This window comes from Callospermophilus lateralis, chromosome 5 (assembly GCF_048772815.1).
Source record: "Callospermophilus lateralis isolate mCalLat2 chromosome 5, mCalLat2.hap1, whole genome shotgun sequence".
Lineage (NCBI taxonomy): Eukaryota > Metazoa > Chordata > Mammalia > Rodentia > Sciuridae > Callospermophilus > Callospermophilus lateralis.
Genome location: NC_135309.1, coordinates 38,831,410 through 38,903,498, shown reverse-complemented (window position 1 = coordinate 38,903,498; position 72,089 = coordinate 38,831,410). Strand labels below are relative to the sequence as shown.

General features: G+C 40.5%; 1 protein-coding gene and 1 long non-coding RNA gene across 6 annotated transcripts; one reads left to right on the top strand and one right to left on the bottom strand.

Moving 5' to 3' along the window:
* Positions 1–36,950: 36,950 nt before the first annotated feature.
* Positions 36,951–57,430, bottom strand: Mgat1 (alpha-1,3-mannosyl-glycoprotein 2-beta-N-acetylglucosaminyltransferase). 5 transcript variants are annotated; one of them, XM_076856526.1, is made up of 3 exons: positions 57,350–57,430; positions 55,517–55,941; positions 36,951–39,509 (listed from the first exon to the last, which is right to left on the bottom strand). In XM_076856526.1, the coding sequence occupies exon 3, from the start codon at positions 39,384–39,386 to the stop codon at positions 38,043–38,045; it is 1,344 nt and encodes a 447-aa protein (XP_076712641.1). In that variant the 5' UTR covers positions 39,387–39,509; positions 55,517–55,941; positions 57,350–57,430; the 3' UTR covers positions 36,951–38,042. The 5 variants fall into 5 exon arrangements, with proteins under 5 accessions (XP_076712641.1, XP_076712640.1, XP_076712643.1 ...); XM_076856525.1 differs by lacking the exon at positions 57,350–57,430 and adding an exon at positions 56,952–57,057; XM_076856528.1 differs by lacking the exon at positions 57,350–57,430 and adding an exon at positions 56,541–56,944.
* On the top strand, positions 57,137–69,430 carry LOC143399670 (uncharacterized). The gene is made up of 3 exons (XR_013091424.1): positions 57,137–57,312; positions 62,278–62,603; positions 69,170–69,430. It is a non-coding gene; the product is annotated as an uncharacterized LOC143399670 (long non-coding RNA).
* The last annotated feature ends 2,659 nt before the right edge of the window (positions 69,431–72,089 follow it).

The window sequence follows — 72,089 nt, the reverse complement described above, 5'->3', positions numbered from 1 at the left end:
TTCCTCCTGTGTGCCCTATGAGGGAAGGGCACCATAATTACTCAATTTGCCAAGCCAGAAAACTAGTCATCAGTTTCCAACAGCTCCAGTTTGGTTCAAGTTATATCTTCCATATCACTTCATTTAAGACAGAGGTTCTCTAAGAGGGGTGAGATGACCTTCAGGAGATTCTTGTCAATGTCTGCAGACAATTTTCATTGGTACAACTGGTATCTAGTATATCAAGGCCAAGAATATTGTTGCACATTTCATAATACACAAAATATCCTATCCCACCACAACCCTAACACATACCCAAAAATGCACTAGCCCAAAAATGTCAACAGTGCAGAGGTCAAGAAAATCTCCTATAAGAAATATTATTTAACATCTATTGTCTAAGCTATGTCCTTTGCTATATGCTCCTATGGGGCACTGTAATCTCCCACATGCAATTTATTATGTTTATCTTAATTTCAAATTTGATTATTTCCTTATCACATCACTCTGCAGCTTACAGAGACAGAGCTTGGTCTCTCATATTCACAAATTTATGCTTCATGCTTGGAACAATGACTGGCTCATAAAATTGCTCAATATGTCCCTGAGACTGTGGGCATATACCTGCATGAGCTCCTTAGCAAATCATTGTGAAAGCATTCCATTTTTCAATAGTTTTTATTCCCATTTACAAAGTGGGATGTGGAAGTAGTCCTGTGTCCTTGGAATCTAGTGTTTTTATCCAGAAAGTGATGTGCAAGAACAGGGCCCAACATTATGTACTCTCTAGCTGAAAGTTTTTTCTATTCCTGCTCCATCATATGGAGTTTTTTCTGCCAAACCAAGAACTTGACATTTGTCTGTCTGATTATAAGCCCCTTGTTTGAAGGATGTGTAATAAAATTTAAGGACTTGCTGAAAATGGGATGATCTCCAAAAAGTTTATATATATATATATATATATATATCCAAATGAAGTGTCCCACTAAACTTCTCCCAAGACTGAAGCCTGTGACTCTGTATTCAGTACAGTCAACCTCACCCTCCCTGCACTAGGCACATCTCTGACACTGAGAAACCAGTTCCTACAGTGATGACCATTTTCCAGTCCCCTCGTAGAGCTTTTTCTCCACCTTTCCTTGGGCTCACTAGTGGGGTCTGCCTCATGCCCACATCTGGTAATCATGGAAAGAAAAGCTCTTCTTATTTATAAACTCCCTGGGAGTCTTTTCATCTGTAATAACTGTTGCACATTACATCTCAGATGGACCCTGCAGTAGGGTTTTGGTAGATCCCATACAATATTCCCAGCCCCGTATCTCATAACCCAAGAGGGTTGGACCAGAAGGCAAGCCGAGCATTGGTCAAGATGGCTCAGGGAATGAGCACCATTAGGTCTCATATGAACAGTCCCAGTGCATATAGCTGGGAAGGGTGGGGAAGATCTCACTAGGAGAGCACACAGGATAAACCCAAATCTCCTTTCAAATGATGATACTCTGTATACTAAAGAAAACAGTCATGCCATGCAACCTTTACTAGGTTCCATATTCCTTAAGTGAAAATTCAAAAAGACCATTTTCTTAAATATTTTCCAAATCTGTCATTCTGGTGATGGAAAAAAATGATAAAGATATGTGACTGATTCTTAATGTTTCCTGTTTTTGTAGCAGCTATTTCTGTTTTCAAATAATTTTTCTGCAACTTCACACCTAAATAAATGTATGATGGCCAACACTTTGCCATAGTCAAATTGAATTTGAGGATTTCTCAAGTTCTAGTCAAAGGCTTAGATTAAAACCTTTACAAAATACATAGACTCAAAGGACAATGAAACCAATAAGTCTTCTGAAAATGTTTTTGAAAAATAAGTGTTTTCACTGTACATTTTATATTATACCTAGGAATGCTTAAGGACAGGCATGAAAGCTTATATTCATGCTTAAAGACCTGTTACATGGAAAGAATAGTAATTTGTTTTGTTCCTCTTCAAAGACCCAAACAAGGACAAACTGGTGAAATTTACAAGAAAACAGAATGTGGCTGAAAATAAAACTTAGAAAAATTAAAGTAGTCTAAATATACAGTGCCTAGAAAGGAAGTGATATTCTGATCACTTGAAAGCTTCCTTTTCATTGAGAGGCTGAAATTTGGACTTCCTGAATGAAGATGGACCCTGCAGTGGGTCCATCTATAAAAATATTTCCCCATTACCTAGAGTATTGAGTTTGATGATACCAAGCACCACACTCAACACTTATATCCTATATTTTTACTTCTATTAAATTTTCTTTCAAAAATTTAAGTCTTTACTCCTAATTTCCTTAAGAAAACCAAGCGTTTTGATATTTGCGTATTTCATAATATTGATTATCTTGTCTGCATTACAAAGATCAGTGATTGCCTGTGTTCTTCTCTGTGTTTTTATGTCTAAGTATGTGAATCTATGTCTGTGCATAATTTCTGTAAGTAGTAAACCTTTATTTATTGCAGTGCTGGGAATCAGACCCATGCCCTTTGCATGCTTGGCAAGCATGTGACCACTATCTACACCCCCAGCCAATAATAAACTTCTTGAGAAAAACTATCCTGTACTATATCCTTCATAATTCACCAATTCAATGGTACTGTGTGAGTGTAATGGAGCCACATTTAATCCAGAAGTTTTTAATCTTCTGTCTGAGTGAAGCAGGGATTCTACAAACCCTTATTAATTACCTTCATTATTAGAACATCCATCCTTCAATTTGATCTGAATGTTCCTTTCCCCTCTTATGCTTATACATGTAGCTCTCTTATTAGTTTTCAGAGAACTGAACACTCTACTAAATCTAACTAGGCACCAAAGTGTCCTGCTCCCTGTTCTCTATCACGGTCTGCATTTGAATAGATGTAATCATTCTGTGATCCTAATCCCATCACTTTTCTTTTTTTTTTAAGAGAGAGAGAGAAAGAATTTTAATATTTATTTTTGAGTTTTTTCGGCAGACACAACATCTTTGTCTGCATATGGTGCTGAGAATCGAACCCAGGCCACACGCATGCCAGGCGAGCACGCTACCACTTGAGCCACATCCCCAGCCCTCCCGTCACTTTCATGTAGAAGTCACACAATCTCCAACATTTCCCTGAGTATTTATCTTCACAACTCTTCTATTAAATACTTATTAATAGTACACTGATGTTTTCCAGTGTAGAACCAGAAAAACACAGTGGGAGTCTAGTCAACAGTTAACATCCAAAGGCTAAATTTAACAAATTTCATTTTTAACTATCACTCCTCACACAGAGCATTGTCTCAATACAATGGATTCTTGCCAACTTGCAGGAGGTGTCCTCTACTTCAAGACAACTTTCTTGCTTGATATGTAACAACTCTGACTGTGACTTAGTTCTTGGTCTCCTAGTTCTGATGTGTACACTTTACATGACAGAGCAATGGCATCATAGGATTGGAGTTTTGGAAGAGACTGTGAAGCCAGAATGGCACCCTCAGTCAGTTCTCACCCAGGGCTCTATCAAGGGAAACTGTTCCATTTACCTCTCTTGATTCTATTGCCTTCAAGATGACGTGAGACCCATCTCACACTGGTGGCATCTAGAGATGGGACAGATGTGTTCCTCTTTGGTCCTCACTTCATCTGTGGAGAGGAGGGCTTGCACCAGAGTCTTATCCTGGAGAAACCATGCTTCTACATGGTTCCCTCCTTCAACAGGGGAGCCTGCTAAGGCTCAGAACCTAGGAAGTGAAAGCATCTTCCCTCTACACTCTGGTTCAGTCACCCTATCCAGCTGAGACAGAAAGAAGCTGGTGTGTTATCAGACCACCTCCTGACCTACCACAGGGGAGAATTGGCTGAGCACTGCCAATTATCCCCTGTAGACACTGCCACAATCTTTTCAAGAGCAGTGGAGAAAGAATTATCATGACTGGCCTTGGAGACCTCTGGGCCCCACCCAATGTGACGATTATAACCAACTGACTGGCTCAAGATATGCCTTGCAGTATTCAGTTCTCTCCATCCCTTCACTCTGCTCAAACAAAACTTATGTATCCAGTGTGTACAGAACACGGGTTCTCCCTTGTTTGTGGACTCTGTAGCCTAGGATTCTTCCCACACCCGCTACTTTGACCACAATCCTACCAGCCCTTCAATCAAACCAAATTTCATGTTTCACTTGGAGCCACCAGGATCACCACAATCCAAATGTTTTCCTTCTCTGGAACCTTCATCTAATAATGTTTGTGTCTCTTTTACATGTATCATGGATCCAACTATATATTTTCTTCATGAAAAGTCTGATGCTTTAAAATTCTCTTATATACTACACTAAATGTATTAATATTCCCTATTTCATTAGACCCTGATATTGTCCACAACAAATTAAAAAATTAAATGCATTTCTTTATCAATTCATTCTATAATTATTTATTGAGGAATGAATACTAGTCTAGATGCTTGAGAAATAAAAAACAAGATTCAAAATTTTTCAGTATCCATTAAAGGCACAGATGATATGAAAATTCTAGCTCTGCCATAACTAACTTTGTGATCTCAAGAAACTATCTTGATATTCTTGAGCCTCAGTTTCCCCATCAGTAAGATGAAGATAATGTGATCTATCCTGTACCACTGTTTGTGCATACACAATGTATGTGAAGTACCTGGCTTGTGGTAGACATTCATTCTGTGATAGTTAGCATTACAGTAATAAAAACACTTATTTAGTATCTTTTCTTTGCCTGAAATAAAGGAAAAAAAATATGTATCTGTCTACAAAGACATCCCTAATCAAACAAGAGAGAAACATCACCTGAAATAATTGTACACAAGATATAAAGTTAAAGGTCTCTCCTTTTATTCAGAAAGCATAAAACTATAAAGGGATATATTAGAAACATTTAAAACAGTATTACCTTACAAGATCTTACTTTACATACAATTAAGAAAAACATCACAAAATAGTTATAAAAGAGAGCTCTTTTCCAAAAGGTGGGAAATGTCTTCTTAAATGAGCTACTTCTAGAAAGAAAACTAATACCTAAAATATATATAGTGCTTACAATGTAACAGGCACTATTCTAAGAACTTACACATATTAACACAATTAATCCTTGAGTCATAGTTACCATTTTTATTCATGTTTTATAAAAGAGGACATTGATGCACAGAGGGTTCAAACAATATTTTTTCAAGGTACACAGCTTCCCAGTGCCAGTACCAGTCTCTAAAACCCAGTAGGAAGTGAGCTAAGAGGGTTCACAGGGACATTGGTAATGTTGTTTTATTTCTGTAATATGTAAATGGAGGAAACTACATGTTTGCATATGTGGGTCTATACAAGCATAAAGAAAAGCATTGGAAGATTCACCCCAAACTATGCATGGTTACGCTGCCTATTAGATGAAGAGATTTGAATATGGTAAGGTGGTGGGGAGAATGATGGATTCTTCTTCATACAATAATAGTTTTCTTTGCCATATAATTAGCATCTTATTTTTTAAGTTATATCACTGCATATATTTAATATCCATGGAATGCAATCAAGCCACATAGTCATTTTTTCAGCATACATTTTACATAAAGGAAGTTAAATTTTCTTATAGCTTCTGGAATATTACTTAGTCAAAAAAACAGAATGACTTTATGACTTTTTCTGGCTAATGGATGGATCTGGAGACTATCATACTAAGTGAAATAAGTCAATCCCAAAACCAAAGGTCGAATGTTCTCTCTGATTTGTGGATAGTAAGACACTATAAGTGGGGGAGGAAGGGAAGAATAAAAGTTCAGTGGATTAGAAAGAGGGGAATGAAGGGAAGGGAAGGGAAATGGATTAGGAAAGACAGTAGAATGAATCAGACAGAACTTTCCTACGTACATATATGAATATACCACAAGTGAAACGTCACATCATATACAACCACAAGACTGGGATCCTAATTAGAATAAGTTATACTCCATGTTTTCAACATCTTATTGAGACATAATTCATACATCCTACAATTCACACATTTAAAGTATGAAATCCCATGATTTTTATTATATTCCCTGAGATATGCATCCATCATTTTTAATATTTCTTTTATCCAAAAATGACATGCCCATTAGCAATTGCTTGTCATTCCCATATCCAACTCTCCAGGCAATCACTGATGTGCTATCTAACTCTATAGATATGCCATTTCTGGAAAGTTCATTTCAATAGATTTTTAGAATAGTCTATTGAGTCTGTCTTCTTCTATCCTACCATAATCCTTTCAAGGTTCATCCAGGTAGCAGCAAAAATTAACAGTATGCCATCCTTTTTTATAGCTGAATGTCCCATTGTATGATTAGATCATTTTTGACTTATCCATTCATCTGTTGGTGGTTATTTGGGTTGTTTCCACTTTTTGGCTATCAGAATTATACTGCTATGAAACATTCATATGTGAATTTTTTGTGCACATTTTGATTTCTGTAATTTCAAGAAATATCAAAATGAAATCAAATATTTTAATATGGTGGAAATAAAGATGTTAACCATACATGTCAAAATCCTGGGAAAAAATTGATATTTTCTACAGGTGATTTTACTCCCTATAATTTTCATAACACTCAGACTGAAAATCTATTGGTAATGAGGATAGTGATTAAATGGTACTCATAGACTATAATCATTATAACAAGTTTTTCTTTATCACTATCCCTCTAAACTCAACTGAAGAGGGGAGTGCAATAAATGGTAGCAGGGAGGGTAGATACATTCTATGCATGATATGTTCATATGTGAAAATGTCACTGAGAAACCCACTATATAATTAATATGATTGAAAATTATAACAAAAAGATAATGGTAATAAAAATGAGGACTACCCAAAGGATGTAATCCTTTCTTTTGCCTTGGATGAAACTTGAACATCATTTACAGATATATAACAGTCTCATTGTCACTTAAAGACTACAAATAGAATAAATTAAAAAATTGTACATGAACAAAAAAGTAGCAGAGTTGGAAAACTATAATTAAAACAAAATGTCTTTGATTCCAATGGTGAAAATCCAAGCCTATATATAGGGGCTTGGAATGTAGCTCAGTGGTAGAGCACTTGCCTAGGTGAGACCTGGAATTAGATTCCCAGCACTGCAAACTTTTTAATAAATAAATAAAAGTATATGGCAGTGAAGATAAACAGAAATCCAGGCAAAATAAGTGAAAATGGCTGTCACTCTTTTCCTAAGATTTATCTCCCCTGGGGTGGGGGTGGAGCTTGAGGAATTTATTCATTTCAGTTTCTGTATAGAACTTCATAACATAACATAACTCTGTTTAATCATTGCTCTTGAAGAGTAAAACACTCTGGGTGTTTCTAATGTTTTGCCACTTTGAACAATGTGCCAGTGAACATATTTATACATAGCTCTAAATCCCATGTGCGGGAATTTCTCTATATAGTTCATCACACATGGTCAGAGGGATGAGGGTCTTCAACATAAAAGATATTCTGAATTGCAGGAATTTATCTTGTTTCTGTCCTTAGAAAAAAGAAAACAACGGCTTTTAGATGCTTACTTATTAGATGGGTATAAAACTATACCTCTCTGCCATTTTAATTTACACTTCATTGACTATAAATAAGGTAAAGCATTTTTTCCACACGATTTCCAATTTCCTTCTGGATTTATCTGCTTATATATTTTCTATCTTATTAGGATACTTATATTTTCCTAAAAGATTTGTAGGAAGGATCCAACATGGCGGGCCAGAGGTGAGGCAGCATTCTGTATCACTCTGTGACCTGGGACTCAAGAAGTGAGAACACCGCTTCTCTGCAAGCAATATTCCTGCTTCTGCACAGGAATCATGGTCACCATGCCTGTGCCGGGCTCCAGGCCTCAGCTTCAGAGTAGGTCTCCCAACTACTCGCCCACACAGAACCACTTGGTACCTGAGTGGGGACCATCAGCATCAGCACCTGCACAAAACTTTTGACCACACATCCAAGCAGAAATCCTAGATGCAGCTCCCTATGTGCAAGATCTCCAGCTGCCACTTCTGTGTGGACCCCCAACAACCAATGTGGGGCTCTCCTGTTGCCTCCATCTTGGGACTCTGCAATAAAGAAGACAGTCCCCTACACGCCATAGCACCGGGGAACTTCACACAGGCTGGGAAGACAAACAAAACCATACCCTACGCTACACAGACCCAGTCTCTGAACTTATAATCCAATGCCATTGCCCGGCTCCCCCCACCCAACCAGACACTACATTGCTAAAAGCAAATCCCTCCATCTTGAGTCACCTTCATCACCATCTTTAGTGGGGGCAACTTCCACTTTAGAACTCCAGGTGGCCAGGTACCCAGTTTCTAACCACACTTGTCCCCAGCAGCTGCTAACCCCACACAGTGACTGCCTGTGGGGACAAGTTCATGGAGTATTGCATACAGGGAATAACTTAAGGGCATCTGAGTGGCAAACCACTCCCCCATGCTAGGTGTATGAGCAGCAAACCACTTACCCATAGGCACAGCCCTGGGCATGAGGCCGTGTGTTGCAGTATCTGGACTTGCTCCATGGCCCACTCCTCAATTGGTCGCTGGGAGGACAGTTAGCAGAAATTGCATTGGTGGCTGACTGTAATCTGCTTAGCTACTGCCTGAGTTTATATACATGGTAACTGCTCAATAAAATCAGACCTGCTTCCTGCTTGGTCTCCAGAGGTCTTGATTACCAACTCCACAGCCACACTCTCCTCTATCCTGTTCCATGGACCTCCTTGCTGAATGAGAGAGAGCCCATGAAGCTGGCACCCCCAGCAGGTCCCAAACAGGGACCTGAGGTAAGCCTATGAGACAGGGTGTGGCCCTATCACAGAGTAGTGAGGAAGGGGAAATGGGGAACCTGCCTAGTTCCACCAAAGACTCGCAGCTGCAAGTGCTGTACACTCTCTTAGATAATAGAGGTTTAACCCTGAATAAGAGAGAAGCCCAGAAGTTCTGGGATCTTATGATTAATGCCAGTCCATGGATAAGTGCTGCTGATGTTTTTGAACCTAGGTCATGGGACAAGATAATGGCAAATATGTGGCAAGCTGAAGTGAAACAGGGTTATACTTTACCACTACATTTTTTTTCTATTGTGACAGCCATTCAGCAAAGTTTAGGGGGCCTTGCAATAGATCCTTTCCATATAATGATGGCCCTGAGGGAAGATGAGACTGTGAAAGACAGGCAAAGAAAAAAAGTGGGGGTGACAATCTACCTCAAAGCAAGCGACCGCAGCAGGCACAGGAAAGCAGGGGCGAGAATCTACTCCAAAGCAAGCATCCACACAGGTGCAGGAGGAAGAGAGGCAGGAAATGGTACTGGTACCATTAGCCTTCATGGTGCAGGAAGAGGTGACCACAAATGGCACAAGTGTGACTTCTACTGACAGGCAAAGATTATATCTTTCCTTAAGTCAATGGCAACTGCCTCCTTATGAGACAACACCAAAGCCAGCAAGGAACTATGACAGCTTAGAAATGACCAGGCCACCAGACAGGCCCAAGCCATGGTCTCCCAGAAACCCATTCCAGGAGCTCAGAGATCCTTTTTGAAGATCTATGTAAGATAAGAAATGAAAAGTAGGGTAAGGGAGTAAAAGCCTTCCCAGTCAACATGGCCCCACACCACAGAGCCTTGTTATTTAGTATCCATACACATTGGGTACCCTGAAAGAGTTAAAGAAGGCAGTAAAAGAGAATGGGACCCAGAGGCCATTTGCAGAGCAAATGCTCGAATCACTTAGTCTGGAGCTTAATTGCCCCCAAGACTGGAAAGACCTAGCCAGAGCAACTGTTGAGCCTGTGACATTTTTGAAGTAGAAGGCATCTTCTATGATGAATGTGAACAGTAGGGGGATCCTAACCACACCACAAATATTAACCTCCCAGATGCATGCTTGCAGGGAGAGGGAATCTACAGTTCCTCTATGGTACAGGCTACAGGTCCATCAAATTATTTTTATCAAGTGTGGCTCTGTGCTCTGAGAGCCTTGAGGAAGTTGCCAGCTGGGGAAGTACAGTTTCTATACAGGGCTTAAGGCAAAAAGCCACCGAGGACATGCCACAGTTTATAGACAGAGTAAACAAGGTGGTAGAAGGGAAGGTGTCTCATGAAGGAGCTAGGGCAGCCTTAACCAAGGAGTTGATCTGGGGCAGACTAAATAAGGAACATAGAGCAGCAATGGTGCCAGTATGCAATGGCACAGTGGATGACTGGATTTGGGCCGCTCAAGATTTAGGGACACAAGGCCAACAGGCCATGTTAATGGCCTTGGTATTCTCAGCTCTGTCCATGAATCACCAAAATAGAGCAGATGGGTGCTGGAGCTATGGAGGAAAAAGGCATCTCTCTTGAGATTGCCCTTCTCAGAGAAGAGGGGACAAACCGGGTCTCTGCCCACAGTGTAAGAAGAAATGGCACTGGGCTAGAGACTGGTCGGTGAAGCCAAGACTGTGCAGGAAAGCCTTTAAACGCCTATTGGGGCACCCCCTAGCCCCACGACCAAGGGAGGGTCCAAACAGAGGGAAACAAAAACAAAGACAAACAACCAATCGAATGGATATAAGGTTTCCTGGAATATGGTGCACAATTCCTATTAGTGAGAACAACAAACCCAAGGCAATGCTAAAGATAAATAAGAACATTTTCAAGAGGTTGATGGACACAGGGGCTGACTTAATGTTGCTGAGGTTAGAGGAGGTACCAAGTCATGGGCCACTAAACCAGGGTCCAATGTTACAGATATTGGAGGACTAACCTCCTCTTGGCAGGCAGAGCAGGGCTGGACATGGGAGGACAGGGATGGCAACCAAGGGACCGTCTGCCCTCTAGTGGTGGAAGGAATACCTAACAACCTATTTGGCGGAGATCTTGGGCTCTGTGGGAGCAGTGCTCACTACTGATGAGCCTTCTATGATAACATAATGGACACAGATTTAAAAGATCCAACCTTAAGAGGGGGATTTCATATGCCCCCAATATTAAAGGCCACTGTTCATATTATAGCACCTTTCCCCATATGGTTGCAATGGTTCTCTGATGAACCAGTATGGGTTGAACAGTGGCCACTTTCCCAAGAAAAGTTACAGCATATCCAGGAATTGGTAAAAAGAGAATTGGCTTTGGGGCATATTGTGCTCTCTAATAGTCCATGGAATACCCTCATCTTTTATATTCAAAAAAAAAGGCAAAAAGCAAATGGAGATTACTTCAGGATTTATGGGCCATAAATGAGACTATGCAAAAGATGGGCACCACTCAGCCCCAGCTTCCATTGACCCAATGTGTTCTAAAAGGCTATAAAATTTGCATAGCAGACATAAAGACATAGCAGAATAGTTTCTTCTCTATTCCACTGCATCCATCTGATAGACAACGTTGTGTTTATGGTACCTGTCATTAGCAACTTGGTGCCTGCACAATGTTTTCAGTGGATAAGGAATGAAAAACAGTCCCACTATTTGTCAGAGGCCTTGAACAATATAAAGGTCTTGTTGTGGTATACTACATGGATGACCTTTTCTTAGCACATGAGAAAGAGGCTATATTGAAACAGGCTTTCACAGCTTTGATTGACAACCTCAATGAATTAGGGTTGACTATTGCCCCTGGAAAAGATCCAAAAGGAACCCCCTTTTAAATTTTTAAGACATTGCATCCTGTCAAGAGCAGTTATGCATATGGCTCCTCATATCACTCTTCCTGAAAAGCCTACCTTGAACCAATTGCAGACTATCCTGGGGCATCTGAATTGGTTTAGACCTTCTTTAAAGATCACTACTCAACAAATGAGGCCCTTATTTAATTTGCTAAAGGGAGACTCACATTTAAACTCCCCCCCAATAGGTTACCCCAGAAGCTCTTGAGGCTTTGGAATTGGTTAACACATCCCTAAGCAACATGGAGGTAAAATGCTATGACCCTAAGAAGGATGTCTGGGCAATAGTATGCCTAATTCTTGGGATTCCTGCTGGAGTCATCTGGCAGGAGCCAGACAATATCATATCATGGGTGCAAAAGAAAAGCCCAAAGTCAAGTGGAAGGCATCTCACAGACGATTGCCTCACTGAGAAGGTTCCTACTGCAAGCACTGGGGAAAAACCAGATAGGCTCATAATTCCTCTCACAACTTCAGAGGTGAATAATCTCATTATGCTTAGCCCTAATTTCCAAATGGCCATGGCTAATTTCACTGGGGTCCTTGACTATCATATGCCTCTGTCAAGAATCCTACAAACCATTTCCCTTGTGCCTCTCAAGCAACCAAAGATAATAGTGGGCCAGCCTGTTCCTGGTGTGCCCTTGGTGTTCATGGATGCCAGCTCTACAGGGAAAATTGGCATAATCTATTTCCACCCTGACACCAGGATAAAAGGGCCTTCTAATATAATTACTCCCCTGGGTCTCCCCAAGTACTAGAATTATCAGCTATAGACTTGGTCTTGCAACAATTCCCTGAACTTATTAATGTTGTGGCTTATAGTCAATATTGTGTCATGGATATTCCTAAACTGCCTTTTGCTTCCATAAAAAATGAAACCAATGTGGTTACCCTGCTCCTAGAATCTATTCAAACCCTCCTAGAAGGAAGGGCTAACCCTCTTTACAGTTGCCTGGGCCTTTGTCACACTAAATGAGGAGGCTGATAACCAGACCCGTGGAGCCTATGAAGCCTCCTTGCCTGAGTAGGCAATAAGGCTGCACAGCAAGTTCCATCAATCAGCCCATAGCTTGCACAAACTGTTCCCTCAATTAACAAAGGAAAATTCCAAACTAATTACTAGATAGTGCACTAACTGTGTTCCCTTCTTGCCTATAGGAACTTTACAACCAAAAAGTGTTAATCCTAGAGGTCTAAAGTTCAATGCCCTGTGGCAAATGGATATCACTCACGTGCCATCCTTTGGGCATTTAAAATATGTGCATGTATGCATAGACACTTACCCAGGGCTCTTCCTGGCAACAGTGGCCCCAGGAGAAAAGTCCAAACATGTCTTTTCTCACCTCTTGTGCTGTTTTACAACATGGGAGGACCATATCAGATAAAAACAGACAATGGCCCCCAAGTATACCAGTATAACCTTTAAGGAGTTCTGATCCAAGTGGAAGGTTAAACATACCACTGGTATTCCTTACAACCCCCAGGGGCAAGGGCTGGTGGAAAGAACCCACAAAGAGCTAAAGTCTGTCATTTTAAAGCAAAAGGGAGAGACAGAGCCTCCCCATGGTCTCCCCATAATATTCTTAATGCTATCCTCTTTACTTTAAAATTTTTAACTGTGCATAAGGGTGATGATTGTACACCTGCCTTTAAGCATTGGGCCCCCTTGATGGGGCCATCCTACTTACCCCTAGTGCAGTAAAAAGACTCTTTAACCAATCAGTGGTCGGAGCCTTCACTGCTCCTGGTGTTGGGTAGGGGTTTTGCTTGTGTCTTCCCAGCCTATCTGGATTCCAGCCTGGCATGTCAAACCCTGGACACCTACCGGCAATGATGACTGCTGCCTGCACCAAGACAAGAAGAAGCAAAAATGCAAGAAGGCAAGAGAATACCAGAGGAGATCCCATCACGGGGTCACATGGGGTGATGTAAAAGGGCTAATACAGCAGGCCAGTAATATTGGAGAAAGCCAGGGTCATGGTCCTAATCCTCCTGGACAGGTCTTCTTTCTACTCTTATGCATAGCTCTAACCACCAACAGTACCATGGCCCAGGTAAATTGGGCCCTGATCACTAGACTACACCTTCTGGCTATTGCTAATTGGGAAGGGGCTTTACCTAAGATCTTTTCCAATAATTCCAACCTTATTGATCCTGAGTTATCCATCCAAGAGGTAACTCTTCCCTGGAATAACAACATTTTCATACCCACTCTGCCTATTTGTTTCTCCATAGTAGATAATGAGAACTATAATCCAGGCAGTCCCCTCTGTTTTGTTCTTGACAATTAAACTATTATAGATAACTATAATAAGTCATATGTTGGGCTATCTCTCACTGACCTTAGAGTTATAGTTAATGCTACCTATAGCCATAGATACCCCCATGGAAACTGCATGCCAACATGCCCAACAACGCTTTTTGGAACCCCCCCCTCAGGATAATGATAGCATCCCATAGAATCAATGTGTCATTGCCGTACCTTATCTCCTTGATAAGAGGAATTTCTCTGGGGAAGAACAACAACTAAGCACCTGGGCAGGCGTAGCTCCCTGGAATGCAACTGATGTGCCCCAAAACCATATGGGTTACTGCAGTAACTGCAATAACATGGGACAAGCTGTTACCAACAGTATGCAGGAAATCAGTATGGCATAATGAATATCACACCAATATTGCTGGCTTATAGGACCATTAAATGGGCAGCAGCCAGATGAATGAATGGATCTATACTGAGTCCAGACCCTGATCATGGATTTGCCTTTGTGCCAAATTATACACATACCCACTATGCACAAGCTTATGTTATACCACCCTTTGCCATGTTAATAATCAATGATACTGATGGCATAAATATCATTCATACAGAGATCCCTTGTCAGTCAATACATCCTGCTGGCTCACAATTGTCTAACCCCTGCTATGACAGCTGAACTTATATTTATCTTCAGAGTGCCCTTAGCAATCTGGCTTCCAGTGAACCTGTCCAGAGAGTGGAGGAGTCCATGGGACATAGAGATGAAGAATCTTATGAATGAAATTTTGCACTGGACAAGGCATGCAATTAGCCTCATCATCACTAAAATTATTGCCCTGGTAGCTGCCATCACCACCACTGCCACTGTGGCCACTTCACTCACTAAGAGTATCCAGACTGCTCAGATTGTAAACAACTTGTCTACTGCCATGGCAGAAGCCTTGGCCCTTTAAAATGACTTAAATAAACTGTCTTCAGCCACTACTTTAGTCATTCAGAAATAACTAGACCTCCACCAGGAACAACTAGATATTCTGTTTATGTTTCAAAGGCTCACTTGTAACCCTGAATTTCATAGTATTTGTGTCTCTTAATATGTTTTATCTGACAATGTAACCTTATACTTCTCCAATTTTTCTCAGTATACTAAAGGTACTTGGGATGCTAACTATGTTATGACTATGCATAACCTTACTAAGGCAATTGTCAAAATCAATGGATGAAGGTGTCTATCTTGACAACCTCTTCCTTCTTCCAGGGATTAACTGAACATTGGAAAAACCTGATAGCCAATATAATTATATATTATAATCTTTATAATGCTATTACCTTGGCCCTACTGTTTATAATAGTGACAATTTTTTCTTGTGTTGTGAGATGCTCATGTAACCACATAAAGGCCACCTACTGAAAAACAGAAATGCTGGCTGAAGTCCTTGCAGCATAGTCAGAGTGGGGAGATGTGGGGACAAGTGCATGGAGTACTGCATACATGGAAAAAGTTAAGGGCATCTGAGTGGCAAACCATTCCCCCATGGTAGGCATGTGAGCAGCAAACCACTTACCCCGTAGGCACAACCCTGGGCATAGGCCACATGTTGCAGTCCCTGTGCTCGCTCCATGGCCCACTCCTCGATTGGTCGCTGGGAGGACAGTTGGCCAGAAATTGCATTGGTGGCTGCCTGTAATCTGTTTAGCTACTGCCTGAGTATATATACATAGTAACTTCCCAATAAAATCAGACCTGCTTCCTGCTTGGTCTCCAGAGGTCTTGATTAGCCACTCCACAGCCACACTCTCCTCTACCCTATTCAATGGACCTCCTCACTGGATGAGAGAGAGCCCATGTAACTTCCCAACAACAACAACAAAAAAACCCAGCTCTCAGTGGGGCAGGTGTGGAGCATGCCCAAAGCACCACACACAAGAGCCCTGGAGAGAACGATCCCTTATTAGGAAGCACTAAGGGAGAGGGTGAGTGTGATATAGTTTAGAGACTAACAGAGATCAGGAACTGAGAGGTCTTCGGGCGAGATAAGGAGATAAGACCATGTGCTCACATTACAGGAGAAGGCCCAAAAAGAGATCCCTAAGGTGCAGCCTCCCTTCAAGGACTGGTGGGTGCCACACCCCACTTCCAGGTGCCCTCCACCCAGGACCAACCCTCCGTCATGAGGGTGCAGATACCAGCTAACAACAGATGACCCCACCTATTGATGAGAAGGAAAGCAGGAAAAATACTGATCTCCAATCAAAACAATCCTTGTTTCTTCCTTCAAGATTTTTTTCTTTTTTTCTTTCTTCTCCCTTTCTATTCTCCCACCCTCACATCCCCAACATATATGAAACCAAGTACTTTGCATGAATTAGGATATTGAGGTCTGAGACAACTGAATAGTATATTAGAGTTGTTGTATATTCTTTTCTTTTTGTTTCTTTTCCTCCAATTTTCACAATTTTAACATTTTTTTACTTTTCTTAGTACATATGTGTTTGTTTTATGCACTCTACTGTCTTCCCTCTTACTTGTCTACCCAAAATTACTTTCTTTCTATTCTCCTGCTACTTTCTTCTTTAGATTTCTCTCTCACACTTCCTAATATATAATAACTCTATATCTTCACCTCCTACCTCCTCAGAATATCTTCCTTCCCCTCACCCCCAGTCTTTGTCCACCATCAGAAACTGTAAACCCTTTTACAAACCTACTGATAATATTCTAGATAATAATTGAATTCACCATCTCTGTACCTTGTGACTAAACTGTAAATGTCTATTGACAACAATTTGTTTTATGTGGTATATTATTTATATTGGGATCTGTTAACATTGTCCTACTCCTCAAAGGAGAGATATTGGAACCCTACAGGGGCACTATAAGCCTATAGGGTACAAATGGTAATGCCTTGGATCCACAATGCTAGAAGGGAAGACACATGAGCAACATGAAAAGACAAGAGAAGAAAGTGCCCCAAACAAATCAAGATACCACATTATTAGAATCCATGGCCAGCACAGCAGATGAAATGAGAGAGAAGGAGTTTAGGATATACATAATTAAAATACTCTGTGAATTAAAGGATGATATAAGAGTGCAAACACAGGCAGCAAAAAATCATTTCAACAAAGAACTACATAAACAAATACAAGAAGCAAAAGATTACTTAAATAGGGAGATAGAGGTTCTAAAGAAATACCAAACAGAAATCCTTGACATGAAAGAAACAATAAATCAAGTTAAAAGTTCAATTGAAAGCATCATCAATAGATTAGACCACTTGGAAGACAGGACCACAGACAATGAAGACCAAATATATAATCTTAAAAAGAATGTAGACCATACAGTGAAAATGGTTAAAAAAATGAGTAGAACATTCAAGAAATATGGGATAGTATAAAAAGACCAAATTTAAGAGTTATTGGGATAGAGGAAGGCATAGAGTTCCATACCAAAGGAATGAACAATCAATTCAATGAAATAATATTATAAAAATTTCTAAACATGAAGAATGAATTGGAAAACCAAATTCAAGAGGCTTATAGGATGCCAAATGTACAAACCACAAGAGATCCACACCAAGTCACATTATAATGAAAAATGCCTAACATACCAAATAAGGAGTGCCGCAGTCTGGCTGGGCACAATTCAGGAGCCACTTGTCAAAAGAAATGAACTTTATGTTTAGAACACACACACCGCACCACACAGCTCTTCAGAAAAACCCTCAGAGCCCAACTGCCACCACTGGCCTCTCTACCTCCCCCACCCCTAGTGCTCTTGAGGCCAATTGGCTGGGTTGCATGGGTGGAGCCAAAAAAAGTCCCCCAATGAGCAGCTCCGTGGTTTGAAAGGGCAGGGAAACAGCCCAATGAGCATCACCACAGAGGAGCCAATCAGTTGGCAGCTAGAAGTTTGCTGGGGCTGCTGTGAGCCAATCATCAGCTGGCAGCTGGAAGTTTGCTGGCAGCTGGAAGTTTGCTAGGGCTCCTGTGAGCCAATCATCAGCTGGCAGCTGGAAGTTTGCTGGGGCCCCTTCAGCTGTGGCTCTCAACAAGGAGAGAGTATTAAAAGTCACAAGAGAAAATACTCAGAATACATATACAGGGAAACCATTTAGGTTATGTACAAATTTTTTAACCAAGACTCTGATAGCTAGAAGATCCTGGAACAAAATCAAGCTTTCAGAAAATGAATGCCAACCAAGAATCTTGTATCCAGCAAAATTAAGCTTCAGATTTGATGATGAAATAAAAACCTTCCATGATAAACAAAAGTTCAAAGAATTTACAATTAGAAAACCTGTACTACAGAACATCTTTGGCAAAATAGTCTATGAAGAGGAAATAAAAAACAACAATGAAAATCAGCAGAGAGGTATTACACTAAAAGAAAAACTAATCAAAGGTGAAATCAAGTCAAGTTAAATAACAAAAATGGCTGGGAATATATGACGTCTCAATAATAACCCTGAATGTTAATGGCCTAAACTCACCAATCAAAAGACGTAGGCTAGCTGATTTGATCAAAAAAGAAAAAAAAAAAAAAAACAACAAAATGCTGAGTCTCTCTCCAAGAGACTCATCTCATTAGAAAAGACATCCACAGACCGAAGGTGAAAAGTTGGGAAAAATCATACCACGCACATGGACTGTGGAAGCAAGCAGGGGTTTTCATCTTCATATCAGCTAAAGTTAATCAAAAGAGATAAAGAAGGACACTTCACACTGCTCAAGGCAACCATACCCCAACAAGACATAACAATTATAAATATATATGTCCCAAACAGTGGCGCATCTATGATCATCAAACAAACTCTTCTCAAGTTCAAGAGTCAAATAGACCACAACACAATAATTCTGGGAGACTTTAACACACCTCTTTCATCATTGGATAGATCTTCCAAACAAAAGCTGAACAAAGAAACTATAGAACTCAATAATATAATCAATAACTTATACTTAATGGACACATATAGAATATTTCATCCTTCAATGAGCAAATACACTTTCTTCTCAGCAGCACATGGATCCTTCTCTAAAATAAACCATACATTATACCACAAAGCAACTCTTAACAAATACAAAAATATAAAGATACTACCCTGCATTCTATCAGATCACAATGGAATAAAATCAGAAATCAATGATAAAATAAACAATAAAAATACTCCACCAACTGGATATTAAATAATATGCTATTGAATGAACAATGGATTGCAAAAGACATCAAGGAGGAAATTTAAAAATTCTTAAAGGTAAATTAAAACACTTATACAACATATTAAAATCTCTAAGACACCTTGAAGACAGTACTAAGGGGAAAGTTCATTGCATGGTGTTCATTCCTTAAAAGAAGAAAAACTCAACAAATAAATGACCTAATATTACATTTCTGAGCCCTAGAAAAAGAAGAACAAACCAACACCAAAAGCAGTAGAAGACAGTAAATAATTAAAATCAGAGCTGAAATCAACGAAATTGAAACAAAAAAAACAATTGAAATAGTTGACAAAACAAAAAGTTGGTTCTTCAAAAAATAAATAAAATTGACAAACCCTTAGCCATGCCAACAAAGAGAAAGAAAAAAGAAAACTCAACTTACTAACACACATCATGAAAAAGGAAATATCACAACAGACACCACAGAAATACAGAAAATAATTAGAAATTATTTTGAAAACGTGTACTCCAATAAAATAGAGAATATTGAAGGTATCAACAAATTTCTAGAGTCATATGATTTTCCCAAATTGAATCAGGATGATATACAGAATTTAAACAGATCAATTTCAAGCAATGAAATAGAAGATGCCATCATCAATCTACCAAACAAGAAAGACCAGGACTAGACAGATACACAGCTGAATTCTACAAGACCTATAAAAAGCTAATACCTATACTCTTCAAATTATTTTGTAAAAAAGAAAAAGAGGGAGCACTTCCAAATTCATTCTAGGAGGCCAATATCACCCTGATTCCCAAACCAGGCAAAGACATATAAAAGAAAGAAAACTTCAGACCAATATCTCTAATAAACATGGATGCAAAAAGTCTCAATAAAATTTTGCAAATTGAATACAAAAATATATTTTTAAAAAGATAGTGCCCCATGATCAAGTGGGGTTCATCCCAGGGATGCAAGGTTGGTTCAATATATAGAAATCAATAAATGTAATATCACATCAATAGTTAAAGAATTATATGATCATCTCAATAGATGCAGAAAAAGCACTTGAGAAAATGCAGCACAGATTCATGTTCAAAACACTAGAAAAACTAGGGATAACAGAAAGATCATGAAACATCACAACATCATAAAAGCTATCTATGTTAAGCATCAGACCAATATCATTCTAGATGGAGAAAAATTGAAAGCATTCCCCTCTAAAAATTGGAACAAGACAGGGATGCCCTCATTCACCACTTATATTTAACATAGTTCTTGAAACACTGGTCAGAACAATTACAGAGACCTAAAGGGATTTGAATAGGAAAAGAAGAACTCAAATTAGCACTATTTACCAATGATATGATTTTATACCTAGAAGACCAAAAAAAATCCACCAGAAAACTTACAGAACTAGTAAGTGAATTAAGAAAATAGCAGGATATAAAATCAACACCCATAAATCAAAGGCATTTCTGTAATATCAGTGACAAATCCTCTGAAAGGAAAACTACCTCATTTACAATAATCTCAAAAAAAAAACCCCAAAACTTGGAAATCAACCTAACAAGAGGTGAAAAACCTCTACAATGAAAACTACAGAATGCTAAAGAAACAAATTAAAGAAGACCTTAGAAGACGGAAAGATCTTCCTTGTTCGTGAATAGGCAGATTTAATATTGCCAAAATGACCATACTGTCAAAATGACCATACTACCAAAAGCACTATACAGATTTAATGCAATTCCAATCAAAATCCCAATGACATTCCTGATAGAAATAGAAAAAGCAATCATGAAATAAGAGACCCAGAATAGCTCAAGTAATCCTTAGCAAGAAGAGTGAAGTAGGTGGCATCACTATATCAGACCTTAAACTATACTACAGAGCAATAGTAACAAAAACAGCATCGTATTGGCACCAAAATAGACCAATGGTACAGAATAGAGGGCACAGAAACTAACCCACATAATTACAGTTATCTTATATTAGATAGAGGCACCAAAAACATACATTGGAGTAAAAACAGCCTCTTCAACATATGGTGCTGGGAAAACTGGAAATTCATATGCAGCAAAATGAAATTAAGCCCCTATCTCTCACCATGAACAAAACTCAACTCAAAGTGGATCAAGGACCTAGGAATTAAATCAGAGACACTGTGTCTATTAGAAGAAAAAGTGGGCCCAAATCTCCATCATGTTGAATTAGACCCCGACTTCCTTAAGAAGATTCCTATAGCACAAGAATTAAAATCAAGAATCAAAAAATGGAATGGATTCAAACTAAAAAGCTTCTTCTCGGCAAATGAAACAATCAGTGAGGTGAATAGAGAGCCTACAGAATAGGAGCAAATTTTTACCACTCTCACATCAGTGAACTAATCTCTAGGGTATATAAAGAACTCAAAAAGCTATAAACACCAATCAAACAAATAACCCAATTAATAAATGGGCAAAGGAATTGGACAGATGCCTCTCAGAAGATGATTACAATAAATCAACAAACATATGAAAAAAATGTTCAACATCTAGCAATTAGAGAAATGCAAATCAAAACTACTCTAAGATTTCATTTCTCTACAGCCAGAATGGCAGTTAATGAGTGTTGGTGAGGATTGGGGGAAAAGGCACGCTCACACATTGCTTGTGGGACTGCAAATTGATGAAGCCAATATGGAAAGCAGTAATGAGATTCCCTGGAAAGCTGGGAATGGAACCACCATTTGACCCAGCTATCCCTCTCCTCGGTCTATACCCAAAGGACTTAAAAACAGCATACTACATGGACACAGCCACATCAATGTTTATAGCAATTCAAAATAGCTAAACTGTGGAACCTACCTAGATGCCCTTCAGTAGATGAATGGATAAAAAAAATTATGGTATATATATATATATATATATATATATATATATATATATATATATATACACACAATACACACAGTGGAATATTACTTAGCAATGAAAGAGAATAAAATAATAGCATTTGCAGGTAAATGGATGGAGTTGGAGAATACAATGCTAAGTGAAGTTAGCCAATCCCTAAAACCCAAATGCTAAATGTTTTCTCTGATATAAGTAGGCTGATTCATAATGGGGTTGAGAGGGGTAGCATGAAGATTAGATGAACTCTAGATAGGGGAAATGGTGGGAGGAGAAAGGAAGAAGAACAGGGGTAAAGAATGATGGCCCTAAAGCTGATGCTGTGTCAGTCTGGCCATGAAGGAGCAGCCAAGTAACCCTAGGATGCTGGGGGGGGCCAGGATATGCAGCAAAGAAATTTAGATGTGGGTACTGGGGTGGGTGGAAATGGTAGAAGGATCAGTCATGGCCCACACAGCAGGACCATAGACCCAGTGTTCTTTATTAATTCTTATCTGTATGGTTTCTGTTCAAAACAGCTGTAAGGGGAAATCTCAGCAAGTCTTTAAGGCTTGATTATCACAAGAGCTTAGAGAAGCTGCTTTTGTTAAAAACACTCTTTACCTAGGCCTGCAGATGCCAAATGAGTAACTAAAAGCAAACTAAATCTTGGCATCTTTGCCTTCATTTTATTATTATCTTGCTTATTATCTTAAACTCTGACCTGCTCAGCTCTGCACATTGACATATTCATCTTTTAAGGAATGTTCATCTAAAAACTGGTAATACAAGGTTTATTAGCCCTAAGTTTACCTAACATTTCTTATCTCCCTTCAAGATTGAGGCAAGATTTGCAGAATCCTATTTCAGATCCTGGTGTAGTGTCTAAAAGTCTTCAGTCACTGTCTCCAAAGTGGAGCCTAACAGGCACATCACCCCACAATGAGACTGTCTTTGTGATGAGGGCTTCACCAGAGCTATCTTGCAGAACTTAAATAATAATCAACCAGACCACAGTTTGACCAAGATTGCTTAATTATACATTACTCTCAATCCCTACCCCAATTCTTCCTCTATTTAAATCAGCTCATGTTAGTACCCCAAGGATAGGGATGAGATGTTTGGTCTTATTTTGCTTTCCCATTTGTACATATTGATTAAAAATTTATTTCCTGCTTTTCACCATTACCTTTTTTGTTTGTTTTTTTGGTGCAAGTGGCCAGACTTGCTTTGTTGGGAAACCTGAGATCAGGCCTCTGCCCTAGGATTTTGGAAGTACCACCTTGGTGTGGTCTTTGCCCAACAGTTAATCCAATTTGCTATCCTCCTGGTGCTCTTCTTCTACTCCATGGGCTGAAGGTGGCAGTCTATAGTCTCAACCAAGACGGATACAGGAAATGTGAAATAAGGAGCACAGATACAAACCACAGTTCAAAGCACAAGTCACCTGATATCTGCAGCCCAGTTTCCCCACTCCTCAGTCTGCACCAACCTCTTCCTGATATAGCTTGAGTATTATTTTAAATAACAAGTATTTTTATTTAAAATAATATTATTATAAATATAATATTTCAAATATTATTTTAAATACTTGAACCTGAAGTGATTTAAATTTCAGAATTTGGGGATTTTATAATATTTTCATATAGACCTTGGGATGGGACCAAAGTCTAAACACAAAATTCATTTATATTTCATTTATACTTTATACACATAAGCTGAAAGTAGTTTATACAATATAACATTTTTAGTGTATCTGAGTTTTGGTGATATGAGGTCAGGGGTAGAACTTTCCATTTTCAGTGTCATATTGATAGTGAAAACATTTCAGATTTTGAAATATTTTCAGATTTTGAATTTTCAGGTTAGGAATTCTCAACCTAGATGTATGTGTGTATGTATGTATGTATTATTTTTCTAACAAAGTTTTTTATTATCTTCCTCATAGACAACTTAGTTCACATTATGCATTCAACAATCATTTCTCAATCTTGTTTATTCTTATTAACTTCAGTGTGTGTGTGTGTGTGTGTGTGTGTGTGTGTGTGTGTGTGTGTGTTTTACTGGGGATCAAACCCAGAGGCTTGCCCATGCTAGACAAATGTTCTAACACTGGACTACATCCCAAACCCATTTCACTTATTATTTAAACACAATCAGGAATTTTGTATACATTAGATAATTAAATTTACTCAGCTTATGAATAACTAACTGTTCTCATCATTTTTTAATGTGGTATTTTTATGTGTAGGCTTTTGAAGACTCTTCATACTCATTTCTAAAATGGTTTTAATAATTCCCACGATTAGTGCAGAAGAATTCTTTCTTCTCCCACATCCTCACCAGCGTTTCTTATTATTTGTATTCTTTTAGTTTTAAATCAATTCATTTATTTTAATTAGGTATATATGACAGCAAAATGCATTTTGATTCATTGTACATAATCACAACACAACTTTACATGTCTATAGTTGTACACGACGTAGCATCACACCATATGTGCAAGTCATACATGTCCCTAGGGTAATGATGTTCATCTCATTCCACCATCTTTCCTTTCCCCATGCACCCTCCCCTACCCTCTCTCCCCTTTGTCCAGTCAAAGTTCCTCCATTTTTCCCATGCCTCCCCACTCCCTGTTGTGGATCAGCATCCACTTATCAGAGAGAACATTCTGCATTTGGGTTTGGGGGATTTAATTATTTCACTTAGAATGATATTCTCCAACTCCATCCATTTACCTGAAAATGCCATTATTTTATTCTTTTATTGATGAGTAATATTTCATTGTGTATATATACCACAGTTTCTTTATCCACTCATCTATTGAAAGGCATCTAGGTTGCTTCCACAGTTTAGCTATTGTGAATTGAGATGCTATGAACATTGATGTGGCTGTGTTACTATAGTATGCTGATTTAAAGTCCTTTGGGTAAAGACTGAGGAGTGGAATAGGTGGGTCAAATGGTGGTTCCATTCCAAGTTTTCTAAAGAATCTCCATACTGCTTTCCAGATTGGTTGCTCCAATTTGGAGTCACACGAGCAATGTATGAGTGTGCCATTTCCCCCACATCCTTGCCGACATTTATTGTTGTCTGTATTCTAATAACTGCCATTTTGACTGGCATGAGATGAAATCTTAGATTGTTTTGATTTGCATTTCTATATTTTCTAGAGATGTTGAACAATTTTTACATATGTTTATCTTTAAATGTACTTTTATCTTACACAAAAATCGAACTGAATATAAAATTTTTAAAGGATGGCTAATTCTCCTAGCCTTTTGAAAATAATAGTCTCCTATCTTCTGGAAACTTGCTATAGATAAAAGATCCACTATCAGTTGAACTGTTACACTTGTTTTTCTATAATTCAGGATAATTGCAATAATTTTCTTTCTAAATATTCCTTCTTCATTCCTTCAATTACCTTCTGAAATTTCTGTTATACAAGTGTCAGAATGTCTCAGTCTAATCTTGTCTACTCTTCTCTTCCATAAAGCAGATAAGGTTATTGCTAATAAAATTAAGATTATAATTGTGGTAACAAAATTTATCATCTCAAAAATAATAAGAAACCCCAAGGGAGTAACCTAAGAGTATGTAAAGACCACTTAGGGACTCCTGCCCAAAGGACCTGTGGAACATGTCTCCTGCAGCATGACATCTCTGTACAGCCTCTCTGATTAGGCTTCTTGTCTGGCAAAACGGGAAGCAGTCAACACTCTGCACACTGAACATCACTAGCACCAAGCATCACTAGCCCCACCTCATTCTTTGTTTTTAGATGACTTCAGGAGTTTTAGTCCTTCAAGCACTGGAGATGCTCCCTTTGGGCTGAGGCAGAATGTTTTTCCTGTGATAAAATCCAGGACGGTGAGGAAACTGGTGCCCACCTCAGTCTTACTTTTTCCGGTTTCAAAACTGCAAATCCAACGGGATTTTTTCTACATACCACCTGTAAGCTTTGGGGAGCAGGGGTCATGGTCAGAGATAAGTTTTTCTTACCAGCTGCTCATGATTTTTCACTTCCTTCTGGTCCAAGGGATCATCATATCCTCAGTCTTGAGTTCTGGGATATTCTGGCTGGTAATTTTACCACTGCAAAGTTCAAAGTTGTAATTGGATTTGTTTGTTTGTTTGTTTCCTGTTTTTGAACTGGGGATTGAATCCAGAGGTATTTTACCAATGAGCTACATCCCCAGTCCTTTTTACCTTTTGAGACAGGTTCTTGCTAAGTTGCTGAGGGCCTCACTAAATTGCTTAGACTGGCTTGAACCTTGAGATCCTCCTGCCTCAGCCTCCCAAGTCACTGGAATTAAAGATGGACATCTCTGCTCTAGGCTTTGTGATTGATTTTCTATGAAAAAAAAGCAAAGTCCAATCATTTGTACTTTACCACTTTGATGATATCTCTCTCCAAGTTTTCTCTGTGGTGCCAGGCATGAAGGCACAAATCAGTAATCCTAGAGACTCTGGAGACTGAGTCAGAAGATCACAAGTTCCAGGTTAGCCTCAGCAACTTAGTGAGACCTAGGCAATTTAGTGAGATTCTGTTTCAAAATCAAAAATAAAAACAGCTGGGGATGTGGCTCAGTGGGTTCAATCCACACTACCAAAAAAAAAAAAAAAAAAAAAGTTTTCTCTGTGATGATCCTTTACTTTTTAAAAAGTATCTTTATTTGCTTTTTAAGTATTAATAGCCTTTTTAAAGTCCATGTTCTTATTATTTAGTTTGTTGTTATCTTAGCATTAGACTTCTTGAGATTTCACCTGTAAAAAGTTATAAGGCCTTTACTATTATGTTATGTGTTGTATGTATTATATTATGTGTGCACACATGTGTTTTGTGTTATATGTTTGAATGTACGTATGTCCATATATCATATATGATGAGCGCTCATGAAAAAATGGATCCAAATTTTTTTATTTCACGTGATTTAAATGGTTTAATTTAAATTGGGTAAACAGCTGTTGAGGATTGTTTTAAAATGTGAACAAAAAAGGAGGTTAACAGATCTGTTTGTTTACTTTCACCTTTCCTTTTCATTATATTTAATAATTCTCTTCAAGATAATGTAAATTGTTAAGAAAATTGTTTTCTTTTAGTGCCTTCTGGAATGTTACATAACTTTTTCTTTAGCCATTATTGCCAGAATTCCTATCTTCATCCCAGCGCCGGTGAAGACAAAGATAAAACCAATCTACAGCTTCTGCAATAGCCATCACTGAACTGCTTGCAGAACTTGCCTGGACTATGTGTCACTTGTATGCATTGTGAACTCACTTGTTGCATTGTGAACTATCTGTTGATGTAGCGACTTGTGGTAGTGTTGGGGTATTTTTGTTGATGGTGTCATCAGTGGTACAATTTTTCCAAAAGGAGCCGTCAGCTGGCTTGGTGTATTTTCCTCCCTTCTGCTTGTCATGATCGTTCAGCTAAAATTTGGGGGCCAACAGACGTGAGGCAAAGAACCTCACCCCCCTGCTGGTACAAAGACCTCTACACAGATGTGGCTGTATATTGGACCAGTAGTCAGTGACGGGTAAGATCCAATTACAATGGTACCAACCTAAGATAACAGGTAAGGACCATATGTACTATTGGACAACCTAAGGCAGACACAGTCCCTAAGCCACATGCTTGTTGTTTAAACAGAGAGGGGGAAATGTTGAGAGCCACAGCCGAAGGGGCCCCAGCAAACTTTCAGATTGCCAGCTGATGATTGGCTCACAGCGGCCCCAGCAACATCTAGCTGATTGGCTCCTCTGAGGTGATGCTCATTGGAGATGCTCATTGAGCTGTTTCCCCGCCCTTTCAGACTACCAGCTAATGATTGGCTCACAGTGGCCCCAGCAACATCTAGCTGATTGGCTCCTCTGCGGTGATGCTCATTGGGCTGTTTCCCTGCCCTTTCAGGCCACGGAGCTGCTCATTGGGGGACTTTTTTGGCTCCGCCCACACAACCCAGCCAATCGGCCTCAAGAGCCGGAGGATTGTGGGAGGGAGAGAGGCTGGTGGTTGGGGGAGTGGCTTGTGGGAAGCCGGTGGTGGCAGTTGGGCTCTGAGGGTTTTTCCTGAGGAGCTGTTTTGTTTGGCGTGTGTGGTTCTAAAAATAAAGTTAGTTTCTTTTGACAAGTGGCTCCTGAATTGTGCCCAGCCAGACTGCGGCATTTTTGTGGTTTAGAATATTAGTTGACACATTCATTTGCAGTTTTTGTTTTCTTTGTTATTTTTCTTTTGATTCTTCTTTCCCCTCTCTTCATGCTCCCCCGCCAGTTTATCTCTTGCCTATCAGAGTTTTGGTTGCCTCTACCAATCCAGAATTGGTATTTATGATGGATGGTAGAAATAAATTATGTCAGATATTTGAGATATATAATCATAATATTTAGGACCCTTTTACCCTACAAAGACCAATATTATGATGACCAGTCCAAACATGAGGAAAACATGTCACATGCCAGTGTTACCTGGAAAGTGTCCACCCCAGAACCTGGGCAACTGTGGCGGTTCTCTGGTACTGGTTCTAGTGACTCTGTGGGAAAGAATTCAATTGAAACACAGAGTAGCAAGCAGAAGTTTAACAGATAGCATGAGAAGCAATGGTATAGCACAGAGGAAAAAAAAAAGTTTTCTCTGTGATGTCTCAAAAACAAGACAGTGTGGTGCTCACAGAGCTGGAATGTTTTAAAAAAATTGAGTTCACCTGTTCTTGCCTCAATTCTCTTGATCCTTAACCAGTTTATTTGGATAGTCCTCAGCAAACTTTCTTTGTGAGGGTCTTGATGTTCTGATTTACAGGGTGATTGTGCAGTTGTGAAATAGTGTTGATGATAAGGGCCTGATCTGGAAAAAGTTCTTCCCTATGAGGTGTTATAATTATCTATTTCTGGAAGAGGTTTTAACATACTAGACCCCAAACTAGACTGTTTTGATTAGAGTTTCCCATGATTTTAAGTAATAGTTCTCTCAAGGGATTTATAATTATCTATAGCTTGAGGAAGTTTAAGCATCCCAGCTCACCTTCCCCAAACACTTGTTGCCTGTTTCAATAAGGTTCCCTGTGGTTTCAGTTTTATGACTTCTGGATTTTTCTTATAGCATATGCCTTCTGTCCTATGGATAATGAACAAAGCTCCTAACATTGCATATTGTAACTTTCCCCCTACCTACCTGTTCATAGCTAACTAAGTATTTTAGTTAGCTTTTTGTCATTGTGACCAAAATACCTGACAAGCACAACTTAGAGGAGTAAAAATTTATTTATAGCTCATGGTTTCAGAGGTCTCAGTCCACAGATAGCTGACTCCATTGATCTGCACACAAAGTGAGGCAGTACAACATGGAGGAAGGGCCCAACAGAAGAAGCTGCTCATTTCATGTGGAGTCTGGAGGCAGAGAGAAGGTGGGGGAGGGAAGGGACCTCAGGAAGAATAATCCTTCCAGGGCACTCCCCTAGTGACCCACCTTCCCCAGCCACAACCCACCTGCCTATAGTCACTGTCCCATCCATTCAAAGTAGAATGGACTGATTAGTTATAGCTGTCATAATCATTTTACCTCTGAATATTCCTGCATTAACAGGAGCTTTGGGGGGACACCTCATATAAAGACCACAACACTAACCTACCTAACACCATCATCTATGGTCTCACTCATTATCTTGTGTATCTGCTCAAGATATATTTATCTTACACTTAACTAATTTGATGTGTCCTTATATTTCTTTTATTATTTAATATATTGTTGCCATGAGTTTCGTGGGAAGATTTTCAAAGTGTTAACCCATATAGGGATTCTGACCATAGAAATGTACAGGGAAGTGTTCCCCTGGTGAGAAAACTCCCGGAGGGTAATAGGCACCCTGTTTTCCACTTAGAATATCCTGTAATCTCTTTTAGGATCTAGTAATATAGCTAATATATGTCCAATGTCCAGCTGGTACAGCAATGCCTTGAGATGCCTCTGTGTTAGAGCCTCATCAAGCCTCGAACTTGATTGCAGGCACATACCTCCTGGGAGTAGAAGAACTTGTTTGCTAGATAACTATAATCTTTCACCAAGGTCTGGTGCTCCTGGAGCTGCCTCGCTAACAGTAACTTCAGACAATGGACTTTCTTGAGAACGGCACAAAGCTCCTAACATTGCATATTGTAACTATGAAATGTAACTGCAAAAGAAGCAACCTTACTGATACTCTAAACAATAATGTAGTTATGGTACTAATGACCTAATGTGACCTACTGGTATAAATAAATGTGGCTGTTTGGACAAAGAGCCACTCTGCCATCTTCCCTGCCTTTGCACTTTGTCTCTGTTTCCTCTTTATTATTATTCCTTACAAATCCATTTGCCATTTAGATCTAGACATGGGTATATTATAAATAAACATGGCAGATACATATCCAGTTCCTTTGCACAGATAAAATGCCTAATGTACTTTAATCAAACTTTTATCACTGAAATTTTTACTTAACCCAACACTATCCTACCACCACCCTAATGAATTCTGCTGACTACCACTACTGCACTTTGGTAGGAAGTGATCTTATTACTAATTTTAGTGGGAAGGGCACATCATGGTTCTACATGTCCCATCCTGGTTCTCTGAAAGTGCCAAACAAGAATATTTGAGACTGTTGTACAGTCCATAGCTTAAAGTTCTGGCATCCCATGGGAAGGAGTTGTCTGAGGTCAGTCAAAGGGAGGCAAGGAGACAAGACTGTTAACCAAAAAAGAGTGATTCAGTTCTGTCTCTTCACTGGACTTCAGCCCACTCTAGATTGATGCTTCCACTTTTTGAAATGTTCAGACACCTTTTTATTTCTTCCACTCTGGCTCACCACATGCTTTCCCCAAAAACATTTCCTCTTTTCCTGTTAACCTTGAAATTTCTAGATTACAATAACTGTATCCATTTATCTTAAGGACAAAATTGATTTAGTTCCTCTGTGCCACTGAATGGAGGCAGACAACAAGCCATTCAACATGAGCTCAATATGATTATTATGGGGACCTTCTGAAGAAGCAGTTAGAATAGAACTTCCAGAGGATTGTGACATCCTGTCTCATGTCTGTCTGAACCATAGCTTCCAAGAGATATGATTGAGATCTTCTTCATTGACTATAATCTGGTGAGAGAGAAAAAAAGAAAGTATATTGTTTTCATAAATATTATAGATGTGCTATAAATTTGGATCCTTGAATATACTAATTTGCAATGAGAACTAAGTTGATAAGTTGAAAATTTTCAAGAGTGAAATATATTACATGAGAGGTCTAAAGTGGAAAGTGTAAATAATATAAGGTGTATTATTTACAATACAAGAGAAAAGGACAAGAAAGATGAGTTGAAAGAGGAGAAAGAAAAAGAATCTAGAAAAAATCAGGGATATCAGTTCAGCTGTGGAAGAGAGGAGTTAGAACAACAATGTCTGTGCCATCTAACTAGGGTGCCAGGTCATGGATTGGACATGGATGTCCATCCCTACAGGGTTTAATTCAAGAAACAACATGGCAATGACAGGTAAGTCAGACTGGCCTTTATAGGTGAGGTCTTGCCCAAGACTTTTTAATAAAACCCCTAGATATGGGTCATCAAGTTCTGTTTTGCATTTTCAGAAAACTAACTTTCTTGCTTCATCCGTATGTAAGTAATCTGGGGAATCAATTCAACCAAAAACTCAGACTATGTAAATAAAAATCTCACTGCCAAACAATTCACCCAGTCATCAGTAGAGGGCACTAGTACCTAATGAAGACCAAAGTCGGATTAGAAACTTATTCAGCAAGCCAAGAATTAAAGGTAGTTAATCTGGACAGTAGGGTTATGGTAAATTATTTCAATTTAAAAAACAAAACAAAACCTCTAATAGTTACACAATGAACACATACTACTTACATGATTATTAAAAAAAATGTTATTTTAAAAATTTGGCCTGTGACCTTTTATTGAATGGTAGAGAGAAAAATAAATGTGTGTATGGGTCTACATATGGTAAAATATTAATTACTGTGATCGTCTCAGTGGAAACAATATGAGTATTCTTGGCAAATTCTTTCAGTTTCCCTATGGATTAGAAAACTTCCATAATAACAACTTGGATGATACTTTAAATAAAAAATTGGAAAAAAAAACATTTTGGGAGAATAAAAAGATATTCACATGCTTTAATTCAAAGACAACTTCTACCCAAATAATAGAAATAGTCTCCTATCTAACAATATTCTCACCCCTGGGTATTAATGAGTAAATGCTTAAAAATTCTAATTTTTAAAATATTTGTCTAAACATTCCATTCTGGTTACACAAGATCTTCTAGTTATACTTTCGCTTTTCAAATTACTTCAGCTAAAAACAACTTTTTCTTGCAACTTGTGGGTCAGAAATTATCAAGGGATTTTGCTAGGCAATTGCTGCACAGGGTGTCCTGTGCAGTTTCAGTTCAAAGTTGGCCAGGGCTGCAAACATCTAAAGGCTGTACAGGACTGCATATCCAACATGGCTCACTCACATGACAGTAGATGATGCTAACTACCAACCAGTTCATCTGGTTTCTCTAGTGAAGTGGTCTCATGATAGTCAGGCTTCTTTGGATGTTTATTTTTGTTTTGTTTTTGTACTGGGGATTGAACCCAGCGGTGCATTGCTACTGAGTTACCTTCCAGGTTGTTTTTATTTTTTTTACTTTGAAACAGTATCTCATTAAGTTGCTTAGGGACTCCCTAAATTGCTGAGGCTAGCATTGAACTTGCAATCCTCCTACCTCAGCTTCCCAAATCACTGGAATTACAGGCAAGTGCCACTGTTGCCAGCTTAGTCAGACTTCTTACATGGCAGCTCCTGCACTCAACGCCTTAAGGTGAATGTTTCAACAAACTAGGATCAGAAGTCACAACCCTTTGTTATAGTTGGATGTTGAATGTCCTCCAAAGGCCCATGTTAAAGACTTGGTCCCTGGGTGTTATTATTAGGAAGTTAAGAAACCCAAGGCCTTGTGACCTTGTAGAGAAGATCTTAGGTCACTAAGATCATCCAAAAGATGATTGTAGGATTCCTGCCCATTCTCGGCTGTGTGGCTAGAGATGTGAACACTCATCCTGACATGCACTCCAATCTTTAACTTTGAACCTCCAGAACTGTGAGCCAAAACAAAAACAAAACAAAAAAACCTCTCTTTACATCACAAAAAGCCTGTGTCTGGTATTTTGTTACAGTGACAGGTGACTAATACACCTTAACTTTTAGATTCACATTCTTATTTGCATGGCATGGTTTCATGTATGACCAAGGCGACCATTCCCATGGTGGGGTGTTCTTGTTGCCTTCCTCAGGGAAAGTATGGAGGGCCCTTGGTGAGGCCTCATCACCACTCACCCCTGATTTTTCCCTTTCTAAGTAGAAATTTTTAAAAGTAAACAACATTATTTCCAAGGATGCCTTATTACCTGTACTCAAGAGAATGCTGCTGCCTCTTAGGATGGTGGCACATGCCTATAATCCCATCTACTCAGAAGGCTGAGGCAGGAGGATAAAAAGTTCAAGGCCAGCTTGGGCAACTTAATAAGATCCTGTCTCAAAACAAAAAATAAACAGGACTCTGCTATTCTTAGCAGTATTGTGCCCCTGGGTTCTGTCCCCAGTACTTTAAAAAGAGAGAGAGAGAGAGAGAGAGAGAGAGAGAGAGAAGCTGCCTCTCATTAACCATGCTTCCTTTCTTACGTATGTGGTAAAAGATTTAGTTTTTTGAACACGTGGCTGCCAAGCTAAGACTCCATTTCTCACTTCCCCTGCAACTAAGAGAACTAGATTAAATTCTGGTAAATGAAATATGAGGGAATGTGCTATGTACACTGATTTCATTCTGTAAAGAAGGAAGTATGTTCTTCTTTTCCTTTTCCTTCCTCCTGGTGGCTGGAATAAAGGCACCATCTTGGACTGTGAGCTACGTGCCACGTACTGAAGATGGTAGAAAGATAAAATAGATGACCAGTCCCTTGGTCCATCTGTCCTTGTCAATCAGCATTTCTATTATTGTATGTGGCCTTGAAGGATTTCAGTTGACATGTGTGACCCTGGGAAAGCCTAGCACAAACCCTCTTGAGCACTGCTGGACATGTTTCTCACACCAACTATAGGGTTAGGGACCTGAGGAGATTTAATTCTGCCCTTCACCAGATTATGGTTCCTAATGCACTTCCCTCAATCTCCCCATCATACTGCCCACTCCAAATCCCCTCAAGTTTGGTCTTCCAGGACTCATGTGTGGTACAGGTCTCTTTAGTTGCCCACAAAATTACTCCCTTCTTCCTCAGTAATAGGAATCTTGTTCTGAATAAGAATCAATTCAGTTGAAAAATTATTTTTCCCAGTCTCTTTTGTTGATAGGTGCTCTGTATGATCCAGTTCTGACCAGGGAGCTGGGATAAGGCACTGTGGACTTTCGGAAAGGAAGACGGCAACGGGCATTCACCTTTTACCACCTTCTTCCTTCTTCTTTCTTCCTACCTGAAATGGAAGTGTGATGGATAGAGCTACTACAGCCAAGAAGCGACATCTAGGATGAAAGCCTCAGGCTAAGTAGAGTAAGACAAAGATGTAGGGTGTTTGGGGCCCTGATGGCATCAGGAACCACTATGCCAACCCTACCCTCTCACTGTCGTAAGGCACAGTATTCTGGGTTTCTTGCTATATGTATCTTAGAAAAAAGACACAGACTTCAATTAAGCCAAGGGAGCCAGTAGGGGAAAGTTTAACAACCTTAGTACTACCTGGCCCCCTTCCTTCTCAAATTTCATGGCTGCCACTCTGCTCCCTCCAGACACATGTGAGATCAGGGAACATTAGTAGGGGGGGACCAAAATGACCACCAAGAAAAGGAGGAAAAGGAGAGTAATGGAGACAGGGATTTCTATGGGACTTTGTTTACATTGCTTCCACACATACTACTCTTCATAATCACCCCAGGAGGCACTACTGTTCTGGCCCCACAGAAAGAGGCTCTGGCAGGACAAATGGCTGATCCAAAGTCAGACATGTAGGTAGTGGACCCAGGTACATCACCACCATGACTTTTGCTACCAGAACTGTTCTCTATGCCTCAGAAAAGGAGATGTAGCACTTGGCCCCCACCAGCAAGGTTCTCTGACCTCTGCTCCCAATTATAAATTCCCTGTGACTTGCCCAGGTTAGACAACAGATGAGTGGGAGAACAGATGGAGGTTCAAGGACCCCTCCAGTGGCAAACCACTTACATAGGTCCTGTCAGGAAGTTTGAAATCCCATTTGCTAAAGTATTTAATAAATATAGTAAACTTGTACTGTAAATTCGTATGTTATAGAAAGCTATATATGTTAAATATTTACATTACTATGTGGGTTTATTGATAAATGTTTTAGTTAGCTTTTAGTCTTTTTGTGAACAAAAGACCTGACAAGAACAATGGAGAGTTTATTTTGGCTCACAATTTCAGAGGCTCTGTCTATGGTCAGCTGACTCCACAGCTCTGGGCCCAAGGTAATGCAGAACATGATGGTGGAAATACATGAAGAGGAAAGCAGGCCATGGCAATAAGGATGTAGAAAGAGCCTCACCAGGGACAAAAAAAACCCAAAACACCAACGGCACACCCCTAGTGACTTACCTCCTCCAGCCCCACCCTACTTGCCTACAGTTACTGTCCAGTTAATCCATACCGGAAGATTAATCCACTTACTAGGGTTACAATTCTCATAATCTAAATATTTCAATTCTGAAAATTCATGCATTGTTTCACATGAGCATTTTGAGGGAGACCTCATATCTAAATCACAACTATAAATATTTTATCTGTTTATCTATGTAAGAAATCTGGTATGTATATAACCAAGGTATAAAGAAAAATGTGGAAGAGTATAGAAACATGTATTAAGAAAAAAAAAAAGTGAATTTTAAAAGTGGTGGTTTTATCTAACATTAACTGTCCTCCACCTCCCACCCTCCTGGCCTGTCCTCTGGCAACCCAACCCTGACAGGGTTCTACTACAAAATCCACTAAAGACTCAGGAAGGCCTGGCCAGAGACTTCACACAACACATTTGGGGATGACTCACTCAACTCAATGAATGCAATCCTACCAGAGTGACCAAGATAAGAGAAGGGCAAAAGCCAAGGCTTATGGAGGGAAGGCCATATGGAAGGTAAAAATAGCTGTCCTGAAGCTGTTTCCCCAGTGCCCATCCCTTCTATGCAGAATCCATCCAGACACCTCTGCCATACACATCTGGTATAAAGCTCAAAAGTGGTTTCTGTCAATGAAGTCAGTTAGCCCCAGGATTTTTCAAACCCACTAATGAAATCAAGTTGATGGGAATCACAAGCAGCATTTAAAAAAAAGAAAAAGAAAAAAAATTAGCAGAGAATAGAAATTCTCAGAATGCATTACATATGAGATGGATAATTTTAGGAACTGTCTGGTATGTGTATGTGTGTATGTTCTGGGTGTTAGTATAAAAAAACATTTTCACTAGGGTCACTAAAGTGTCACTGCACAGCCGACCCCGGTATCCACTGTGTATCCTGGAGCTCACTGCCCTATGGGGTAAGGGAGCTACCCAAGTCAGCAGAAAGCACACAACCCAAAACAGCTACCTAAAGGGTTTAGATGCCCTGGTTCTCTCTCAGACCAAGGCTGAGAAGCTAGCTTCCAAACCTCCTGCTGAGGGTAACATAGCCCACATCTAGAGATTAACAGTAGGAGTGGAGCCTGGGGGCTCTCTACACCCTCAAGCTTGGCCTTTCTTTCCCAGCTGGTCCTTCCTCAGCTGTTGGATGACTTTCTCCTTCCTGTTCTTCCAATTATAATCATCTGCTTTCCTTCCTTCAACTTATCCACCCCCTACCCTCCCCTCCTTCCCTTCCCTTGCTGCTCATTCTTCCCTTTTTTTACTTTTGCTCCCCAACCCTTCACCTCCTCTCCAAAGATATATACACACACACACATTTTGCAGACAGTTCAGCCTTTACTTTATTTTTGAAAATAATTCTGTAGATTCCACTTTCTTCCATGAAACCGAGGTCAAGCAAGAAACAAAAACATACAAATTCCTCTCCAACCTGCCATCTGCATCCTGGTCTGTAAGGACATGGCAACGTTTGGGGGAGGCTGGGCAGGACCTGATGCATGGACAGGGCTGTCCTGGTTTCAGTTACATTAACTCATATGCAGAGAGCCACCAGAGGCCAAAGCCTCCTGGGGAGGTGACCAAACCCCAGGGGCAAAAAGACACAAAGAGCTCATTTATTTCCCACCAAAGTCAGTGTGGAACCTTCCTAAAGCAACAGGGAAGGGACTTATTTTTAGAAAGGGGGGGGGAGAGAACAAGGTCTCTTTGAGGCAAAAAGAGGGAAGGTAGTCCCACACAGGCTTTTCCCCTACTATCTTTGCCCTGACATGAGCTGAGAAGGGGTTTTGCTTTTCCCTCTTCCACTTTTCATCTTAGAAACCACACACTGCTAGGCTGCAGAGAATGAAGACCTGAGAGGAAGTCAGGGTAAGAAGGAAGAGCTGGAGGCAGTAAAGCCTGGGGAACAACTCTACCCCACCCCTCATGGTGAAACCCTTTTGGTTAGTCTCCTTTTGGCCCCAAATGTTCCCTTCTCACATAATCCAGCCCCACATAGTAGGTGAAGAAGAAGAGTAGTACAGGGCTCATGCCCTGGCTGAAAGAAGAGGCTTGGTCAAGAGTTAGTTGCCAACCTCTCTTCAGATGACTTGGAGAAAACTCAGGACATAGACATTCCCAGTCCCAACAAGCCCAAGTCTCCCGCTACCACACAGTGGTTTCTTGCTTAATACTCCACCCCAACATACCCCAGAATGGTTCCCCTTCTGACTCCCTTGAAAACGGGAGAATAAACCCTCACCTTATCATTTGTGCACTCGAATGCCACTCAAAACAAACAAAAAAAAAAAGATGATGATAAAATGGACCCAAGAGGAAAATAGACAGGATGATGCAGCCCAGGGACTGCTATCCTATCTCAGCTCATGGTATGGCAAGAAAGGGACCCAAAAGGGACAGGCAGGTACTGCTAATTCCAGCTAGGATCATAGCCATCCCAGGTCTGTGGGGGTGCCAGGTGGACACGGCGGCCCCGAAACTGGAAGGTGACAATACCCCTGTAGCCAGCCCTGGGAACACCTGACTTGAGATCATCCATGACACCCAGGGCCTTGGCAAAGGCCTTGAAGCTGTCCCTGCCTGTGTACTGTACTCGCACCTCCCCCAGCTCCTTCCGATCATTGGTCCTCACTTTCTCCACCTGTAGCTGAGGAGCACCGTAGACACGGGCAAGGAAATCCCTGTCATAGGCCTCCTGCTGCAGGTATGACAGGTCCATCTTTGTAAAGGGCACAAACTGCTGGTTCAACTTGATAAACTTAAGATGCTGGTCAAAAAACTGCCCGTGGCTTACACCCTTACGGCCAAAGGTCATCGTTCTTGAGATTTCAGGGCGCACACAGGCTCGGCCCTTCCGCTGCTCAGGCCGACGCATCCAGTCATCCCAGAAGGCCTTAGGCCACTTGGGCTCTAACTCATCCCACAACTCAGCCAACAGTAGCCAGCCCAGGCCAGGGAAAAAGTCTGTGCGATACAGCAGCTCAGGCTTGCTTGAGTCCACCATCTGTTCCTTACCATTGTCATTCCAAGCAGATACACACCAGAGGGAGGGGTCATCCCTCAGCAGTGGATAAGTGGCTTGGAAGTACTCGAAGAAGTCTGGTGCCACCTCTAGATCATCCTCCACCACCACAGCTGCTGGGAACTTGAACTCATGGAAAATTTGTCCCAATGCCCAGCGGTAGTGCCTGGCAATCTTATAGTAGCCCTGGAACTTGCGATGGTCTGGTTGCACAGCAATGTTGCTTAGGTCAGGCTGCTGGATGTGTGTGACTGCATTGCCATAAGAAGCAATGACCCGGGCTGTCTCCTCATGCCCACAGTCCTGGCTGACAATGATGGGGAAGTGCTCAGCTGAGGGCCGATAATGCAGCAACTTGTCCAAACAGCGCCGAACAGTGCTGCGGTCACAGGCAATGACCAGGATGGGGATCACATCTGGCGGTGAGGTCACAGGCACACGAGGCCGGGCAGGAGGTGCCACCGTAGGCACCCTCCACCGCTGGCTCCATAGAGCATGATGCTCTCTGATTTGCTGCAACAGCCACCACTGACGCTCCAACTCCACCTCAGCATCCTGGGCCAGGCGGGTCACCTCCCGGGTAAGGCTGGCAGGGTCATCATCAAAAGCACTGTCTGAGGGCGGCCTGCCAGGCGCTGGGCGTGTCCAGAAGAAGAGGAGCAGCAGGGCGTTCCAGGCTACAAAGAGGATAGCGCCCCACAGCACAAGCCCTGCAGACTGCTTCTTCAGCATCCTGGCCCCCACAGGGGAGGGAGGGCAATGAGAGGGTTTAAGGCTGCCTGGTTGCCTGGCTCACTGGCCCACGGTTCTAGGATTGTTTTCTCCAGAATATGGGACTAGGAAGCAGCCATGCACCTAAAGAGAGGAGAGAGAAAAACCAACCATCACCACAAAGACACATAGCCCCACAACCCTATGGGGTGGAAGAATGTGAGGTGCAGAAAGGTGAAAATGTGAAGAAGGGAAGCTATGAGGCTCACTCCAGATTCTCTTAGAAAAGAGTTGCCCTTTGCCTAAACTAGGATTAGGGTACCATGCTCCATCCTCCAAAATGAGCCAATGAGTCCTCAGAAAAGCAATACATGCTTTCAGGGGAGGTAGAAAATGACACAGTGGAAGAGAGAGAACAAAAGAACACCAACTCCCCCTTCTTTATCTGACAAATTTCATTTCCCATCTTCCATGCGGAGATTAAGGGAGGAAGAAGTAAAAGGTGAGATCTTCTTCTTCCCATTCCTCAAATCAAACTGTCCTAAGATTATTGATTTAAAAAATCATGTATCACATGATAACCTAATAAGGAAACACAAGAGGCATTCCCATAAATTCAGGAGTAAAGCCACATTGCCCATGATCTCCACGGCTATTAACATTCTAGGAAGTACTGGCCAATACAACTATACTACAGAAAACAGGCAGAAATGGGAAAGTAAAATTATTTCTATTTGTTGATGCTGCAAGAATGTGCCTAGAAAACCCTAAGACACTAGATGATAAAATAAAACCAAATAAAGAACAAAGCAATAAAATAGATATAAAAACATACAAAAAAATCAATAGCTGTCATATCTACACATATTAATTCATTAGAAGAAAAAGTGGATGAGAAAATCCTATTTAGAAAAACCAAGAAAATTATAAAATACAAGAAATAATTTTAACAAGAAACCTCCTGAAAAACACAAAAGAAGACTTGAATCTCCCTTTTCCTCAGTTAAGACATTTCAGCACCATCAGAAATTCCAATAAGAGGGCTCAGTGGTAGAGCGTGTGTGAGGTACTGGGTTCAATTCTCAGTACTGCATATAAATAAATAAAATAAAGGTCTATCACCAACTAAAAATATATCTTAAAAAATACTTAAAAAAAAGAAATCCCAATAAAAATACTTTTATAGAGATAGATCAACTGACATAAATCCAACATGAAAAACTAAACACACAAGAATATCAAGGCAAATAATAAAAATAAGTTGTGAAGGACTTGCCCCTACCGGATATTAAAATACTACATACTACAAAGCCTCTATATTAAAACTGTGCTACAGGTACAAATAACAGACCATGCAGTGAAGCAGAATTAGACACAAAGAAAGCTAAGTATATAACAAAGGTGATATTTTCAACTTCTAGAGAAATAACAGTATTGTTAACAGGGTTATAATAATTATAATCAATTCAAAAAATGTAAAATTTGACCTGAATATAAGGATAACTTAGTGGATCAGAAATCTAAATATAAAAAATAAAATTATAAATATGCTAGAAGAAACCTGAATAAATTCCTCTAGAATCTGAGTGCAATGGAAGGTTTTCTAAGTATCACTCAAAATCCTGATGCAGTAAAAGATTTATATATTTTATTAATTGGAACACATTTGTGTGGATAAAAACATCATGAAAAAGTCAAAAGACAAATGAAAAAGTGGGAGAGAATTTTGGCAACGTAAAGGACAAATCAGTGTAATACTTTAAATAAAGAAGGAACTTTTCTTGGGCATGTTGGCACACACCTGTACTCCCAGCAGCTGGGAGGAAAGGAGTGCTGAAACAGGAGGATCCTAAATTCAAAATGAGTCTCAGCAACTTAGCAAGGCCTTAAGCAACTTAATGTAACCTGTGTAAATAAAAAAATAAATAAAAAATAAAAAAGGTTGGGGACACGGCCTTTTAAAAATTGAGGGGAAGCTGGGAGTGATGGCGCATGCTTGTAATTCCAGTGACTCAGGAGGCAAAGACAAGGAGGATCACTAGTTCAAAGCCAGCCTCAGCAAACTAAGCAAGGCACTTAGCAACTCAGTGAGACCCTGTCTCTATAAAAAAGGGTTGGGGATGTGGTCCAGTGGTTAAGCACCCTGGGTTTAATCCCCAATAACAACAACAAAAAAAAAAAAAAAAAACTGATGGAAAGACATGGTAGCACATGCCTATAATTCCAGGAACTGGGGAGGCTAAGTCAGGAGAATCTCAAGTTTGAAGGCAGCCTGAGCAATAACAAGGCCATAGGCAGCTTCTTCACAGGACCTTGTCTCAAAATAAAAAGGTCTACAAATGTACAAGAGAACCCATGGGTTCAAATGGATTCAATTCCCAGTACAAAAAAAAATTTATTTTTGAGGGGAAGAAAAGGCCAAAAATTCCATAGAAAGTGGACCACTTCAAAATGGGTAACTCGAAAGAAAATATACAAAAATGGTCCTTAGACGTACCAAAAATATATTCAACTACACTCATAACAAAACTATCCTAACATTTCCCACCCATCAGACTGACAAAATTATTGTCCTTTTAATGTAACTGAAGAACAGACATTCTTAATTTTGGGCTAGGGGGACAAACTCATTGGTAGAACACTTGCCTAGCATATGTAAGGAATTTCCAGGTTCAATCCCCAGTACCACCACCAAAAAAAAAAAAAATTTTGGTAGTGTCCAATTAGCCAGGGTTTTCTTTTAATATGTATTAAACTTTTGGCATCATAACTAAGAGACCTAATCCCAAGTCATGAAGATTTTTCCCTATGTTTTCTTCTGTAAATTTTACAATTTTTAGGTTTTACATTTAGGCTTATGATTAATTTTGAGTTAATTTTTTGTATGCCATGAGATATAAATCCAAAGTCCTTTTATAGCAGTTTGGCTATTTGTCAAAATGATAAAAACAGTTACCTTATGACCCTGCAAGACCACTCCTAGGTATACATGGTTTACCCAGAATAATGAAAACAGATATCCACACAAAAACCTATGAGAATGTTTAAAGCAGCTTTATTCATAAACCACTCAAGATTGGAAATAACCCAAAGGTCCATAAATAGGGGAATATGTAAAAACAAATGTGACTTACCAAAACAATGGAGTAATATTCAGCAATAAAGAATAAGCTACTGATACACACAACATATGGCTGAATCTCAAAATAATTTTGCAAGATGCAAAAGTACAGTACACTAAATTTTATTTACATAAAACTCAAGAAAATACAACTAAACAGATCACTGGTTGCCTGAGGACAGGGGCAGTGTTTGGGGGTATTTCAAAAGGATATTAGAAAACATTTGGAAGCACAGATAAGTTTATTATCTTGATTATGGCAATGATTGCATAAGTATATACATGTTAAAACTTAAACTGTACCTCAAAACATCAAGTTTACTGAATGTCCATTATACCTCAAAAATGTTTTATTAAAAAAAATTGACTAAAATGACAAAACTGAATACAAACTGGAGAGTATTCATATTAAATGACTGCTAACTACTGAGTTAAGCAAGAGGATATCACAACTCCTAGGGAATATACCCTCAAGTATTTAGAGGTAGAGGGCCCTGACAGATGCCCTCAAAAGGTTTAAACTATATATGTATACACACACACACACACACACACACACCACACACGGGGGGGGGGGGGGGGGACACAAATGGAGTAAAATGTTAACTACACATAATTCCAAGTAAAGGGAATATGATGTCCTCATACCATTTTTATTCTTGCAATATTTTTGTTTTAAACTATTTACAAATAGGTTTTTTTTAAAATAAGATATGGGACCATGGCTACAAATCTGAATAGCTTCATCCATTAACATGTCCACAGCTGAGCACATTCAACAAGGCAAACTGAGACAATATGCTTGCCCAGAATTGCTCAATCACCTCACAACATGTATCACATACCTGCTCTCTGCCAGGCTCTTGGAAAAACATACAGCCAAGAAGAAAAAGACATGGCCCCAACCAACCCTCTATACTCTATCAGACCCCATTTCTTGAAAGATCTGAAACACTCTAAATTCTCAAACAGCTGCCATTCCAAACCAATTAACTCAATGGCATTCCTGCTTCTGGTCTCAACCCTTCATACCCCAAGGCTTCAAGCATGTATGTTCTTGTGCCAACTGCTCTGCCAGTAACCCTGTGACTCACAACCCAGTACTCTATCCTAGCCAAAAGCCTGGGTCCTATATCTCATCTCTGCAGCTATGGGGTCTCAACAGATCTGGTATCAAAGAACTGATCCTGAAAGATCTCTAAAGAGACTTGGAGTTTGTCTCCCTTGTGGAGAAACTCTCCCAGTCCCTGCTTCCATCTACCACCACTTGGTATCCCTCCCAGAAACCAGCTACCCCTACAATTCTATAACACTAGTCTTCTAAGAAACCTTAAGTCTTTTTCCATTTAACTGTGTAATTACATACCTATTTATTAAGGCTCACATACTATAGTATAAAGAATAGAAAAATGCACAGATTTCCAGTTTCTTCACTCCCTTTCAGGATGTGGTCAATGTTGGAACTAATAGCCAGAATTCCCTATCCTTAACTTCCCGTGTCCTAAGTGACTAAGCAAGAAAGTCTTTAAATAAAGGATGGGGGGGGGGTGGTGGAGAGGCTGAACTCCATTAACTGATGTGCTTCCTTGGGGCTCTGAGAACAGATTGTGCATGATTTATCAATGAGCCTCCTCAGACCTGCAAGTTCTCAGACTGATGACAAAACCCCAAGAGACTACATCCTTGGGGTCTCAATCCTTCAGATGAATTCTGTACCCTTTGGATTACTTTTCATTATTCTCTAAGCAATGGAATTAGGTGGAATACAACCTCCTTCCCCACCCTTCTAAGCCATGCAGATCAATGTAGTCTTCAACCACCTCCTCAGTGGATGGATTTTAGCAAGTCCACAAGCATCTAGAGTAAATGAAGAGCCCACAGGAAAATCTACCCCAGCCCAGTCCTGTCTCTGTCCCCAATGTTTTTTTCTCCACCCCATGGTCCTTGCTTATCCATATATTCTCTAAGACAGGAAGCTCACTTCTATCTGGAAGTTAACAGTATGTAAAAATACACAGACCATGAGTGCAATGCACTCTCCAGCAGCTACCTGATTGTGTGCAGAGTGATGCCTAAATTGAGACCCTGGCCAGAAGAGCTGAACCACTCCTCTGAGTGCTGCTCAGGCCACCATTTGGAGGGCAAATGGTGGCTTGAAAGCCCAGAGACAATGCCTAGTGGTCACCCTCTGTTTTCCCACCGAGACTTAATTTTCTCACCTTTAAGATGGAAATCATAATAGAACACCTCACTGGGTTCTGTGAGAATTCGATGAGATAACCCATGTCCGATATTCAGAACAGTGCCAGACAGATGCGTGACAACATAAATTCTTGCCAGTCACTCGTTTTCTTTCTTCCACACTTTACTAGATTCACTACAGGTCCCCTAACATTCAACCCTACCCTCAGGGTCTTTGCAAGCTTGTGGATGCCTAATCTGCTCATCCCTATCTTGATAACCCCGATTCACATCTGCCAGAACATATTCCTTGGTGTCTTCAGATCATACAAGTCCATATCCCCTGCATGACAATGACCACTAGAATGACCACTTGCTCATATTTCAACCCTTTCAGCTGAAGGTTGCATAAGAACAGGGATTCTCCACAATGCTATGCTAGGTAGAACCCTCAGTATTTGCCAATGTGCCCATGATCTAAAAACTGGCTTTAATGTGGATGTCACACACATCCACAATCCCTCAACTGCAATTCACAAATCAAAAAAAAAAAAAACACTGAAAAACTAGTTTTCTAAATTCATTTGGCAGTAAAATCTCACCCAACCTCATTTGGTGAAATCTGATCTGATCTGGTGAGGTTATGTATAGTCTTTATTTATCCCACTTATATATTTTGTTACAGAAATAAACATGGTGAACTGTGATATACTGTTTCAGATCTCATAACATAATAGATACACCAGATCATTTCTGTAAAGACAAAATTCTAAATTTTAAAATATGACACACTTGGACCTTCACAACAAAGGGACTCACATCCTTTTACAACTTTATCTCTAACCATAAACCCCACAAGCTCCATACTTTGGCCTCAAAAGGCTACTATTTCTCCAATAAATATACTTTCACACTGCTATACACTGCTATGTCTTTGCTCCAGCTGCTCCTTCATCCTGAAAAGTTACCCACAGTTCACCTGCAAGCCACCCACATATTCCTTAAGTTCCAATTCAGGTGACTTCTTCCATAATATCCCAGAGCCAGGCCTACCATGACTATACTTGCATAGCACTCTCTCACACGGTAACAGAATCTGTGGCCTTACCTGGCTCTCACCTTACTCCTTAGGGAAAAAAGTTCTATGATCTCTGCATCTACCACAGTGCTTGGCACAAGTGTAAAGTTCAAGTGGCTACATAATGCTTGCATTATTAACTATACTGGGGAGGGGAAAAAAAAAGACCAAAAGCAGCAAGAAAGTGAAGGATTACATTTCCAAAGATGACCACTACATATCCTATCCGACAAGCTCTTCTTATAAAATGACAGTGACACTCTTCCCTCCAGATGAGGGTTCACATTTCCTCCCTTTGACTCTGGAAGAAGTAAGGTTATGTGACCTGCAAGAGAAGTTCACAAAGGCAAGACAGATTCTATCTGGTGCACTAAAGATACTTGCTTTTAGAACCCTACCACATGGGCAGGACACTGAAAGGTATTCCAGCTGACAACCTCAACTTCAGTCCCAGCTGACAGCCAGTATCAATCACTAAACACCCAGCCTCAGCCACTTCTGACTGCAACTGCATGAAAGACCACAAGAATGAAACAGCTGAAACCATTTTTTCAAGCCACTAAGTTTTGTGGTGACTCCTTAAGGAGAAATAAGCACTTGCAATAGTAAGTAAAATAGAATCTAAGTAACTCTGCCAAGCAGAGCAAATGCTTTTCTCCCTGCCCTTTGTAATCTGGCCCCAAATCCAAATTCAGAGGCCCTATTTCTACTCACATCCCCTTCCTTATTAAATATCCTATTGCTAAATGACAAATTACCTCAAAATTTGGTCACTTAAAACTATAGCAATCATTTATTTCCTCTCACAATTTCTATAGCTCAAGAACTTGGAAAGTGGGGCACAGAGGGGATGACCTGTCTCTGTTCTACTATGTCTGGAACCCAGGCTGAATGACTCAAAAGCTGAAGGCTAGACTCACCTACACTCATTCTCTCACATCTGTAGGTTAAGGTTGGCGTTGGATGAGACATTAACTGGAGTGCTGGAACACCTCCAAGTGGTCTCTCCACATGGTCTGGGCTTCCTATGAAGATGATGGCTAAGTTCCAAAGGTAAGTGTCCCAAGAAAAAGTAAAAGCTAGTTGAAGCTGTATTCTTTTCCTGACCCAACCTTGGTTCACTTCTGCCTTACTCACTGGTCAAGGGAATCACTGGTCCCTTCCCACATTCAAGGGAAGAAAATCACAAACTCCACCTTTAGGAGGGAAAAGGACAATGTCATATTGTAACACATATGGTATGGAACGAAATGGAATATTTATGGGTAAAGTCATTTTGGGGAAAAAAAAAAAACATTCTTTTTTAAAAATAGAACAACTGCCCAGCAAAGTGGTACACACCTGTAATCCCAGTACCTCCTGAAGTTGAGGCAAGAGGATCTCAAGTTCAAGGCCAGCCTCAGCAACTTAGCAAGGCCCTATACAACTCAGTGAGACTCTCTCAAAATAAAATAAAAAGTTAGAAAGGTCTGGAGATGCAGCTCAGTGGTAAAATGCCCCTGGGTTCAATCCCCAATACAAAACAACAACAACAACAACTAAACAAAACAAAACAAAAGCAAAAAAAGTAACTGTATGTCATCCTGACCTGAGTTCCTAATATTATTCATAAGATTTGCCAGCAAGGCCCAACTCAAGATTGATTTTTAACTTTCTTGAGTTTTTTAAGAACTCCTTTAGGAAAATGAAATAGCCAATCTATACCACTTTTAAGTTTAAAGACATAAACAGCATAATGGCAGGAGAAAATTGAGGGTTTTTTTTAAGTAAAACCTTCCACCAAAACCTAGGTGACTGTGGGCAGGACCTACCAATCCCTACAGGACTTAGGGTTTTTTTCCTCTGAAGGACTGCCTAAAAGCAGATTCCATTCTAACACTCTTGATTCCATGCTTGTCCCCTCTCTCTGGCAAAAATGTTTCTCAAACAACAAGTAAATGCCAAATAAGTCAACTTCTAATTATAAGCAATTGGGGAAAAATTACTGTCTAGCTTTAAAATTAAACACAGAGTAGAAGGAATGTTTACAGACTATCCCTTCCATTTGCCTTGCTTGCTGTGTTAAAAGCACTGCTTAAAAAGTTTAGAACACATAGGACACATCACAGATAATGGAGATCAACATGAATCACTATTATTCTTATATCATGTACTGGGCTCCATAATTTCAGAAGGATGGAAAAAGTGAAAGGGAGTCAGAAGATGCACTTAAATAATTCAAGGGTTTAGAAAAGAAGACCTAGGAGGGATGGGATACAGGTTATTCATCTTAGGAAAAAAGGGGTAGAGGAAATACAATGCTAGTATGGCAAATGGCACGAAGGTCTGAGACTCAGGCAATGGAGCACCAACAGACCAGGTAAGTTGCCTCTTGAGCAAGTCACTTGTCCCTCATCTGTAAAGTTCAGGGTTGAGCTGGTCATCTCCAAGGTCCTTCATGACTGACTAGAAGATGATGAGTGACAATTTCCCCGATCCCTCAAACAGGAAATAAGTTTAACCTTTGCATTCCACCAAGGCTGGGCATACTACAGTACTCTCACTTTCTGTGAGAACAGGACACGGAATAAGGTTTTCCTTAATGTGAAGAAACGAGGCAGCAGTGATTTGAGACCGGAGGAAGAACCTGGAGGATGCCAGCATCTGAGAAGCATTTTAAATGACAGAAAATAAAGCTGAACATTATCTGCCAGTGATATTCAAAGTAAAGACTAAACACATTACAGAAGCAAAGGTTAATCCAAGTAAAGCTTCACCCTTGGGCTCATGCTTCTAAGGGGACACTGATCTGGCCAGCTACAATCCCTCTGCTCCAAGCTTTGTAAGGCAGGAGGTCCCTAATTCACACACATTAGCAAGCAAGTAGAAAAAAGTTTTCTAACACATTTCAACATTGGTTGAATTTTCCCTTCTGGCTGAGCAAAAACCACCGGTAGAAACTTGTGGAAAGGAGTGTTTTGGGGGGGAGTGGGAGGTCACTTCCTGTTCCCCAAACCCACGGCAGCGATCCCACCTCCGCCCAGCCCCGCACCCACGGTCGCCCGGCGGCGGAGTTTCACAACAGCCTCCCCACTCTGCCCTCCCTCCAACAGCTGGAGGCCCCGGGATTCCAAAAGCTGAACAGAGTTGGACTTCCCGGCTCAGGGGAGACTGAAGCACAGCCAGCACTTAAGTCGGCCCAGACAGGTCCCGAGGCAAGCCCCTCTCGCAGGGGCTCTCAGCACTACCCGGACTTTGGGCAACACCCGGAGTTCGCTCCCTTGGAGAGTCCCTCCACGCCCGCAGGGCCTTCCTCAGTTCCCTCCCTAGGATAAGCCTTAGAACTGAAGGACGCCGGCGTTCCCACACTCTTACTTACCAACTTCCTAGCCTTAAACTTGGCCCGCCCGGGACGCGGGGAGCGAGCCCGGTGCCCCGGCGCGTCCCAGGCGCTCGCGCAGCTGACGTCCCCTTTCGCCTCACCAGCCCTTCCTGCTGCGCGCCGGGGCCGGACTCCCGGGCGGGCAACGTGGCCCTTCCCCGGGGAGGGCGGGGCCAGCCGCTGCTCTCCGCCCCGCCTCGAGAGGGCCCGCCCTGACCCTGCCTTCCTGGGCCCTCCTCCTCTCCCAGACTTTCCAATCACCCGCAAGATCTGCACATCACCTTTTCCTAGGTCCCCAATTTCAGGGGTGGACATAAAAATAACTTACTTTTAAGCCTTTCCCTACTTGCAGTCGCAACTCCTCAAGAGCTGATACCTGACCTCATCCACACTTAAAAGATCCCTGTACTCCAGACTTCCGCTGGTGTCTCTTCCTCAACTGCTCTAGTGTCCAGAGCTTTGTGGAGTTTGGAGAAACAGCAAAACTGGTGTTATAAGGTTTCAAAGGGTGTGCCCCAAGTAAGCAGAGCACCCCAAACAGGGCATTCGCCAAACAAAGCCCAAGGATTTGGAAGCCATCTCGTACCCACAACTCCAGAGAGGCTTCAGAGTCTAGGTTGGAAAAACAAGAGGGGCTGGTGATATAGGAACCCGGGTGTCAAAAGGAAGTCAGGGAGGAAACACCTGCTGCCAAAGGCACTGTGAGAGCCAGTTGTTGTTTCTTTCTTGTTTTTTCCTTTGCGGGGTGGAGACTTAAAGTGGTTAGTTCTGAGTGAAAAAGCAGAGACACAGGCTTGCCTGCTGGGACCATCAGACCTAAGAAGAGAAGGAATAAATCACAGGCACAGGCTTTTGTGGTTGCCATGTAAAAGAGATATGGAAAGTGCCCCCAGAAAAGCCTAAAAGTCAGTGTCCCTTTGATATTTTAGAAGAAATCTAAAGGGAAGGTGAAGAAGGGATTCAGGACTCAGGCCAATCAAAGGAAGGAAATTCAGTAACAAATAACTGTGACTTCAGTCACAAGGGTGGAGAAAAGATGAAGACCAGAGTTTGCAGGGCTTACTGAGGAGTCAGCAGTGGATCCAGAGCAGAGATAGAATTTCTCTAAAGCCTGAGCACTGGATTCCATGACAGGCCACTCCAGTAAAAGCCAGGCACCACAATGAGACATTCTGTAATTTAGAGGTGTCTGGGAGCCCCTGCTCTGTCCACAACATAAGCCTGACTCCCTTCCACCAACAACCTTCCCTGGGTGCCCCTTTGCAGAGGCCTCAGTTCACCACCACCCACCCCTCACCCTAAGAAGTTAGAGTGGGGAGCTGATAACTATTAGCTGCTCTGTGGGTAACTTTCCAGAGAAGGACCACCACTATGTCACCAGGACACACTCCAATGACATCAGACCCTCCCCTGCCTACGTGTTTCTACAAGGTGATCTAGAGCACAAGGCAGCCTAGAACTCCAGTGTATGTTCGTTAAGTTGATTCTATATGAAGCCAAGAATAGTGCAGAGTTCTGAAGAACCAAAAGGATGGACTTATCTTAATGGCCCCTGCATGTAAGTGAAGAGCTAAAACAAAACTATAAGGACTCACCAGGCATAAAGGCCTCCACAGGCAAGACCTCTCCCTTGGCCTCTCCTAACTCTTCTAGCAGCTCTTCAGAGTATACAACATAATCTCTATTCTACAGATAGGAGATTGAGGCTTAGGGTAAGCACTAACTTGCTGGAGGTCACAACCCTTAGTGAGCACCATGGTCAGATTTTAGACCCAGGCATTCCTGCCTCCAAACCTAGCACTCATTCTCTCCCCTCATGCATGCTTAGTGCTACTGTTCTCTGAGATGGCTGTGTGCCCAGCATGACAGGAACACAATGGGGTGCCAGCTGGAGTCCTGCCCTGAAGGAGTACAATAAGCGAAGAGCTGACACATCAATGAGGCTTGACTATGTGTGGATATGTGTGTATCTATGATCTCTGGTTTAGCTGACAGTCTGGATTGTGACAGGAAACTCAAGACCAGGCTCTTGTGCCAGGCAGAGGCCAGCATCTCTGTACCTCTGCCCTCTCTCTACACTTTCCTTATGAAGGGAATTAAGGGACACAGGGGCCCTACACATCACACTCAGTATCAAAAGTATGAAGGAAAACAATGAAGTTCCTAAACGTGTTAAAGGTTGGTAAACTGACCTGTAGATTAAGAAACTAAAACCATGTTACAGGTGCTGAAAGGTTGGGGAAGACTGAATAGCCCAAGTCTTATCATTCCCACCTCTAACCATAATATTCCTCCATGTAAGGCAGGTGGATGGGAAACAAGATGGCTAGGGATAAAGGAGGGCTGTGCTATATTTGCATAACTCCCCCACTCTCTGTAGTCCTTCATTTGAGAATGAAATAAATTCTTGAATGAAAAAAAAAAAAAAAAAAAGGGAAACATTTGGTCCGAGAGGTAAGAAGCCAGGAAAATGAGTGCCAAAATGACCTGGGAAAAGGAGGCCTTGGGCCAGAAGTAATGGCACAGGCCGAGGAAGCTGAGGCTGAAAGATCACAAGTTGCCAGCCTTAGTAACTTAGAAAAATTTTCTTTTTATTCTTTCTCTGTTTGTCTAGCTCTCTTTTGGTGGTAGTAGGGTGGGGTGGGCAAGAGAATATATTGCCCCTATTCATTCTATCTTATTCTATAATCAGATCCTCCTATTCCATTTGCACATAATCCAATCCCATGCCCCTTAAAAATAGAAAATAAAAAGGGCAGGCTGGGACTGGGGCTCAGTGGTAGAGTGCCCGCCTCTCACGTTCGAGACCCTGGGTTCGATCCTCAGCACCACATAAAAATAAATGAATAAAATAAAGGTATTGTGTCCAACTACAACTAAAAAATAAATAATTTTTAAAAAATACCTAGTATTCTACACACACACACACACACACACACACACACACCTTGGGCTCTTGATAGAGGTTGCATGGGAAGAAGCTATCATGAAAAGAAGGGCAGAAACAAGGGACCAGGTATCTAGATTCTACAGATATGCCTGGGATTGGATTATGTGCAAATGTCTCCCCGGAGAGACACAGAAACCCAGCTTATAAAGTCAAAGGAAGGAGAAGAGATTAACACAATAATCAATGAGCAATGCCTGTGAAATCTAACTTTTAGTTAGCCATCTACAATTCCTTTGCAAATAAAGAAGGGTATACATAAAAACACACCATCTATAACTGGTCCCCATGAGTGCCAGGCCCTGGCATCCTGATGGCCCTGCAATAAGGTGGATGGTTGTCTTGAGAGAAACATCTTGTGCAGGAGTTGGGTAGAGGGCAGAGCTATTGCTCTGACAAAGGAGAGGAATTCTGGTTTACCCTAAGGAGGAAATGTCTTACCAGGAGGCTGTCAGGCAGGGCACAGAGTTTCTCTCCCTGGAAGTTTGCAGCAAGACCAAGCTGCCCCTGTCAGATCAGATGTTGTAAAAGCAGCTCTGCACTGCACAGGCAATTTCAATGTCTGCCACTCCACCCTCAGGCAAGCCCTTCCAGCTTAAGGGCTTCTGTAGCTTCCCCTCAAACTCAGAAATAATCGCCACTCTGTCTTCATCACAACAAAGCAGTGAGGGAATACTGACACAACAGCTTGGACTCTTCACATGACATCAACACTATACAAATACAATTCTTCTTGTTACTTCAAGTGGTTGGAGGTGCTCACAAGCACTCACAGGATAGTAGAGACTCTAAAGTAGGAAAATGAGGACCCTTCTTACACAGCATGAACCCCAGAAACAGTTGAGAAAGCATCCGGGGCTCACCAAAGGATCACTGTGATCCCCTCTGCCTAAGCAAAGACTGGCACCAGGAATCTGCTGTGTGAAGCTGGTGAAAGGTGACATATCCTCCCACATAGCAGGCTGGTGTCAAAGGGGCCATGCTCCAGACATCCAGAAAAGGAAGAACACCTCAGGGTCAGTGATCCGGGCTCCCAGGCCTGCCCAGCCCTCAGGCCCCTGGGAGGAGGCAGGGATTCCTATGGCAAAGAAGAATGCGAAAAGTGGGCAAAAAGAAAGAAATCTAACGAAGAAAGTAAGGCATAAATACTGGATTTTCAGTTATTATTACCAGTCCCCACTGAATGTGAGTCCCAGCTGTTACTCAGTAAGTAAGAAGCAAAGAAATTCCAGAAGACAAACTTCCTGGCCCAGACCACCATACTGACCCAGACCACCATTCTCTCTACCATCTCAAAATTCCCAGCACTATGTGCCACCTCTCCTTTCTACGATTTGTTGTCACTATTTCTTAGCAGACTTGGCATAAGTAAACAGAGTTCAAGGAAGGTGTGGGCAAGAAGTGATAAGATTACTATGAACAGGTTTGCTTTAAGTGAGACAGTCTGCAGAAATACACATGGCTAAGAGATTCAGTCTGAAAAAACCTATCATTGTAAAGAGTAGAAGACTAGGGATATGGCATAAGAAGGAAAGAACCAGCATTCACCCCAAGAAATAGAGCTCTATCTCCCAAACAGACACTTGGCCCTTGAGATTTAAACTTCTGTGGGAGACCAACCTTGACTGAGTTAACTCCCCTGCTGGGCGATGTGGCAGTCAGGCACCCATGCCAGCTCTTCTTCGCTCTTCCAAGTGACTGTGTCTTTGTGCCTGAGCATGTCTTCCTACAGCACCATGGGTGGAGCTATGATCTCCTGTTCCTTTGTAATATTATCCCTTGCCCTGTTTAGGATAGAATGTTCCATGGAAGTGCCTTGTGTGTGTCCCCTTCTCTTACTGAGCCCTTGGGTGTGGCCTACCTAGATGTCAGTCAACCTGCTAACAGCAGACATCATGAAGCTGAACTCAGCCCCCTGAAACCTGACCCCTTGTGCCTCATATGAATAGCTTCTCCTCAATAAAAGGGGTCAGCCTGTGTGTGTGTGTGTGTGTGTGTGTGTGTGTGTGTGTTTTCTCTCTCTCTCTCTTCCTGTGGACCCTTAAGGTCAGAGGAGCCATCACAGGGACCTCAAAGAAAAAGGTATTTGTGTCTCTTGTGTGGTTATTTTGCGTAGCCCAGTCAGCCCAGTTTTCCTGGAGTGACCAGGAGTGAGCCTTTTAGTCACGAACAGAAACCCAGCAAACTTCCCTCTACCCCTCTTTAATTTTCTACCCCCAAAAGAGGTACTTAGTAGAAATAAATGGAGAACCATTATGGCCAATGCAGTAGCTGACATAATCGCTCAAATTTAAGTCCTTAATCCATTCACCTTTTCTACAATATGACAATACCAGGTATTAACAGCAGTAAGATGAGACAAATTCAGGGCAGGCTTTTAGTTAAGGATGTCTTCTAAGGCTTTTGCCAGTAAGGTAATTTAATATAAGAAAGAACACCTAATTAGAGATTTTCTCACTGTAACGAACAGGTATGTCAAGGAACGCCAATGTTATTGTTTTATATGTCATGGCCTTGGTACTTGTCAAAATGTATCATTATTTCATTTCCTTCTAGTAAATCTTGTGAGGGACCTATCATGATAGTTATCAACATTTTTCAAGTGAAGAAAACAACAGAAGTTGATCAATATATGTAGGGTTGAACATTGACTCAGAAAGTCAGAGCTAGAACACAAAACCTACTGATTCCCAAATTTAGGTAGGTGGTTTTCTATTTTTTCTATGAGGTTTCATGTCCCAAATTCCCTTATAGAGGAAGGAGGAAGAAACAATTTATCTTTCCTACCTCTAGCCCCTCCTCACTGTCCTATTTGGGGGGAAGAGGTAACTGCAGATTTAACCCAGTGGAAATTTACCACTTAAATCCCCAGCCCTTTTTTTATTTGTTTTGAGACAGGGTCTCACTAAGTTGCTTAGGGCCGATAAATTGCTGAGGCTGGCCTTGAACTTGAGATCCTCCAACCAACCTCCCAATTGGCTGGGATTTCAGGTATACACCATTGCATCTAGTTGCCTTATTTAGTTAGCTCCCCAAAAAGAGCAGCCTGCCTCTGTCTAGGCAACACATTTCAGAGTCTTACCCCAAATGGACTTGAAATCCTATTTATTATCTCACTGGTGGAAAGATCTTTAAAGGTAATTTAATCCAATATCCCTTCAGAAGCCTGATTCTTTTCATGTCCTTGGCCTAACCGCATTGGACCTAACCTCACAATCCTAATTATTCACAATACTTTCTTTACCAGGTATCCATCCCTCTGGTCTCAGAAAGGAAAGGATGGCTACAAGTTTGCAAATGGGGAAAGTAGAGGAGAGGTGAAGTTCGTTAGGATAAGGATTCTCACCAGGGCACAGGTGGTGCCCTGACTTCCTGAATGACTCCAATCCCCAGTGTTTTCCATTCAAACATTTCTGCAAAGGAGCACCAAAGCACTAAGTGGGATATGAGACAGGAACCTTACCTTTCTTTTCTCAGTTGCTCCCCTGGAGATCATGAAATGCCCATCCAACACTCCATTTTCAAAACCGAGAATCCAAATCAGATCCACCAAACAAAGTGCAGCTTTTTTCCTCTTATCCAGGTCCAAAGTCCATGGCTGAATGGACTCTGAGGAGGAGGAGTCTGGGGGGAAGGGGTGTGTCCAAGCCCCTCCCCCCCACTGCAGATTTCAATGTCCCTCCCAGGGGTCTGTTACATGCCTTCATTCAGCTGGTTTACTAAGCTCAGAGCCTAGTGATGGACAGACTCCAAGTATTATTGCATCTCTTGCTCAAGAAAGGAAAGTCATCCACCCTGAGGACTCCTCCGTCTGTCTTCTGCTGGAACTCATGAGAAGAAACAGGCCTTAAAACCCGCATGGCCCGGGCCGTTGATATCTGTATTAACCTGCAGAACATTTAAACATTAAGATGCTCTCTAATCTAGTCCATACTGGAATAGATTCCTAAGACTTTCTAGTTCCCTCTCCATTTCTGAATTATATTCCATTAGTATATCATTAAAAACCCTTCCTTAAATACTCCACACAAGATTATAGAAAGCTTTTATTTTTGTTTTGTTTTGTTGTTTTTTTGTGGTGCTAGGGATTGAACCAAGGCCTTGTGCATTCAGTGCTCCACCACTGAAAAGTCAGATCCCCAGCCCTAAGAAGTACCTTAGTATCTACTTCATTCACATACTGTACCCCAAAACAGTCACCTAATCAATATGGGCACATAGATGTGGCTCAGAATAAGAGTCATACCTATTCTCAGTACAAAAAAGGTAAGCAAAAGTACTGAATGAGGGAAACTGTCTTCTAAGGAATGCAGAAAAGAACGTCCTCCACTCATTTAAGGCACCACATATTAATCGGATCTCTCAAGGTTCTTAGGGTATTCAGTGTTTTAATCTGCCAGCTCTCTGCAACTGAACTAAATCCTTTCCATTCCGAGATGTAGGCACCTTCTACAAGCACTCCTTGCTCTCTTTTCTTCAACCCTTACCTCCCCCTCTGCTTCCAAAACTGTGTCAGGGATGTAATTCCCAATCTCCATCAAACTCTTTCACAGGGCCACTCCCGAAAGCACTCTCCTGGAATGTTTTAGGCCTGACTCCCTTCTTGTAATAGCCCAAACCTTCCAAGAGCCCATCCTTTTTGCCCCCTCATAAGTTTACTCCTAAACACACACACACACACACACACACACACACACACTCTCTTCCTTCCTGTAGGGGCGTGGCATCCACATAACCTCCCCTCCCCCACCAGGAATTTAACTCCTCCCACCCTTCTCTTCAGAATCCCGTGTTCAGTGTTCACGGGGCAAGGGGGTGACACTGCAACCCTCTCAATAGTCCGAACCCTACTGATCCGCCGCAAGGACGACCCTCTCCCTAGCGCGTAGAGTCGTTACCTGGATCCCGCCCACCCTGTGTCGGCCGGAAACCACGGCCCGCCCGGGGTCGAAGTCCGGGCCCTGGGCCTGGTCCCCACCGCGGGCCCAGGCCCCACCCCCTCGACCCCCGGCGGCCCGGCCCTCCCCTTGCGCTCCTTTCCCCCTCCCACCATCCACCGCAGCCACTTCCGCCCGTCCTCCGGAAGTGGGCCCAAGGCTACCGCTGCCTTCCCACATCCCGCCTATTCTGTCCCACCCCACCCCCGCCCATCACCACCGCCACTACGGGAGCGCGGGACGTGGGTCTGCAGTGCTGGAGGTTGTTCTACAGTCACTGTTCACAGGATTGAAGTCGAGGTTTGGGCAGAGCCAGATCTGGGTGAGAACGAAGCTGGGGCTCAGGGTAGCGGTCGTACAAGAGGGGGCAGGGCAGAGACTTTGGCCGAGAGTAGGAACGAGCGTCACGCCAAGCCGATCGAGACCAAAGACGCATGCGTCGCGGACCCTGTCGCGAGCGTTGACGCTCAGACTGCCTGGTGGGCGGGACTTGGGCGGGAAAGGGATGCGGCGGAGTGCACGGAAGTGGGGGCGGAGCTTCTGCTGTGTAACCCTGTCGCTATTCTTGGGTCCTAACTTTGCCTGGCAACGGCTTGCCTGACCTGGCTTCTAACCGCTTGTGCAGCTCGGCTTTCTGAATGCAGTCTGTCTTGGCGAGTTCTGTATTTACCTATTCCTGTGCTGAGAACTCTGTAGCAATACCGGAGGAAAGTTGTTTTGCTTATCGTTTTTTTTCTCGCTGCATCTCTGCATTAGGCAGGATCTTCCTTGTCTAGAAATAGAAAGGGTGTGAATGCTTAACAAAAAGAGAAAAAGTAGAAAGCCCCCTTCTCATAACCCTGCGCTGTACACTCACTGTGCTGAGCTCTTTACAAGTAGTGACTGAATACCCACAGATCAGGACTCCAAATACCGTCACCAGAGTGAGAGTTATGCCCAGGGTTGCAGGACAGATGCTGTGCTTGAACCTTACAGACTGAATTGCTGACCTCCTATGTAACAACACTATACACAGTATTTCCATTATCAGGTGCCACCTGTTCCTTAAACATGTTCCTTCAAATACTGGATTTACAAGTTCCAAAATCGCCCTGTTGCTTTTTTTTTTTTTTTTTTTTCCTTGATTTCAAGTTGAATCCATGGACAGCCACCAATAATTTTTGGAGCTTGTATGTCAACAGCATGCTCTAGAGTCTTGCCAAGATTGTGGATGTATTTGCAGCCTCTACTTTTTCTCACTTATTGAAAACTGGAACAGAAGGTAGGCTCCCAGCTTCTGCATATTTTCTATCCAGGTGATTTTTCTAGATCAGGAAGTTACCAACTTGAAAATGTTCCACACTGAAAATTTAATAGTTGCTGGGCCAGGAGTGCTGAATTTTGTATTTGGAGAGATGTCATCATAATACTAAGAACATTATTTTTTAAAATATATACTGCTTACACTCAAGAATAACAAGTCCACAAATAAGTTTCTTTTCTACCCTTATCTCCAGACCTACTTAAGTCATCCATCTTTCCTGTCTGAATTAATGACAACTCTATTTACTCAAAACCCAAAAAGTCATCCTCTTATCTGCTTCCAGTCTGACTGGAAATTTTGTTGGATTTACCTTCAAATTATGTCTAAGATCCAACAGTATCTCCACAGCTACCTTCACCAAGACAACCAGGAGTCTTTGCCTTACCTCATATCCAGGTTTCCACACAACAGCCAGTGGTATCCTGGTATATCTCTGCATAAAATCACAGTAGGAGATCCCTATTTCGCTTGATATGTAGAGCCAAAGTTCTTACCATGTCTTATAGAGCTCATTTTCAGTGGTTTTCTTACCTTTCTGACAGGCTTGTTCTCTTCTGAATTACTCTTGTCTCAACCACACTGCTCTCATTACAGTTCTTTGAGCCTACCTAAAAGGCCTTTGTTTTTTCTATCCTCTGTGAAGCTCTTCTAGATATTCATCATCACTCACAACCTCAACCCTCGATATTTTTTTCAAACATTATCTCAGTGAGTCCTTCCCTAACCAACTTATATAATTTGCTCCTTTCCCACAACACTGACAGTTTCCCTTATGAAGTTCCTTTTTTTTTAGCACTTTGGCTCCTAACATACTTAACTATTTATTGTTTGTCTCACCCTACTGGAATTTAAATTCCGTGAGGGGAATGCTGTATATTGCTAATGATTTTAATCATCATACCATACTTCATGTTTCTAAGTATTTTCATAAGTATATAAACATCATTTTTATCTTAACTGCACTTTTTACTTAGATTTTTGCATACCTGTTATAACAAGTCAAAATACATGGAGTTGTGTGAAGAAAACTTATCTCTTCTTCTCCTCTAATTCCACCTTACTAAAGGGAATCACAGTTTTCAACTTATTGGATGTCCTTTAAAATATTTAGACATTTACACATACATACATAACTGGTAGCAGTTTTATAGTTCAAAGATAGATATACCTGTATTGTGACTTTATTTTCTGTACCTCAGGTCAATTTATATTTGAGGTCTCATTCCCTTTGATGCTAGAAAAACTAAATCTAGTTATTCAAAAGAAATGTTAATACTTAATGATTTGTTTATTTACTGATTAGTGATCTGTTACAGTTTTACTTCAGTCAATTCAAATTTTACTAATGCCTTTTCATTCCTTTTTACTTTCATATAATTGCTAGGGTTTTTTTAAATTATAATAAATGAAATGTACATTCATTGAGGAAAATTAGTGAACCATAAACAAAATGGAAAAAATAGTAAACACAGCAACCAGAAATAAACAAGCCTTCCCATTTATTCTGTTCATATTTATGCATATTTGGAATTATACTGCAACTGGCTTATATAGCTTAATATATGTGGTGAACATTTTTCCATTTTGCATGCCATTTAATGACTCTGGTTTCTCATTATACAGATGTAGCATAATTTTTTCCCTTCTTTTTATACATTGGTTATTTCCAGCTTTTCACATTTATAAAATTAATTGTAACTAAGTCTCTGTGCACATCCTTAATTACATCTTCAAGATAAAGTTCTGGAACTGGTGTCAAAAGGTGTGATTATTGTTGAAAGCTCTTGATGCATGTTATCAAAAGATCTACAGAGAGGTGGCACTGCTTTGACACCAGCTTCTTTCCACATCCTGCCAACACTGTTTTTTTTTTTCTTTTTTGTCTTTTCTAATCTGATAGAAAAAAAATGGTTTTGCAGTGTAGTTTTAAATTACTTTATTAAGTACTAGTAAAGTGCAACTTTTTTATTTTTGAAGCATTTGAAAGTTGCTTACTCATATCTTTTACCCACTTGGGCTTATCTTTTTGTTGTTGTTGTTGTTCATTTGCAAGAACCCTTTCTAGAATATCAACCTTTTGTTACCTGTGTTGCAGCTATTTTCCCAGTTTGTCATTTGCCTTTTGTTTATGTGCTCTGGATATTACCAGATAACACTAAGCCTGAAGTTTTTCTGCAAGCTTATGCTGTAGTACTCTAGTGAATCCTTTCCATGGTGCCCTCAATTCAGCACTCACTCAGAGAGCAGTTTCATATATTAGGCTGCACAAGCAGTAACATCATAAGTATTGGCTTGCTTAGTTTGCTTGTCTGACCAGCATTGCAGGAGCATCTGTCCTAAGGTACTTGCAATGAAGTAGCTTTCTACAGATAACATTAACTTATCTTGTTTCCAGTGTGCCTAAGAGAAAGCCTTTTTCCTTTAAGATAGTATGTATCTAGACTTTCCATCCCAGAAATAGAAATGGAATGGAAAGTATAGATACATATTATATTAAAGAACAAAGGACAGTTCCCTTAATTTGCTGAGGTTTTAGGGAACAGAAAAGGAGCTTTCAGGGACATGGTGTTTTATTATCCCCCTTTGCTTTAGGGGAGATAAAAAAAGTCAACACCAGCTGGGGCAGAAGTCTGACTATGCTCTGCCTTTAGGATAAACTCCTAAGAATACGCTAGAGATTTGCGTATTAGTTATTTCACCTGAAGGACCAGTTGGCAAAGTCTCAAAAGGCAGGATCTCCAAGGTTGTCATTTATATTGGGGTGGCCAAAAGGGATTGAACATCTGCAGAACATGGCTAAAGGACTGTTTATACCAAGTGGGTTCCTCCTTCCTGTGGAAGCTTCATGTTTCTGTCAGAAGCAGCAGGAAAATGGCTCCCACCTTTCTTCTGCCTTCCAAAATTTAACTCAAGGACACCTAATAAGCTGAATCTAATTGCAAAAGAACCAGATTTCCTACCTCTCCAACTAGAAAGAAGTTAATCAGAGACTAAGAGGCTCATCCAAATGGCCCACCAATTTAATGTATTGGGGACTTTCCATTTCAGTTTGTTATCTATTCTGATACCTATTTCTGTCTGTATAGCTAATAGTAAGCACTAAGAGTCTTTCTTCATTGACCTTTTCATTTTTTAAATATTTTCTTGAATATTTTCACACACATATTTTTTTCAGACATGTGATTTTCAGATAGTATTGGTTTAGAAACTAGATACTCTTGTAGTTTCCTGGGCTTCTCCTTAACCTGGGTAGTATTCGTTGTACAGGTTTAAGTCTGAACTCTGTAAGTACAGAAGTCAGCATGTACATTTGCTATTTGTTCTTTTATTCTGGAATATCTTTAAAATTTGGACCCATAAGGAAACACCCACACTCATTTCATCCCTTCATCCTATTGTGCCTCTTTGCAACTTCAGCATACTCGGCTATTCTCTTCTCCTTCTAACTTCTCCCCTGACTTGCATACCATCACACTTCTCCTCAGTTTCCTTCTTACTCTCTGGCTACTCCTTTCTTGCTTCTTAACTAGCTTCTCCCTCTTTTCCTATGCCTGACATTTAAATGCTGAGATTTCCTGTGCTCTTTCTGGTCACTCAGTTCTCATTTTATACTTTTCTTTTCAGGTGATCCCACAGAAATCATCTGGCTTCCATTGTCAACTTTGTGTCCAATAAACCCAGATACACATTCCCAGACCCTTTTCCTCTGTCCTCCAGGCCCATTGATCCACCTGCCTGCTGGACATCTCAGCTTAGTTTCCTCACTGATCCCCTTAAACCTCTAATTCAAGTGCCCAAAGCTAAACTTATGACTGTTCCATCCATGACCTCTCCCAGGAAGTGGCTTAGTTATACAGCCAGTTGCTGTGGCAGAAACCCAGCTGTTTTCCATAAACTTCCCATATTCAATCAATCACAAAAACTTCCATGAAGTTCCTTCCAATTATTCCATGATCATGATAAGCCTCTCTGTCTCTTCTCAAGCTGGGATGTTTGGGCATCTCATGCCAGATCCTGGAAATTGAATGTCACGAGACCCAAGACTTGCTGACCAGGACCTTCCTTCGATTTGCTGAACCAATGGAAAGCTTCTTAAGTGACAAACCTTAAGCACAAGTGAAAGCAGTATCAACCTTTCTTCTTGAAGGACAACAGGCCAACCATGAAAGTCTTGGGCCCTCTCTTCCTTAGGATTTGTTGCCCTTCTGATCTTTAACACTAGTTGATACCGAGGAGAAATCTGAAGTCAAGTTGATCTTTTGTTTTTCTTCCCTTGGGAGAAACTTGAATTTTCCAGTTAGAATGATCATGTAAGTTTCCCTTTATCTTTTATTTAATTTTTTAATTAATTATACATTACAGTAGAGTGTATTTAACACACTGTACACAAATGGAGCACAACTTATCTTCCTCTGACTGAACATGGTGCAGAGTCACACCAATAGTATAATCATACATGTACATAGGGTAATAATATCCGTCTCATTCCACCATCCTTCCATCCCCACACTCCCTCCCCTCCCAACACTCCCCTCTGCATAATCCAAAGTTCCTTCATTCTTCCCTAACCACCCCCCCATTATGGATTAGCATCTGCTTGTCAGAGAAAACATTCAGCCTTTGGTTTTGGGGTTTGGCTTATTTCGCTTAGCATGATATTCTCCAGCTCCCTCTTTAAGAATGTGAATATGTACCACATTTATCTGTTGTAGGGCATCTAGGTTGATTCCAAAGTTTCTAGCTATAGTGAGTTGAGCTGCTATAAACATTGATAAGGCTGTGTCACTGCAGTATGCTGCTTATTATTTGGTTATAAAACAAGGAGTGGGATAACTGTGTCAAATTGTGGTTCCATCCCAAGTTTTCTGAGGAATATCCACACTGCTTTCCAGAGTGGGTTGCACCAATTTGCAGTCCCACTATCAATGTATAAGTATACCTTTTTCCCTACATCCTCGCTAACATTTATTGTTGTTTGTATTCTTGATAATTGCCATTCTGATGGGAGTGAGAAGGAATCTTAAAGTAGTTTTGACTTGGATTTCTCTAATTAGTAGAGATGATAAACATTTTTTTTTTTTCATGTTTGTTGATTTGAGTGTATATTTTCTTCTGAGAAGTGTCTGTTCAGTTCCTTAGCTCATTTATTGATTGGGTTATTTGAGGGGTTTTTTTATTGTTAGTTTGGTTGGTTTTGGGTGTTAAGTTTTTGAATTCTTTATATATCCTGGAAATTAATGCTCTATCTGAGGTGCATGTGCTAAAGATTTTCTCCCATTCTGTAGGCCTTCTCTTTGTGTTATTAATTGTTTCTTTTGCTGAGAAGCAGCTTTTTAGTTTGAATCCATTTATTGATTCTTGATTCTACTTCTTGCACTTTAGGAGTCTTGTTAAGAAAATCAGTTCCTAGGCCGACATGCTGGAGATTTGGTCCTACTTTTTCTTCTATTAGGCGCAGGGTCTGTGTTCAAGTGCCTAAGTCTTTGATCAACTTTGAGTTGATTTTTGTGTAGGGTAAGAAAAGTTTAATTTCATTTTCCAACATATAGATTTCCAGTTTTCCTAGAATCATTTGTTGAATGGACTATCTTTCCCCCCAATGTATGTTTTTGGTGCCTTTGTCTAGTATGAGATAACCTTACTTAGGTGGGTTTATCTCTGTGTCTTCTTTTCTGTACCATTGGTTTACATGTCTGTTTTGGTGCCAATACCGTGCTGTTTTTGTTTCTATAGCTCTGTAGTGTCATTTTAGGTTTGGCATTATGATCGTGCCTCCTTCTTCACTCTTTTTGCTAAGGTTTGCTTTGGCTATTCTGGGTCTCTAATTTTTCCAAATGAATTTTATGATTGCTTTTTCTATTTCTGTGAAGAATGACATTGAGATTTTAATAGGAATTGCATTAAATGTAACACTTGTGGTAGTATGGCCTTTTTTGACAATATTAATTCTGCCTACCCAAGAGCATGGGAGATCTTTCCATCTTATAAGGTCTTCTTCAATTTTTTTCTTTAGTGTTCTGTAGTTTTCATTGTAGAGGTCTTTCTTCTTTTGTTAGATTGATTCCCAGATTTTTTTTTTTTTTTTTTTGAGGATATTGTGAATGGGGTAGTTTTCCTAATTTCTCTTTCAGAGGATTCCTCACTGATGTATAAGAATGCATTTGATTTATGAGTATTGATTTTAGAGCCTGCTACTTCGCTGAATTCATTTATTAGTTCTAGAAGTTTTCTGGTAGACTTTTTCGGATCCTCCAAGTATAGAATCATTTCGCCAGCAAATAGTGATGGTTTGAGTTCTTCTTTTCCTGTTCGTATCCCTTTAATTTCTTTTGTGAAAGCAAGAGTTTCAAGGACTATGTTGAATAGAAGTAGTGAGAGCAGGCATCCCCGTCTTGTTACAGTTTTTATGGGGAAAGCTTTTGGTTTTTCTCTGTTTAGAATGATGTTTGCCTCATGCTTACATAGATAGCTTTTACGATGTTGAGGTATGTTCCTGCTATCCCTAGTTTTCCTAGTGTTTTGAACATGAAGGATTCTTATCTAAGTCTGTGGTGTGATGAATTACATTTATTGATTTCCACATGTTGAACCAACCTTGCATCCTTGGGGTGAACCCCACTTGATCATGTTTCACTGTCTTTTAAAGATGTTTTTGTATGCAATTTTCCAGAATTTTATTGAGAATTTTTGCATCTATGCTCATCAGGGATATTGGTCTGAAGTTTTCTTTTCTTGATGTGTCTTTGTCTGGTTTTGATATCAGGGTGATACTAGCTTTATAGAATGAGTTTGAAAGGGTTCCCTCCTATTCTGTTTCATGGAATAATTTGAAGAGTACTGGTGTTAATTCTTCTTTGAAAGTCTTGTAGAACTCAGCTGAGAATCCTTCTGGTCCTGGTAGGTAGGCTTTTGAAAACATCTTCTAATTCATTGCTTGAAATTAATCTGTTTAAATTGTGTATGTCCTCCTGATTCAGTTAGGGTAGATCATATGTCTCTAGAAATTTGTCAATGTCTTCAAGATTTTCTATTTCATTGGAGTATAGATTTTCAAAATAGTTTTAATTATCCTTTGTTTTTCAGGAGTGTCTGTCCTGATATTTCTATCATGAATTTTAGTAATTTGAATTAAACTCATAGCCACGCTTGCATTGTTCTCTTTGTTAGCATGGCTACAGGTTTATCAATTTTATTTATTTTTTCAGTGGACCAACTAGTCTCTTGGTGATGCTTTCCATTGAATTTTTAATTTGATTTATTGTTTTCTTCATTTTGAGGATTTCTGCTTGGTTCCTTTTTATAATATCTGCCCCTTTATTGAAGTGATCTTTTACTTCCTGTATTTTCTCTCTGATACCATCCTTTATTTCAAAGATCAGTCTAACTATGTACTTTCTAAACTTCTTCTCTGGCATTTCTTCTACTGTGTTGTCTATGGATTCTGTTGCTGGAACATCTTGGTTTGATTGAGGTGCTTTGTTCTCTTGTTTTTTCAAGTTGTTTTTGTGTCCATCTAGTGGTATGGATCTGAGGCAGTACAGTTTCTTATAGTAGTCTTATAGTGTCCCTGCAGGCTTCTAGTACCTCCTTTGAGGGGGAGACCAATATTAACAGCACCCAATGCAAGCAATATACAACCTTAAACCAAATAGCTCCTATTAAGGAGCTACAGTTTTGTCTCAATAAACAAAAATGATGTGTTCAATTATTGTCTACAATATAAACAGTAAGTTTCCTAAAAGGGTTTACTATTTCAAATGCTGGACAAAGAGGGAACAGAAGTAGTGGAGGATGTGATGTTTATGAGGGAGGAGAGAAGATAGAGGTAAAAATTTATAGTAAGAGCAAAGAAGGAATTAGTAGAGGTTGGCTGATTAGCATGAGAGAAGTGAGAAAGAGAATCCAGGGAGACGGAGAAGTGAAAGAAAAAAATATAGATTTTTTTTAAAGTAAAAATTTAAGAATACAAAACCAAACTTTGATATACTAGTCAGACATCCCATTCCTCAATAAACTGATGCTTAATAATATTTGAATTCATACATGGTAGAGATGTGAGGAAAAGGGGGAAAAAGAAAGATAAAAAAAAGGAAAGTCTCTATGGAAATTTGAACAGTTACTTCATTGGCTTTCAAAAATTTTCTTAGCTTTTCTTTTCTGCCAATAGATGGGATTTTCTATAGTTTGATGGTAGCTCCCCAGTCTGATAGCAGGATGCCCTCATACCCTCTTCTAGCCTTTGCACTTGTAGCTAGGCCCTTCTGTCCCAGGGCACTTCAGGATTCCTGGTTCTTTCCAGTTTCTCCAACCTGTGTGCTCCCCACCCCAGGGAACTGCCCCAAGACTCTGGCTTTCCACAGGCTTGCCAGGCCCAGACTGGCCCACACAGACCCATCTGCAATCTGATGGACCTGGGCTTCAGATTCCCCAGGCTCTGCCTTCCAGCAGTCCCAAGATCTCAATGCTATTCCAACTTTCAAAAAGACTACCAGGGATGTGCTCACACAAAGGAGCCACCCTGCAAAGAGGCAGCCAGATCACGGCTACTAGCACACCCAGCAAGTGCATCCAGACCTACAGGTATCCTGATGATATATCTCTAGGACCTGACTAGTGTCCCCAGACTGAGGCAGCCAGCCTTGAGATGCAGTGGTGGCAGTAGCAAACCTGCAGGCCCCTTGGCCCTAGACTCCCAGGCCCTGGCCAGTTTCCCAAGATGACTGAACCTGCAGGTACCCTGACAATGGACATCTGGGCAGCAATGGGCCCGGCAGTCTGCCAGCAAAGGGTCGGCATTTGGCTGGCTAAAGGCATAGATGAGCAGGTAAAAGGCAGGCAAACAGGCAGCCAGCGGGCAGTCAGTGGAAGTAGCTACTGATCAGCACCCAAAAGGCATGCGATATACTAGAAAAGGGGCTGGCGGACAAAGTAGGGGCAAACAGCAGGGGATCAGTAGGCAGCAAGGGCTGTCTTTCAGAGAAACAGTATTTCATCTGCTTGTATCCCAAGTCACAGAGCAACGAGGAATACAGCCTCCCTCTAGTTCTCTTGGATCTCTTCCTCCCTTTGTCTTTGAATTTCGGTAAACTGTACCAGAATGACTTAATTATTTGATTTTTCCAGAATGCATTTCCCTTTATAAATCTGAAGATTCTTTGACTCCAGTTCTGCCACTCACTGAAGTATTTTCTTTGGCTAATTACTCAGTTTTGTTGTAAATGCAGTAAGGATCATAATAATCCTTAAACTAATTCAATTATTGTGAACCTTAAATGAGATAATGTAGGCTGGAGTTGTGGCTCAGTGGCTTATGTAACTGAAAGTTATATAAGTACACTGAAATATCAAAACACTTTCTTAGTTTATTTCACAATAAAGGATGCATTTAATGTTTTGTGTTTGGTCTTGCCTTATTTAATCCTCATACTGTTATTTTTAATTTGGACATTTCTTCCCAACTATATTATGAGTTGTTTGTTTTTTTTTTTTTAAGAGAGAGAGGGGGAGAATTTTTTTTTAATATTTATTTATTTATTTATTTTTAGTTTTCGGCGGACACATCTTTGTTTGTATGTGGTGCTGAGGATCAAACCCGGTCTGCACGCATGCCAGGCAAATGCACTACCGCTTGAGCCACATCCCCAGCCCTATATTATGAGTTTTTAAGGGCTGACATTCTGTTTACCTTAAAATACTCATATTTCTATATTGGTTCAATTCAATGAATATTTACTTATAGGCTCATATCCTGGTTCCTCTGATTTCTGAGCACTTGTCTCACATGTATGAAGCATTGGGTTCAATTCTCAGTACCATATATAAATAAATGATTAAAAGGTTCATCAACAACTAAAAAAAATTTTTAAATGAGATAATACATGCAAAGTGCTTAAAACTATGCCTAGAATATCTAGTAAATGCTCAATAAATGTTGGTTACTGTTCTTATGACTAATTTAGAAGTTTCCATTTAGTAACTCTGACTTTTTTGTTTTGTTTGTTCTGTTCTCTTTGGGAACACCACTTATACATATTTTGGGTCTTATTTGCCATCTTCGCCTCTTTTATGTCTTTGTTTCTTTTCCAGTTTTGGGGTTTTGTGAGTAGTTTTTCAGTTATGCTTATTCTATTTTTGATAATTTAATTATGTTTCCTGTCCAAGGAAATTAAATAATATAATTCAGTTCTCTCCTTAAATTCAAAGTAAAACTCTTAACATTGTCCACTTTTTTTTTAACCACTTAGTGGTTTTTAATATATTCCTAGGGTTGTACAGCCATCAACAATTCCAGAATATTTTCATCACTCACAAAGAAACATGATATCTATTAGCAGCCACTCCCTGTTCCTCCCTGCTCTATCCCCTGGAACTACTGATTTATTTCCTGTCTGTATCATTTGTTCTGTTCTGGATATTTTGACTGAATTGCATATGTCTGGCTTCTTTTATTCACATAGTTTTCAGGATTTACCCATGTTACACTGTGAATCAGCACTTCTTTCTGTGATATAATAACATTCTATTATTTGTATATTCCACAAATTTTTACTCATTCATCTATTGATGAGCACGTGTGTGAGGTTCTCTCTGCTGTGAATCTGTTTTTGCCAATGGGATAGCCCTGATTGAAGTGAATAAGGAGACAGTTTCTATGTGGAAGGCTACACCATCCCCCAGATGAAGGAGGAGGCATTTAGGGGAATTTGATAGTGCAAGTGCCAATTAGACTTATGTTTCTTCTGAGTATCAGGAAGAGACAGTCCTGACCTTGGGCATGTTCTGATTTCTTATTTACTCTCTCCATTCGCCTGGTCAGTTATTTTTTCCTGAGATTCCTTCCTTTATGTCTCAATTTTTTTTCCTTCTTTTTGACCAGGAGCTCCTGTGTTCTGCAAACAGAACTGAAGAAGTGTGACAAACCCAGATAACCATAGCTAAGGTATCAAACTGAAGACAATAGATGCAGTGAATCTACATAAAACCCAGAATACTAAGCTGCAACTTGGGTTAGGAGTAGGGGACAGTGGAGAATACTTGGAAATTTCAGTTCAATAAAGAGATGAAAGTTATATAAGTACACCGAAATATCAAAGCATTTTCTTAGTTTATTTCACAATAAAGGATGCATTTACTGTTTTGTGTTTGGTCTTGCCTTATTTAATCCTCATACTGTTATTTTTAATTTGGGCATTTCTTCCCAACTATATTATGAGCTTTTTAAGGGCAGACATTCTGTTTACCTTAAAATACTCATATTTCTATATTGGTTCAATTCAATGAATATTTACTTACAGGCTCAGATCCTGGTTCCTCTGATTTCTGTGGGCTCCAGAGATTTGGTTTCCCTTCTACAGCAAGAATAATGAGACCTGTCCTTTACCCCAGCAAAGTATTCATAAGAATCAAATGAAGCCCTGGGTGTGGGAACCTCTTTAAAAACTGGAAAGAACTACGTAAATATCAGAAGCGTTTAGAAATTCACAGATAGCAATCAGAAGTGCCAGGGTACCAATGTATTGAGCTTTCATGGGGTACACTCTAAATGCTGTCTCCATTTGTAAGCAGAGAAATGTCTAAGCATCCTTTCTCTAAGGAAGCTGCTCCTATTTCTTACCTGGCCCTTTCTTTTCCCAGGGTTCCTGATTATGTCGTAGAGAAAGCCAGTCTGTTCTTAAAAATCTTTCTTTGACAATGTAAATTCAGGCTATCACCAGGTTCTTCCATTTGTCTGAATTTACATTTATACCAGTAGCATTTGCCAATTGCTGTGGGTTTTTTTTTTATAACAGCTTTATCAGTGGAGGTTATTCGACAAATAACAAGTGAATATTTGAAACCTCCTGATGCCAGGCAACTGAATTTTCCTCTATGGGCCTCTTGTGTGGGGAAGGAGGATGCATGGAACAGTCAGAAATGGACCTGTTTTTTGCCTTTGGGACCATTGCAGGTCACTGAAAAGGAAAATCATTCTGAAGAATTAATAAAGAAATAGGGAACCAAAGTCAGTTCAGAAGTGCTGATGCAAAGAAATGTTTAGAGGGGTGTGAAATTAATCAGGAATATCTCATCAGCAGTGCTTTGAAGGGAACCAGAGAAAAGAGGCACTCTTGGTTTGGGAGACATAAACCCTTCAGATATAACCAAGCTCAGAAAATGTTTATACTTTTTAGATTCTAATCTGCGATCTGCTGTCGGGAGCTTGGATTTGGGTTCTGTCTCCAGAGACCCATCATATACCCTGACCAGATCCTTCACCTTCTATCTGAGGCAACTCCTCCTGGAAGAGCAGTTGAAAAGTACATTGGAGAAAACATTTACAACAATTAAAGAACTGGCCTTTTCAGATGATTAAGCCTGCAAAATGAATCAAAGTCATTTTGTGGGCCTATTAAGCTCACTTGCTTGCATTCTGATATGTCTTCTTGAGTGGATGAGAAACAAATAGAATTTTTAGCAGAGAAATTGATGTAATCTATAAAATGATTGCAGTCCACAATGTAGAGAAACATATTGTCTTGATTTAGGTTTTTCTGGACTTTGTCAACATCTGGAACACCAGCCAGGTATGTAATCCCAGTAGCATGGAAGGCTGAGGCAGGAGGATCACAAGTTCAAAGCCAGCCTAAGCAACTTAGCAAGACCCTGTCTCAAATTAATAAATCAAAGAGGCTGAGGATGTGACTCAATAGTTAAGTACCACTGGGTTCAAACCCTAGTACCAAAAAAAAAAAAATCTGGAACATCACACACAGTTCATTTCAGTGAAGAGATCAGGAGGGATGATTGACTTGAGGGACATGGAGACCTCAGACTCATCTCCCCTCCATTAGCCTGGAGTGCCACCTCTGCCCAACTCACAAAAGACTTCAGACTATTATCTGCTCAAATGCTACTCTCTTCTTAAAACCTTAGCACACAGGACCAAATTTTCCTTGCCTTGTATTAAAATTCATTGCATACAGCCATCCCTGGTCTCTCTGTATCCCTCAGTTTCACCCCCTACAGCAGTATCTGGAGAGAATTCAAGTGAAAGTTTGAGCAGTCATGGAAGAAACTCAGTTTTTAGAGAAACTAGAAATCCTTGGGGTGATGGTGGGGGTGTGAAATCAAAATTAAGAGAAGGGTAGCAAAGAGAGTTACAAAATGGCAAAGGCTTAACCCTATAAGTTTTGGAGAGAAGGACTATGATGCCTTGGATGAGACAGAACTTTGGGCTAATATCTGAGTGAAATGTATTGATTCCAGTAAAAAAAGAAAAAAAAAATCCCTAAAGAGGAGATGCAGCCAAGAAGATGGTAGAAACTATTGTAAATTATACCAGTTTTAAGTAAGAGGACCAAGTTTGTGACATAATACAAAATAGAAAAAATTAGTTTTCCCACTTAAAAATATAGGAAAACATGAATTTAGGCCTTCACAGAGATGCTATGGTGGTTAAGAGCACATTTGAGAGCCTGCTGTCATGGTTCAAATGCCAGCTGCACTACAATACTGTGTGTCCCTGAGCAAATTTTTAACCTCTCTGCCCATTTCTCCAAATGAGAAATTCATAATAGCCACTGCATGGAATTGTGAAAATTGGAGGAGTTACTAAGAATAATGTCTAGCACATAGCACATAGTAAATAATGTCTAGCACATAGACTGAAAGGTCTATTTGGTCATTTATTTGGAACAAATAAGGATATTTGAAGAAAACCTGGTCAAATCCTCTATCATTCCACAATGAGGAAACAGTATCATTATATGAACTTTTACTAATTATTTTAAACTCTTTAATAAAATCTACTAGACTCT

What these genes read in the sequence shown, in the direction of transcription:
- Mgat1 (XM_076856526.1), bottom strand. Translation starts at nt 39,386, where the DNA reads ATGCTGAAGAAGCAGTCTGCAGGGCTTGTGCTGTGGGGCGCTATCCTC.